Below are 62,218 nucleotides of genomic sequence, written 5' to 3' on the forward strand. Positions count from 1 at the left end.
GTAGTTCGTCTTTAGTAATCTTGTATTCTGTATATATGTCATATGGGTTAAAATCACCTTGGTTGTTTTCAAAAATATGTTTGAATGTAGTGAAGTCGATTTTGAAGTCTTCGTTGTCATTAAAGATTTCTTCTGCAGGGCTTAAATTAGTATCAATGTTTTCTAGGAATTGTTTGAGAGAATTAGAAGTTATTTTGGGTTTTTTTGTTTCCTGTACTTTCATGGTTTTGTTTTCTAATATGTTGCTTTGTGAGGGGTTGTCGATAACTGTAGGTGATTTTGGTAATGAGGGGGAGGGGAAATTGAAAGAGTCAGGAAGAGATCTTTTTGCGCCAGAGGTCGGGTCTATATCCATATTAGCCGTTAAGACTTCTTCATTTGTGGTGATTATTAAATTTGGTACATTTGATTTGTTTTTATATGTATTGTCAGGGCCATTTTCATTTGTTGCCGTCTGTGTTATGATTGTGTTTTCTTCAGGTTTATTCGGACAATTTGAGGCAATGTGGCCTTGCGTTTTACATAAGAAGCATGTTAGCGAGTCGTCCGATATAAATATTCTGTAGTTTGTGTCATCGTAGTTGATTAGGATTGAACTAGGGAGTTTTTCTACGTCTTCTTGACTTATGAATAATTGACGACGAAAGCTTAAAATGTGGGAGAAGTCGGCATCTTGTATACCTGCTCTTAAAAATGAGATGTTGCTAAGCAAAACTATATTAAGTTTGTTAAATTCATGTTCTATGGCTTCGTGCGGAATGTTGGGATAGACGTTAGATATAATTATTCGTTTGTTTGGGTTATGCAATTTACGGATTTTGAATTGTTGTTCATTAATTGTTATTATTGGGTGGTTGATAGTGAGATTGTCTACTAATGCTTTATTAGTTAGGAAAATGCACAATCGTTTATTCGATATACGGGAGGCGAAGATGATGTTGGCCGGTTTTACAATATTGCCGATAGCGATAATATAATCTTTGTGCGGGAATGTTTCGTTTATGTCTATTAATATTGCTTGTTCTTTTTTCGGGATTAGGCTGTTTGCTACAGTTGAGGCAAAAGATTTTTTGTGTGCATCTGCGGATATTTGTGCTTCGAGATTGTTTGTTGATGAGGAGGTCTTCTGTGGTGTGAGGATTTGCTGGGTTATTTTGGTTACTAGTGGCGTTGATTTGGTTGTTAATACCTGTGAGGTTTTAATTTGATTGATTTTACTGGGTGACTTTGTAACAGTTGACTTTGTGTTGGTTGGTGGGTTTTGACGGATTGATGGGCTCTTCATCGCGGGTTTTTTTGTGAACATGATTTAGTGTTTTGGGCTTGTGCCCTGGTTGTTTTTTTTTTTTTTGAGCGCGCGCCTACGGTATTAAATAATTACCATATTTACCTGCTTATATTGACTGCGTTGACTGTATGCTATCGAAGCTAATAAATACGGGACTCGCGATAATAAACGTGTTGTCTGTACGCAGTATAAACACGAACTGGCTCATTATTATTATAATATAAATTAATTAATATAATAATTATCATACTATTTTAACTATCACCAAATAGGTTGAAGGTAGCGATAAAATAATGATTATTTTCAAACGCTAATAACCGAAAATTTATAGTTTTCTAAAGTATATCGCCAGATAGTACATTAGGACACCACAAACTATATACAATTAGCGCGCTACTCCCGACCACCGCGTTTAATAGTAAAACAAATTACTTAAATAGCAATAATAATATTATATTATTACTATATAATTTATCTATTCTGTGGTAATATAGACTGACAGATCGTCTTCGTTGAGAATTGTTTTTTGTATACAATGATATTATTTAATTTTATTTAATGATATTAACGCCAATCGGCTTTTTACATATAAAATAGTAAATTAAACATATAAATAACCTATTAATACAAAAGTTGTAGTTAACAAAATACCAATAAATTACAAACAAAACATAATACATTATATTAATATATTATTATATCAACACATCCTTTATAGTGAACCACTCGACACCTACAACTGCACAGCAGAGCGGTACCTACCCTGCACTTAACCACCATTTGTATATTATTTTTTAGTTACCTATAACAATATTAATTATTTCTATTTTAATGTTTCAACGAATTTTACGGACGTCGAAGTCGTCGGACATAATATTAGTAATTAAATTATTATTACTAATTATTAATTGCTTAAATTGTTTTTAAACTTGTATAATCATTTGTATTAATGTGTTTAATAATCAGATTATCTATATTCTATATAGGTACTATTTGTACAAGTTATTAGCAAAATGCAAAAACAATACTCTATTGAATAAATAAATGATTTTAAATACAATTATTTGTTATATTATTTGTAATGTTTACACAAAAACAATGTACTTATAAGTTATAAGCACTTAGAAACCTACAACGAACGTGGCAATATCACCAATCTCAAGAGGCCACCAGACGCACACCTGTAGTTAGTTGTCTCTGTAACCTATACAGCACCCGCAAATTCAACAAATTTAATATGCATAACGGATGTACTATTATATTTTAATTTATAAGCCAGTTAGGTATATGCTTTTTTAAACTTTATATTTTATATACTCGATACTTATAACTTGAGCTTATAAATATCGAAAAATCGTGAAAATCCAATGTTCAAATTACAATAATACACATTTAATTTTCTTACATTTTAATTTAATTTATGGTCAATTCACTCTAATATTAAAGCTAACAAAGTAAGAACACATTGCACAAAATTGGTTATGCTGAACACAAGTATTGGTTGTTGTACGTTTACAGGAGACAATAATAAATTGCGTCCTCCCAACCTCTTAAATAACAATCATAATAATATGATCCAGAGGTGTGTAGTGTGTACCTATATGGGATTGAAATTTTTTTGTTTTTTTTTTGGGGGGGGAGGGGGTAGAAATTCCGTGTCAGGATTCCTGACCACATAATCATTATTAATAATTCCATACACACACACTTTTACCACCACCCCCTCCCCCTCCTTCCTCCCTATATACGCCATGCCACTGATATGATCTGATAAATACTATATTAATATAAAAATTGAAAAATAATTAAGTTGTATATATGAACATAGGTATCTATATATATATATTACATTTACTATAATAAATAATAAATATTAAATATTAATATAGGTAGGTAGCTAATTAAAATAATTCCAACGATAAGTATTGCATTGAATATTAATTATCTCAATCAACTTTTCCCTAATCAGAAATCAGATTAAAATAAACTGAATATTATATTATATAGCTATATAAGTAATCATATGCAAAAGTAAAAAGTTCAAAAAGTCAAATTTGAAATTGTTCAATAAAATAATTAATCTAACCTGCACTATCAACCAACTATACATGTATTATAATTTATAATGATTATAATATATTACCTAGCTATTACAAATTTATACTCATTAGTATTTAGTTATTACTCTTTGACCTATAAGTTAGATAGGTACTAAAAATAAAAATTGCATCTAATATACATGATGTAGATATACATAATTAAGTAATATTGGTAATAATTATATATTTTTTTATAGGTAATTTTATAGGTAATGTGTAATGCCTGATAAACATAATAATATATTCTATACATTTGTGGTAATTAGTTTGAACCGCTTGATTCGTCATCACATTATCCTTTCAAAACACATACTTATAGGTAGGGATGTTATAGTAATTAGTCATTATACATTTTTTTACAGGAAATAATTTAATATTATCATTATAAATTATAATTTTTAGTTATTCCATGCCTATAGTTTGTAATAGTTATATAGGTACTAATACCTTGGATTTGGTGTTTTTGAAATTTACCACCCATTTTATAAACTTTATTCTGATTACTTTAAAATGCTTAATACTGGGTATGTAAATAATTTTATAATTGCTATAAATAAAAGTTAATATACATAATACATATTAACTATTAACATGCATGCTATCGGGTTTAATTTTTGATTTAACTAATTTAAATGTATTTCCATTCTTATTGATAAACATAAATTATAATAAATTATAATTTTCTCTCATAATTCATTCATCATAATCATTGAAATACTTTTGTTTATTTGTTATAGTTATTTAAGTTACTTATCTATATATCTAAAGAATAATAAGATGTGTAAATAAGTAATTTGTATATTATTAAGCTACCTGTTAATATAGCAGTCGGTTATTACATTATTTAAAATTTTAGCTACTATAGGTAGGTATTTATATTAGGTAAGTACACATTACAAGTTATTTCATTATGTCCATAGCAATTACAGAATATCTATTTGATTGAAATATTAAGTAACACAGAACTGAGTACAGTAATAGGGTCACTATAATATTGTCTTTATGTTAGTCTGTAAATACTAAAGAAGATACATATTATAAATTAATCACTCATACATCCATTAACCATATTATGTTTTAATTAATTCATGATATATGATAATAGTAAATAGTAATGTGATAGAAATATCCAATAAAAAAGTGCAACAGTTTAGGTTTAACTTCGGATTTAATGGAAAAATGATTGCTAACTTAAAATATTCTTATTGCACAGTTTACAATCACCAAATGTTTCACCAATTACCTTTTTATGAAAATTGTATAATTTTTAAAATAGTTACACTTAATGAGCTATTTATAGACATTTGAAATTTTTGATTTCTTTTTCTTTTTAGTTTATAGACTCTTAATAAACTTGAAAATTTAATACATGCAAGATCCCTGCACATTTTTAACAACAAAAAATATTTAAATATAAAAAATACATGGGCACAATATTTTTATAAGCATTAAATGTTACATACGTCATAAAAATATAAAACATTTTGAACTTTCTAGGTAAAGCTTGAAAATATATAATAATATGTTCCTCTGTCCTAATAAGTAGTTTTTACTGAAATTCGAAAATCTTAAAAATATACAAGCACAATTTGTTTATTTAAATGAAGAACAACAATAGTTAGCGTATTTATTTTCTTGTTAAAAAATATTATTCGCAGGGACTTGAATTTCTTATTCAAAATATTTAAATTAATTTTAAGCTATTATTTATTTTTTCCATGATTCCACGTATAATCTAATCTCACCGTTCTACGGTAGTCGGTAAGTCGTTAATGACTAAAAAGTTAATAACAATAATATGATATAATATAGGTAAGTCTTAAAAACTTAATTTTAAAGTTCCATTGCTATACATTACAAATTATTGGAAGAAAGCCACAAATACTGGCTAAATTTATATTTCTCAAATAAACTCAGAAAATGTGTAAAAAAGAATGTAAACAAATTTAAATAACGCCTAATATCAAAACGAGAGAGGACGTAAATACCGTAATCATCACTCAAGTAAGAATAGGTCACTCTCGTCTAACCCACTCCTACCTTATCAACAAAGAACCAGTACCACACCAGTATGGAAGTATGTAATTTTTACAACGAAGTACACACAATATATAGAGCAAGCCCGGATTAAGGGGGGGGGGGGCATGGCCTCCGGGCCTCGATAGTTAGAATTTATTTATGGGCCTCAGATTTGTCCATTACTTTTTTCGCTATAGGCTATAACACTGCATACATCCCTTGAATAAAATCGATGATTACTTAGCGAGGAAAGAAGCTTGTAAATTATAATTTGTAAATAAAGTGATACATTATTTATTGCTATATACCTTATGTCCTAACATCTATCTATATATATATATATATATATTATAACAGGTACCTATTATTAATAATAATAAATTATTATTAAATAATATATATATTATTTTTTTTTTCGTACAGGGGCCTCATTTAAAACTTTGGCCCCTGGGCCCAAAATGTCTTAATCCAGGCTTGAATCATAGTGTCCCGTGAGCATATATACCCATTAGCCGTAGAAGGGGACTCGCCGCCTGGACTTTTGTCTTTTATGAATAATTTAACCGGTGTTTTACTTTTTTTGCCGTCCTTCTATTATAAACTAAAAAAAATATTAGAAATCATGAGATTAATAAAAATAAAATGTTGAAAAGTCAAAATGTTCGAAAAAACAAACCCTATAAATGGCCATCTTCAATTTATTGTTTTAAACTTTTTTACCATAAAATTTAATTAAATTATAAATAAAATATATGTGCCTAGTTCTTGTTTCAGTGAGTCAAATAAAAACAGAAAAAAGTATGATATTATATTTATTATCTCAGGAGATATCGCAATGGGTAGATCCTCGCGGGACACAGACTGTATGTAGTGATCGACTGAATAGACAATTTAAATTTAATTACTATTAATTTATTCGTATAGTAAACCTAGGCACCCATTTAAAGTCTTTATCTCCTATAGGAGATCTACTGACAACGTGAGAATGTTGCAGTATAATAATAATGTATATAAATATAAAATAGTGTATAAACAAGATTACCTTTAACCTAGGTATATACTTTACTAGGTACCTATTTTAGTAATCACTAATCAAGTGATCAATTACGAATTACCTACCTCAGCTAATATAGTTATATAAGTAGCCAAGTTAGTAGGTAACACATTATAATAATATTATCAAACATACGCGTATATATTGCCTAATACATTTAAAGTTTAAACGGATAATAGCATAAAAATATTTTTTTATTAAGAATAATATGTCTATAAATAGGTAAATGGTTTTTACAAGACATAAATATTTATTATAGTTATTTATTTAAATTTATTGTTTGTTTTAGGTCATTATAAATTTCAATATATTATTTATAAATTGTAGCGTATTGTCTAGGTTTAAAATTAAGATGTCAACAAATGTATTATCAAATATTTTTATAAAATAAACTTGTTGGTCATTTAGAAAATTGGAAGGGCGTACGTTATTCATTACTGGAGGGAGTCGTGGTATTGGCAAGGCAATTGCTTTGAAAGCAGCAAAGGATGGCGCCAACATAGTTATTGCAGCTAAAACTACTGAACCACATCCTAAACTCCCCGGAACTATATATACTGCTGCAAGAGAAAGTAATATTTTTAAAATACTTAAATACGTCTTAAATTATTTATTTAAGTATTACTGATTGCAATTTGCAAAGCAATTATTCATTAAGCTTTCCTCAAATTATACGAGTCACAAGTTATATATTTATAAACCTTATAATTTAAAAATCAAAATTATAAGATCACTAGAAAAAATGTGTATCGTATTTCTGATACATATGGACATATGGTATATCCCTGAATAATATTAGTTATGTATTTATTATTTATTTATCATTTATGTATTAATTAACTAGCTGATCTTGCATGGCTGCATGCCGTTGCCCGTGACAAATTTAACATGCCAGTGGATTACTCTGTTAAATGTACCTAAACTAGTAACTACACATAATATTATCATCACAGTTAAAAATTGATATGCACTATAGGTATCAATCATTTTTTGAAGAAAGATTAAATTAGTAAGAGATTATAATTCATGACTAACTTATGATAAACTAAACATAAATCTCTGTCACTTTGGATTATATTTATAATATGAACAGCACCGGGTTATGGAGCTATTTAATTTATACATGGTATTATGACTTATGAGTTTCAATTATTTTGTTGTGATTAAAATTAAAAAAATTATAATAATCTAAAATAATTAAATGAGACATGAAGTTGTTACACCAGAGACCTACAGAATAACATTACTTTGCTGGTTTGCACTAAACCAATTATTAATTAAAATGTGCTATACAACCTATACTGTTTTGCTATAGAGTACCTACCGATAAAGTCTGTTCAACGATAAAGGTAACACAAAATATTTCGAACGCATAACCTTGAATTTCACTTTTTACTGCAAAGATGGACATAATATACCTATTATATACACTTGTTTTAAGAAAAATTAAATTAAAAAAAAGGTGGATAAGTGGATGTCGCTCTGCTGTACAGTAGGTTACAAGTGGGTCACTGTAATGGATGGTGTTAAATTTGAATTCAATGATATAATATCATTGTATAAGAAAAACGATTCTGAGCGAAAACGGTCAGTCAGCCTATGATATTACCAAGTATATTTGATGATATTATTGTGAATAAAGTAATTTATAAATAACCTATTTACGTGGAGCCTTGTTTTCAATTTTCAATCCTTAGCTATAAAAGTTGAACATTTTATAAATTTTTAACTACAAAATAATTATTAAATTATAAATTTGATAAATTCTGTCCAAATTTGATCTTTAAATGCTTATAAAAAAAAACTGTGCCTATGTATTTTCAATATTTTTCAACTGCTATTGTAAAAATATATCAGGAGTCTTGTATTAAATTTTTACACTTTTTGGCCCAACAGATAAAACTTTATTGATATTTATAGAAAAAAAAACTAAAAAAATTGAAAACTGAAAATGCCCGTAAACAGCTCAAAAAGTGTCAAAATATTTTCAAAATTGTATGGTGTATAGGAAATGCTAATATAAACATTCAGTGAAATTTTCATGTATCTACAGTTATTCGTTTTTGAATTACAAGAAAATAAGGAAATCGGTACATGAGAAATCGAGTGAATATCTAATGTTGTAAAAATATGAATTTAAAACGCTCATAAAAATTTAATTTGACTTTCTTGTAGAAATTTTTTTTTTGATAAAGTTAGACAAACTTATGAGGAATCTTGTATTAGATTTTAAAATCTTAGATTTAAAAAGAAAATTTTTTATGAATTTCTAACTCAAAATAATTTGCAAATTTTCGTGATTTTTCCGTATTTTTTCAAGATTTGAACTTTAAACGTGTATAAAAAAAAACTGTGACTAAGGATTTTTAATTTTTTTCATCTGCCTTTGAAACAATAACCTAGGAGCCTTCTATTAAATTTTCAAGCTTTTTTACCCAACAAATAAAATTTTATTGATATTTATAGAAAAAAAATTTAAAAAAACTGAAAACTGACAATGTCCGTAAACAGTTCAAAAAAAGTCAAATTATTTTCAAAATTGTATTGTGTATAGAAAATGCAAATATAAACAACCAGTGAAAATTTCATGCATCTACGGTCATTTGTTTTAGAGTTACACCAATAACCAAAATCGATTTTGTTAAAAATCGATTTTGCGTAAAAATTCCCGTTTTTCCTTAATTTTTCTTTTGTTTTTCACATCGCTTTTGAAAACTACTGGGAAATTAAAATTTTGACCTCCCCAATGCACCAACGATATTCACTTTCCCATCGAACAAGATACTGAAGTCGAAAATCGAAGCATTATTTCGACTACTTATCGTGTACACAGACACAAAAATAAAAAAAAAAATAAAAAAAAAAAATAAAAAAAAAAATAAAAAAAAAAATAAAAAAAAAAACACACATCATTGTAAAATCAATACATTCATCGTTTCACTCAGAATCTAAAATTTCTGCACATAAGCAATAAAACGGGTTTTTTTAATTGTAACCTCTCTTTTTAAGTTTTAATTTAAATTACTTTAACTTTTTAAGCAACTTTGACTTATAAAGTTTTTCCAATCTGAAAAATTAACTTATGTATTTTTAATAGACTATTAATAATACGGTGAAATGTTCACCGTGAAAATAATGTAAATGTGCTTTACTTACGAATATGGGCCTTTTGTTATATTTTAATTTTAAAGCGAGTGATGAGTATTTTAAAATACTTATAACTCGCTTTAAAATTAAAATATAATAAAATGCCTGTGAGGTTGTCTAGATAATAATCTTACTTTTAGATTTTATATGAGGTCAATTCACTCTAATTTGTAAACTAACGAAACTACACGTGTTCTACTGAGCGTAAAATTTGCTATGTTACGCACTTGTAAGATGGAGACAACACATGCGTGTGAGCCTTATACTAAATTTCCAAAATTTTTTTACCCAACATATACAGTTTTATTGAGATTTATAGAAAAAAAAACTAAAAAAGGTGGGTAAGTGGATGTCGCTCTACTGTACAATAGGTTAATGGATGGTATTAAATTTGAATTAAATAATATAATATCATCATTGTATACGAAAAACGATTCTTGTCAGTGTGCAGGATATTTTATATTATTATTACTTTTTATTAATACGGTAGCCAGTAAGTTGAATTACCTATAATATTATAAAATTACAACAAAATAACCAAAATTTTTATTATTATAATTATTCTTGGTTATTTAGTATGTAATTTCGTCCAAATTTGAACATAAAATAAAAAAAAAACTGTGTGTTTATATTTTTGAGATTTTTTGGTTACAGAATAACCCAGCAAACACTGTAATGTATATTAGACGTCTGATATACCAATCTATCATAGACGTTAGACGTATACCTACATGTGATGTAAATGTAGATGCCCTTACTTATCTGGAACCTTGTTTTAAATGTTCAATCCTTAGCTATAAAATGTTAAAATGTTATCAATTTTTTTAAAGATTTTTTTTTGATAACATTTGACAAACTTATGAAGAATCCTATACCTACTAAATTTTCAAATCTTAGATTTAAAAAAAATAAAAAAAAAAATTTTAAAAACACACTTTTCCATAAAAACATTTAAAAAAAAATTTTAAAAATTGCACTAAAAAGACAAAAATAATTCTCTGTACTTAAAAATAATGAAAAATTTATTGATGAAAAATTTAAAAGTGTGTGGTGCTCATACACTTGACATATATTCCCAGTCACTATCTTATAAACATGATTGAACAAAGAAGTGTATGTGAGACTTTCCTTGGCTTTTAAATTTTTCATCAGTAAATTTTTCATTATTTTGCTCTTATACTTGACATATACTGCCAGTCACTATCTTATAAACAGGATTGAACAAAGAAGTGTATGTGAGACTTAGCTCGGCTTTTAATGTTTTGTATGATGCACCACACACTTGTAAATTTTTCATCAATAAATTTTTCATTATTTTTAAGTACAGAGAATTATTTTTGTCTTTTTAGTGCAATTTTTAAAATTTTTTTTTAAATGTTTTTATGGAAAAGTGTGTTTTTAAAATTTTTTTTTTTATTTTTTATTTTCTACTTTTTAGTTGAAAGTAAATATTTTTATATCAGAATACCGGTATAATGTTATTTGGTAATAATTACCGTTGTTACCATAGATATTATAATAATGGATAGGACACGCCTATACTTGCTTCGTAAGAGGTTGCGGTTTTTTTTGGGGAAGAGAGAAAGTTCAATATCTGCGAGAGATATTACGGCGACGTCGTGGGGACAATCCTTTTTTTTTTTTTGGTCCATGTCCCAAAATGACAACGGATTATTGTATTGTCATCCAAGACCAAGGTCTATACCAATTTTCAGAATTTTTCATCTTCAAAAAGTGCCTCAAATCGAGCGCGCAAGATTTGATCACAGACAGACGTGAAACCAAACTTAAGAAAAGTGTTAAAAAGAAACATTTTTGTAAATTTCACAAAATAATTTGCACAATTTCGTAATGTTAAGTAAACATTGAAATTTACAAAAATGTTTCTTGTTACAAATTTTGTCGAAATTTTAATTTTAAAATGTCGTTAACATTAAATGCTTATAAACAAATTGTGACTGGATTTCTAAGATTTTTCAAATTTCATTGTAACAATCTATTAGGAGTTTTATTTTAAAATTTCAAGTATTTTTACCCAGCAAATTAAATTTTATTGACAATTATAGAAAAAAAAAACTAAAAATATTGGAAACTGAATATGTCCGTAAACAGTTAAAAACAAATCTAAATATTTTGAAAATTATATCGTGTAAGTATAGGTAATGCTAATATAAACATTCAGTGAAAATTTCATATATCTAGTTATTTATTTTAGAGTGATACCAAAATCCAAAATCGCGATGTTGCTGAAAACCGATTTTGCATAAAAATTCCCGTTTTTCTTTATTTTTGTTTTTCCCGATGCTTTGGAAAACTATTAGGAATTTTTTGACTTCCCCAATCCATCAACAATATTCACTCCCCTTCAAACAAAATGCTGAAGTTGAAAATCAAAGCATTATTTCAACTACTTTTACTACACAGACACAAAAATAAAAATAATAAAAAAACACATCTTTGTAAAATCCATACATCGATCAGAATTTAAAATTGGAAACTGAAAATGTTCATAAACAGTTTAAAACAAATCAAAATATTTTATTGTGTATAGAAAATGCTAGTTTAAACAACCAGTGAAAATTGCATGTATCTATACGGTCATTTGTTTTAGAGTTACACCAAAAACAAAATCGATTTTGCGTAAAAATTCCCGGTTTTCCTTTTGACCTACCCAAAGCACCAACTAGATTAACTTTCCCATCGAACAAGATTCTGATGTTAAAAATCCATTTTAATACAAGCAGCATTTCTACTACTTATCGTGTACACAGACACAAAAAGAAAATTTAATTTAAAAAATTAAAAATCACACATCATTGTAAAATCAATACATTCATCGCTCCGCTCAGAATCTAAAATTGAAATAGAATAAGTACTAATTAAAGTTTACAATTTATTGAAATATATAGCCAAAGGTCACTTGAAAGTTAAAACTATAGAAGTAAGGTTATTAATTATTATAAATTATAACTAGGTAGGTATATATAATAAATATATAAAAAATAATATGTAATCACTAAATGTAATGTACTAATGTTTCATCATAGCTTTATTGTTATACTGCAATATTATATATTACTATATTGTAAATGGATTTACTCCGTAAATAAATAAATAAAATAATTATTATTAAGTGACAAAACAATACAAAAAATGACTTACCTAATTGTAAAACTAAATACCCATAGGTAGTTACAATGCGTACACAATATGTACTTACCTACCTATACTTAACTTCATCCTTGCTTTACTAAAAATCTAGCTACCTATATACACTTTATATGCTATATAACGTTTTCATTATATTTTAGTTGAAGAAGCAGGAGGAAAATGTTTACCTTGTGTTGTGGACGTAAGGAATGAAAGTCAAATAATTGATGCTGTTAAAAAAGCTGTTGATGTATTTGGAGGTATAGATATAGTCATAAACAATGCTAGTGCAATATCATTAACTGGAACTTTAGACACTGATATGAAGAGATATGACTTAATGCATAACATTAATACAAGAGGAACATTTCTTGTGTAATATACCTAATTCAAAATTGTTTTGTACTACGACGTTATTGACAGTTGGTGTTTACCTTATTATTTTTCTGTTTAGATCAAAAATATGTCTGCCTTATTTAAAGAAAAGCAAACACGCTCATATTTTAAATATTAGTCCTCCGTTGAATATGAATCCTAATTGGTTTAAAGACCACGTTGCATACACAATGGCCAAGTATGGAATGTCAATGTGTATATTAGGAATGGCTGAAGAATTTAAGAAAGATAACATTGCCGTGAATGCTTTATGGCCTAGAACTGGTAATATTATGTAGTAAATAAATTATACAAATTCTCCGAGCATGCTCATCCACCCTTTTTTTCTTGAATACCTAATGCAGTTATTGAAAATCTGATTTTCGGAAATTTGAAATATAGGTACTTAAAAACCATATTTTGAAATTCTTAAGATTTTGCTTACTACATAAGGAATGTCCTGTGAAGATGTTAACTTTTGTTTTTTCAAATGAGAATCACTCTTTTCTACTTTAAATTATTTTGTCGATTATTTTCCTGAACATTTTGACGTGCAGAATCAAAATTCATACGAGTAGTCTTCATAGTCGCAACTAAGGTTAAAATTCCTGGGGGGGGGGGGGGCTAACAAAACTATTCATTAAAAATAACCTATAGGAGGATTATATCTAAATCAATAAGTGATATTTTCGGGGGGGGGACTAAATCTTTGTCAGGGGGGGCTAAGCCCCCCCAGTTGCGCCAATGGTAGTCTTTGAGTTACCTACCTATTTATGATTTTATATACCTACTCAGAATAATACTATAATAGGTTAATGATGATGGGTACCTATGTAAGATATGGGGTTGGGCTATGGTGATTTGAAAATTTTAGTGATGAATATTTATCTATCGCAACATTAATAATTTGTAAAAATGTCTAGTTTAAGTAAAACAATACATAATATAGTCATAATGGTAGTGTTGGTCGTTGGATAGGTACTTAGATACTGAGATATATATTTTATATACCTAGGTACAAGGCGATCCATTAAAATTCAAAAAAGTTTTGCAGTGACATAAAACTATGTAAAAAAACCATAGCACGCTACTCGATAATTTTCCTCTCTACAAGGAAAATGTATGAATCATAAATATACGTAACCATCATGACAACAAAAACGTCTATTTTGCAATATATCGATCAGAAAAAAAAATCGGTTAGAAAAATAAAATATCTGTGCCCAACCATAAAACATATTTTTTAGGTAGGTATGTTAAAAAATATTTTCAAAAAAGACAATATTTCGAAATAATAATTGTAGACATTTCTTTTAAAATGGATCACTCGATCACCCATTGGGCATTGGCTATTATATATATATAATATGATACATAGACATATTATGTAAATAAAAACAGAATCCAGCTAATTGGTATAAAACTACAAAATAAATAGTAATTTGAAAGTATTTATTTGGTATATAGTAATACATACAGCAGCTGTTGAAATGTTGTCGGGCATAAATGAAGCAAAATCATATTCGCGGAAACCTGATATAATGGCTGATGCAGCTTATTCAATCATAACCAAACCATATGATCATTATAACGGACAATTTTTAATTGATGACGAAGTGCTAAAACAAGAAGGAATAATAGATTTTGATCAGTATTTAAGTGATCCAGGTATGAAATGTATATTGTTTATTTATCAATAAGTATTGACAAAATATTAAAAGACAACAGACATACAGAAGTATAGGTACCCATAAAGTTTATTTGTATTGTTTTTTTTTTAGCAAACAACGGTAATCTGATGTTGGATTTTTTTTTGGGAGAATATCCACATGATGGTTTCAACCAAGGTAAAGAAGTAGCCAAAAGACAATCCCGGGTAAATGAAAGAAATAATGTGAATAATTGAAAGCTCAACATTTTAATTTCTATAATTGTATAATTATTTTTATAATATACCTACCAATTATAATATCATTCAATGTTTTCCAAAATTATTGTTACATTATTTAGTATACCTAGTATAATAATATAGTCATAGCTCAATAAGCTGTATTTTTTTTATTGAACTTAAGCCCGGCGACTATGGCCATTAGCTGTTGTAGGGGTTATGAACTGTGGTAGGGGTAAGGTGGGTATGGTAGGTTGGTTTTACGATTGTTTTTTAACGGTTGTTACGGTAGGTAGCAAACACCTGTATGTCTGGCAAGGTTTTTAACTACTATGAACCCGGGTGGTCACCCATCCGGGAGCTAGTAGCTGTGGCCGTTACTTACTCCTCGTAACTGATTCTGCGACTGGTAGCAACCAACGCGCCACACCAAGCCACAAGCTGTATTTTTATTTGCATATTATAGTATTATAAATTTATACTGTATTGGAATCTAAAATATACTCAAACATCACCTATGAAATTCAACTCTGGAACTCAAACACTAATCGCATCCTTATTTTCCTGTTGAAATCTTATAGATGTCTGCTGACTGCCAACATACCAGGTGACCCTCTAAAACACAATTGGTGCTGTGACTTGTTAGTTGAATAATCATTCAGCTTCCCAGTGCTCAAAGTTCCATCAATAATGACCCCTTTAACAAGTCACTTATCATGTCTCAACATCTCACTTCAATTATACTCAGTTGCTGTAAACTTAATCAAATTCTGTAATAATCTATTAAAAAAATAAAAAATATATTTATTAATTATCTCTCATAGTTTCTTCCACAGCTTGTTCTTCTGTGTTCTGTATACATGAACTTTTTAATTCACAATTGATGGTTATTTTTTTGGTTTTAAATATAAATTAAATACAATATAATATTCTTATAAATGTAATAATTATAATAGAATTGAATCCCCAAGAAACAAATAATTTTAATTTGCAATCAACTGAAAACTGAAAAGTAATTATAGCAAAAAAGACGGATTAGATTTTTACATAAAACCACTTTTGGAAAAAAGTATCTAACATTGACAGATTAAGACATTTTTCCTTAAAATCAATTTGTATTAAATAAGTACAATTATACACAATAGTGAATACAATATGTATATAATATAATATATATAAATAATGTACACATATAGGACACATAGTAACTAGAAAGTTTGGAAACATTATGAAAATGTGCTAACATGAAAAATAATAAAAATGTTTCAAAACTTTCTAAATTTCTTATAAATAATTATAAAAATAACAATAATACATATTTATTAATCAACCCAAAAATAATATTAAATTAATAGTTTCAACAATATTTGAAAAAAAAAATAATAATAAGTAGTTATTACACAATAGTACAATACATATACAGCATATGAAGGTAATATTTTGTAATTAATATTATAATTATTGCAATATAAATGATGATTTTAATCAATTTTAACTGATATGACAGTTTTTTTTTTAATACAATAACTACAAAATCTTTAAATGTAATATGCAATAAAATGTTGTGAACTAGACAAAAATCTTTCCGCTTTTGAGTAGTCAAGTTGTTATTATTTAAAAATAGTTATAGCATTGATTTTATAATATACATTGCCTATTATAAATCAATTGTTATACTTTTTAATAATATTATAAAATATTTTTTGAAAAAGTGCTATACGAATTATCATTAAAAGGGATGACAAAATGTCACAATTAAACCTTTTATTTAAATATAATGAACTATTTAAATTTTTTAAAACTAAACAATGGTTGTATTGCTCTCAAAAAATTATCATGAAATTGTTGATTAGAAAACCGATTTACTGATCCTCTGGCAGCCTTTTGTAACGACAATTTTTGAGTATCTGACAATAACAGTGCTTTGTGTATAGCATGTGCATATTCCACTTCATTTGAAGCTAAAAATCCATTTTGTCCAACACCGTCTTCTATAATTATATCCATTAAAGGGCCACCAGAACGATGTGCAATCATTATTAATCCTGCTGCCATACATTCTACAACTCCAATACCGAAATGTTCATTCCACATTGCATGTAAGCCAATCAACCCTGGAAGCATAAATAAAATATTAGTTTCTAAAACTTTAAAACTTGCATATTATTATCATAACCAATTGATACTAACCTTCAGATAGTTCGTTTTTAAGTTCATCGTAACTGATATTTACTTTGAACCGTACATTATTCTCCAAAGACAAATGTTTACATAAATCCATCATATCAACAACTCTCATTTCATCTTCTTGATTTCTTGTTGAACCAACAAAAACAAGCTCGATATTTTCCCATACATGCTCATTTATAATTTGTCTAAGATGGTACATGGCTTTGAGTTGTAATGGATGATCTTTTTCCGGTCTGAATTGTGCTAAGCTTATAATTTTTACAGATTTAGTTTTTTGTCTCTCTAATGGCAAACATTGTAAGTCAGATGTATCACACGGAGGATAGACTTTGTAAGTGCTTAAGGGTCGCTTCCAAAGTGTATTGATATGATCCTCAGTCCATGAACTATTTACCATGATAGAATCAGCAAACCATCCAACTAAGCCGTATAGTTTTGCAAATAATTGATAATATACGAGTTTAATATAAGATATTGTTCTACGTTTTCCTCTTTGTTGAATCACTTTATTTATCATATCTGAACTTATAGTTGGATAATGAACGTAACAACTGACTTTACAACCACCAATAAGACAAAACAATGGTAATGTGAATGCATAACCCATAGTGTCAATGTATATATCAGGTTGAAATAAACGCAATGCCTCAATACCTAAGACGATAGATCCAAGACTTTGTCCTAAAAGAGTGAAATAAGGGTAATTTTCAGCTTCTACCCATTTTCTTCTGTGCAGATAAATAAACTCTAAATTATTCGGTAGTGTAATGTTAAATCTCTGTTTTGCTCGTTTAATTATTTCTACCGGCGATACTTCCAAGTCACCTGTGTAGATAACAATTTTTACTTTAGGGTATGCAGTACTAACAGCATTGACGGCACACCATAGTACACGTTCACCACCTCCACCAGCATTGCAGTAAGGATGGAAAAACGCTATGCTAAATTGAGTTGGACATTTCCTCTTTTTGCTTGCATAGTGCCATCGTAACACGGCAATAAACACGAACAATACAATGAACACTGCAACTAATGAAAATATGAAGTACAATAAAAGTTGGAAATACATATTATATAAAGTTAAATAGTTAATTTTCTTTAAAATATCCACATCATGGTGTTTAATATATTTTTATAATTTTTCATCGTATTTGAACTCTGAACAAAATAAAAATATACAATCTTATACGTCATGATCACGACGAATCAAGAATCGTGATAGTATGATACAACCACATTGTAGATAATACGATGTCACTTCCTATGTTTGATTAAAAAATGTTTGAGTCGGTATTTTTGACGGTATTTAATGCGGGAATAATCTACCAGGAGCACCAATAAGGCCGATTTTTTAAATAATTATAATATTTTGTAGCGCATTATATTCTACATCGTACGACTAAACAATTTCTAAAATGTAAATGTTCATTGTTTACTTAAAAATATTATCAAACAACTACTATAATAACTTCAAGCAACATGGTATCTCAATCTAAATGTATATTTATCATAGATAATTATCTACTTAAATATATAAATTATGTATTATCTATGAGCCTTCGGGCCTACTCCCGGACAGTGCTATACGAAAAAAATAAAAAAATATATATGTAGATAATAGATAAATAGAAGAAAATAAGAAATATAAAAATTCAAAAATAATATGTATATTTTCAGGTCTATGATTCATACATATTTTTGAATTTTTATATTTCTTATTTTCTTCTATTTATCTATTATATACATATATTTTTTTATTTTTTTCGTAATTATAAATATCAAGTCTATGTTATGAATGATAAATTAAATTAAATGTATCGTGAAAATATGTAAGATAGGTTATATGACTTATAGGTACTAAAGTTGAGAGAAAGATTGTAGTTCATACCAAATGGCAAATACTATATTATATAGTATTAATTCATACTTAATCTCGTCACTCGTGTGATCACAGGATACCATATTACCATGGACCTCTATAAACAGTATAGACTAGTTTATAGGTTTATGCAGGACACAGATTTGGTAATGGATGATGATCTATACTTTATATTGGTCTGAGCTATAGACCTATCACCTATAAACTAATAGACAGCGCTTCCCACACCACCCTGCCTTTGGTTAATCCAGACAACATAACTAAGAGAGAAAAAACATATTTTGGCACATGGCAAATTTAATTAATTTGTCATGGTTTTGGCACACTGTAACGGCCCAAAACCTCTCTTTCTCTCTCAACCAGTGGTGTGTATAATATAAAAAATTGGTGTTGCTCAAATAATTTTAGGAGACCTACCCCTCATAATATTGTCATACCGACCTATTTTTCATCCATCAATACCCCCGCCGACGCCACTGCTCTCAACAATCCCGTCTGATGATTTCTCTCTATTAGTTAATAGTTTACAGGGTCTATGGTCCGAGCTTTGATCTACCATATTATATGATTGCAGCAACGATTTAGAAAAGATATATTTTCTACAGCCGTGGTCACAACTCACATCAGGTTTAATATCTACTACTCAACATGGTTGAATCTTGAGTGCCAAAATATGATTCTCGCATATTCAAATTTTTACAAAATACTGTAAATCATTTACAGTATTTGCTGTTTGGTTCTAGGTTCAGTATCTTAGCTTCTAATGTTCTATATAGTTTGTTCTTCACTTCTTATTTTACTTACACTGAGTGTACCCTGGACAGTTTAGTAGTTGTGGTATTTCGTAACCACCAGTGATGGCGACTGATCCACAAACCCCCAATAATTAAAGAAAATGTGTTAAAGATGAGTTCCCTTGACTAATTTTCCACAGAAGAAATTACTCTACATTGGCTATGATTATAAATTTTAATAGTACCACATAACAAAGAATAAAGATGTACAACATAAATAAAGAGTTGATAATTTTTTTTTAATTATTTAAAGAGTGAGAACAATAATATTAAAAAAAATTTATTTTATAATCGTAAAAATAAATATAATTAGACATAAGACATTTTATCGAACTGAATAACAATCATAAACATTAAATATTATTTATTCTGATACAATACATAAACACAGGAATTTTCACAGCCTTTTATCAAACATGACCTGAAAACAAATATTAAACTATCAATCAAATATAAATGTAGTGCTGCAATTTGCATAAAAACAATTCTAATTGAAATTGTCAGGAAATTATTGCAAGCCCCTACTACTGGCTAAATGGTACGTAGGTGTGAGTGTAATGATTCTTTTTCTTCAATCCCAACTATATAGGTTCGGCTCATAGACCTATAAAGATTATCGTAGGTCTAAGGGTCGGGCACCCGAACTAACATAATCTTGCCTCAAACTTTCAAAGACTCTGTACTCTCTACCTCTTATTTACTCACAATAGCTATTTGCATGTTTTATGAGTGTTATGATTAGTTATCAACAATATATTAACTGAAGAAATGTATTTTATTTGAGCAATTTATTGCTTACTTGTTGTCAGACTTCAATACAATGGTCGGGTACGAATCATGTTTATCTAATTTCGATAACTGATTTGCAATAAATGTTATGTGTCCACTGATTCCTGGTGTAACTTCTCCTGAAGCTTAATTTTTAAATAACAAATATTTTAAGAAAAACCAAAATAATTAAAAATAATCCTTCATATTATATGGCAATTTTATAACTCACAAAAAATACATAAGCCTTTAGTGTCTGATACCAAAACACCAAGCACATTTTGTTCGGATTGTCTGGAAAAAAAAAATGAATAATTAAAATAAAAATGAAATATTTATATTTAATTGTAAATTTATAAAAAAAATTAACTTAGATACACATAATATAATTTAACTACTGCTATAATGCAGGTATATTCAAAATTATAATTTTTTTCATTAGCCTATGTTTTACTTTCCACACAGGAGTATTCTTTGTAGCTTGTATGTCATTGATTCAAATCTGCCTGCGGAACATATTGTTTTCCATCAAACTATACTTAAAATATTATATAAATAATTGATGAAATATCTTTTTAAAATATTTTATAATAGGGCCTAATGAAGCACTATTTTATAACATTTTTTGAAAAAATAAAATATTATATATTGTAAATTGTTCATCGTAAAAATTTTATAAACAAATATAATCCTTGAGACAGTACTAATGCTATTAAAATATAATATAATATTAGTGATAGTTTTTTAAAACTTATCGGTAGTACCTACGTCAGTATATTTTATGACTTAAATTTAAGTATCTTACAATTTTGAAACTTCTTCTAATACGTGTTTCTCCATTTCTTGTCTTTTACAACACCTTTGGAGTTATGCTTAGTAATTCTTGTTTCTTTTGACCAACAAGTGATAAAAAATACTCTAAACGAATTAAAAATGAAGGCAGAATAAATCTCGTAAGACTTAATACAATCTTAACTCTTAAGGTAAACTTCGATACTCAGCTACTTTGTGTTTATTTTTTATTGATTACAGGATTTACAATATACATATAACCACAGATTATAAGAATGACAGATTATTTGTGATACTACAATTATATTTCCATAATATCATGACTTATGAGTTATGACATATACACTTATGCACAGGTATAAATGCGTACAAGCTATAAAATCTAAAGAGGGTCATGGTTCAAAATAATTTATATATTTTCCAAAAAACGCAAAAAACATGAATAATCCCTATACTACACTGATTAAAGTAGCAACCCTAGCGTACGCAGCGCAGCCTGTAGCCGTTTAATCGTGCTACTCATTTCAGGTCGTTATCAGATAATATTATCTTCATCTGTGGAATTTCATGATAATATTTATTTGTGGACGTCACAAATCACAATCTAATGTTACTATTTCCTATTTCGTATTATATGTGTCTATATATGTAATTGTAATACTACAATTATTATAGGTATTGTTTATATAATCAATGGTATTAGGTAATAATGTTGTTATAAACTATAAATGCTACGAGCTACAAGGCTACAAGCCTACTATTTACTATTTAGTACAGTTGTTTTTATGCAACAAGTGGAGATTGGAGGTATATTTTTTTATTATATTCCTTAAAATTTTACCCACTTATTAAGCAATATTAAATTACAAATTTATCTCAATTAATTCACAATTTTTTCATTGCTCAGTATCTTTGTTTTAGTTTTTGCTACACAAATAACAATGTCTGTTCATATGAGGATATAATATTTGTATTTTGTAGGTCATTGTCATTGGACGCTGATCACCTGTAAGTCTTATGTTGCCCTTCCATTGATAACAATTTTAAATGCTATTTGCTTCGATTTCCTTGTTACAGAATTTCAGACAAATTCAAATACAGTATATTGTTGAATCATTGTGCTGACACGCAAGTACACAAGTCTTGAGCTCTAATACTATAGCTAAAAATATTTTAAAAACATAACCATCTTCTACATTATAATGTTGAACACAGGGTTTGTTTTATATTTATTGCAATTACATTTATTATGTTAAATTAATATTAAATATATTTTTATTTTATATTAATATAAATTTCAATTTTTTATTTAGAAAATTATCTGGACTGACTTTGTTCATTACTGGAGGTAGTCGGGGTATTGGCAAGGCAATAGCCTTAAAAGCAGCTAGGGATGGTGCTAACATTGTTATTGCTGCCAAAACTGCTGAGCCACATCCAAAATTACCAGGAACTATATACACAGCTGCTAAAGAAAGTAATTTAAAAACAAAACTATTGATATTATATTTTAATTTCCAAAATTATCTATAGAATGCTACCTAGTACTTACACATTTTGTATAAAGTAGTATATAAAACTATAAAATGTGTCATAGAAAGACGAGTTTTCGTATAGTTTTTTTAAGACTTTTAGAGTTCTCCTTATTCGCATTGATCGTCCCCATCTTACAAATGCTTAACATAGTAAATTAATTTTCCGTAGTTCGTGTTTAGTGTTGTTAGTTTAAATATTAGTGTGAATTTTGACTTGTTATCGAACTTAAAGGTAACAATATAATCTATATTTATAAGTTGTTTTTTATGATGGTTAATTTTTAATGCTAGTTATAATTTCATGAGTAGGTATGTATAATATTGCAATTTAAAAATGCTGATAATTTGAATACCTATTTTTATACTTTTTTATATAAAAAAAACTGACGTACAAACACAGTCAGGGGCGGGATTTGAGGACAGATCCCATGGCTCTTTAAATACATGTATAATTATTGTAGCTCCCCACAAATGTCAGCTAAAAATCTTTTCATCCACCTTCTTAAAAAGAATGCTTAATACGCCACTATACACAGTTATGTCACTCTCTTGTGAGACGGAGACTACAATTAATGCTTTAATATACATTAAATATTGTAAGTATGAATTTTTTTTGAATATTTGTTTTACAACAGAGAATAGAAAATTTAGCTTTCATTCCAACATATAAAATCAACATCATAAAGTTAAATCACAATTGGTCACGGAAATAACATAGTTTTATAGATAAAGAACTTAAATAACTAATTATTTTTCTGAGTTTAAATCGTTCATAGTCCAATTACGTAATCATCTATAGATATAGGATGTTGATGACTTGTATTTTTTTCCCTTTGATCCTATAAAATGCTATTTTAGCTAAAAATTTGATTCAGTGGAGCCAAACTAAAATTAAATTGGGGTGGGTAAAAATTATTTCTAATTAGCGCCACCTTCTGTACCATACATACCTAATCCTATATAAAAGGTATGTATGCTGGGTGCTAACCATACATATTTGTTTATTTTATAGGTCAAGGGGGTACCACATACAAGGCTCCTGATATATTGTTACAATAGCGGTTGAAAAATCTTTAAAATACAAAGGCACACATTTTTTATAAGCATTTAAAGTTTGAATTTTGACTACATTTATCAAATTTAAAATTTAATAATGATTTTGAAGTTAAAAATGTATAAAGTGTTCAACTTTAATAGCTAACTCACAATAGTATCATCAAATATACTTAGTAATATATCATAGGCATAGACTGTCTTCACTCAGAATCGTTTTTCGTTGCAATGATATTATATCATTGAATTCTAATTTAATACCATCCATTACAGTGATCCACTTGTAACCTACTGTACAGCAGAGTGGCATCCACTTGCCCACCTTTTTTTATTTATATTTTACTTTTTAATTTATTTTATTAATTTCATATATTTTTTACTCTCTTGAGTTTTAATCAAGTAAGTATGGTAATTGAAATGATAAAAGTCTGAATTTTGAAAATTTCAAGAATTTGTGTTAAATAGGAAAATAATAAATATGTAACTCAGTAATGATAAGTAGTTGGTTAATAATTAGAGTAGGATGTTGATGACCTAAAAAAGTATTGAAAATTACCTAAAATAAAATATGCTTTAATGTGCTAAAAAATATAGAATATAACCTAAACATTTTAAACACAATTTGGCGAACATTTAAATTTTAAGTTTAATTTACAGTAAAAATCGCTTGCGAAGTCAGGGATTGGGGCATGTAAACTTTCTTGATTTTTAATTTTTAGAAATTTTTTAACTGATATCATACTCAAGCGGTACCCACTTGAATTCATAAAAACGTTGGGGTGAACAGTCCAAAAATATCTATTTTTAACTTTTCTCCTAAACTATGACAGCTAGAAAGTTGGTTGATAACTCATTAGAAAGAGATTATCAAGTAAATACAAAATAAGGAATCAAAATTTTTTACAGATAAAAAAAGAGTTATTTTTTGCTAGATTTTCATTTAGCGAGGTAGATTTCCGAAACTAGATAACGGATTTTATTGTTTGGAGTCATGTTAGATTCACATTGGCTAAGAAAAGTGCAGTGAAAATGTTCAGAACTTTATCTCCAATCGTTAGTTCACTACAAAGCTGTAAAGCTGAAAAACATCAAATAACACCCAATAAAATTTGTTTTCATTTTTTTTTATGTTCTGTAGTGAATTAACTATTAAAGATAAAGTTTTGAAAATCTTCACTGCACTTCTCCTAACCAATGTAAATCTAACAAGAACCCAAACAACGAAATTCACTCTCTGGTTTCGGAGATTTATCTCACTAAATGAAAATGAAAATTATTTTTTGTGGGGCTGTTCACACCGACATTTTTCTGGATTCAAATTGTTATACCGCTTAGATGTGTTATCAGTTAATAAATTTCTAAAAATTAAAAATCAAGAAAGTTTACATGCCCCGATCCCTGACTTGGCAAGCGTTTTTTACTGTAAATTAAACTTAAAATTTAAATGTTTGCCAAATTGTGTTTAAAATGTTTAGGTTATATTCTATATTTTTTAGCACATTAAAGCATATTTAATTTTAGGTCATTTTCAATACTTTTTTAGGTCATCAACATCCTACTCTAATTATCAACCAAGTCTTGTTATTATTTTAAAATATATGAACTTTACTTTTTTCCAAATTATAGGTTAAAAAAATATAATACTTGTACACAATAACTGTATACCAAAATTACTTAACATGAAAGAGTAAAAAAAAAAAAAAACCAAGAACACATTTTAATAAGATTTATTTAAATAAAAATGAATTTATAGATTTATGATGTTATTGTGCTGCACAATGAATTTAAGATTAAGCTCTAATGTCCTCTCAAGTAAATTAAACTATAGAAAAACATTTATAGCTCTTTATAGTTTATATTTTTAATTTATGTCTTTCAATTTCATATTATTTCATTACGATTTATATCTATTTTTTTTATTATAATCAAAATTTTTTAGTTGAAGAAGCCGGAGGAAAATGTTTACCATGTGTAGTTGATGTAAGAGATGAAAGTCAAATATCAGATGCTGTTAATAAATCAATTAGTAAATTTGGAGGTATCGATATAGTTGTTAACAATGCAAGTGCGATTTCATTGACTCCTACATTAGATACAGAGATGAAGAGATATGATTTGATGCATAATATCAACACAAGAGGAACATTTTTAGTGTAAACATTTAAAATATTATTATTTAATTAATTCAATATAGTTTCTGATTTTAGGGTTAGCCCTGAGCCTATTATTTCTGAGATATTTCCGTGGGATATTAAACAGTTAAAATGACTACTTTACTATATAATTTTTACTGCGATCAATAAGTCTAACAAAAATAAAAAAAAAATAGTACATCATAGTATAAATCTAGTTTTGAAAAAAATATTAAACTAAAAATAAACCATTTGGTTTTAATATCAGCTATTTTTAGAGTTCATTCCAAATAGCTTTGAGAGTTTCAGTATTTTCGAATAAAACCGTAATCAAATTATAGTCCAAAGAAGTATACTTAAATAAGGAACTGGGTTCCCATAACTTGTGTACTTGCCAAGTACACCAATAATCAAATGGGCCAATAATTCACGCATACACTAATAAGTATTCCAATGACTAGTATATTTTTCAAATATATTCATTAGTATTTTAGCCATTCCTTTGACTTGTGATACATTAACCAAAAATCCTCATGAAACACACTAGTGGAAAAATAATTACACTAGTAGACTGTTTCTATAGCAAGGCAAGTTCCACAAGTGACAAATATTTGTCAAGTTTTCCAGTTGTTTTAACCCTTCTGGACGCTTTAACAGTCTGGTTTGTGAGTGTCAGCGCTATTAAATAAATTAAAGCTATTTTTTTTTAACAATGATATAATATTTATTCATGAAATAATTGTTCACTATAAAATTATGTACAAATAATAAGATACTTGATACAACTCCAATACGCACTTGTCTGGCATAGGTAATATATTTTAATAGTATTTCTTTGTTCTAGGTCAAAGATGTGTATACCTCATCTGAGAAAAAGCAAACATGCACATATCTTAAACATTAGTCCTCCATTAAACATGAATCCTAATTGGTTTAGAGACCATGTTGCTTATACAATGGCTAAATATGGAATGTCAATGTGTGTGTTAGGAATGGCTGCTGAGCTTAAATCAGATAATATTGCTGTGAATGCTCTATGGCCAAGAACTGGTAATAACAAAATAGAATTTTATATTCTGAATTTATAACCTAACTAACATGTATTTATTTTACAATGATGTGTTTTTTTTATTTTTGTGTCTGTCATTACCGTTTGGGACAGTAAAACTGCTTTGATTTTTTTCAACAGTATCTTATTCCAAGGTCAATAATCTAGTTGGTGCTTGGGGAGGTCAAAATGTAATATTCCTAATAGTTTTCAAAAGCGCAGGAAAAACAGGAATTTTTACGCCAAATCGGTTTTAGACAAAATATTTTGACATGTTTTGAGCTGTTAACAAACATATTTAAGTTTCCATTTTTAGTTTTTTTTCTTTAAATATTAATAAAATATTTGTTTGGTAAGAAAGCTTGAAAATTGAATACAAGACTTCTAATATATTGTTACAATGACGTTTGAAAAATATTAAAAATCCAGTCATAATTTATAACATTTTGCAAAACTAAACCCTATTTTAAAAATTATAGACCAATACAAAAATTACAAAATATAACATATATTGAATCATATTAAGTATATTGTGCACAACATTAAAAAAAAAGTAGTTACGTGTTAAACTTGCTCAGTTTAAATTTTTAAAGAGATATATAAAAAAAACAATTATTACTCAAATACTATTTACAACCTATCCTATTTGATTTTATATATTTGTACTATAGCAATATACACTGCGGCTGTTGAAATGTTATCTGGATCTACTGAAGCAAAAAAGTTATCTCGTAACCCAGAAATTATGGCAGATGCCGCTTATGCTGTACTTAGTAGGTCTGTTCAAAATTGTACTGGACAGTTTCTAGTCGACGATGAAGTATTACGACAAGAAGGAATCACTGATTTTGACCAATATGCCAGTGATCCAAGTAAGTTCTTTAGTTTTATTAATTTTCCTAGATAGCTATTTGTTGGTAAATTACACATAAAACAGGACCCTTCAAGTTATAATAATTTAGATATTTACCTATAAGTATTTATAAGTTACATAAAAATTGAAATATATTAACACAGATAAATAATTATCTTAGTTTTATGTTTAATAATTCAATTTACAGAGGACAATTCACTCTAATATAAAAATTAAAACCTAAACAACATAAGATTGGATCTACTAAGTTCCTTGAGAAAATAAATAGTATAAGACAACCTCTTAATCAATTTTATACATTTCTAATGAAAAACAGATAATTACAATATGTTAGTTTAAAGCAACTGTGGTTAGAAATAATAATTTAACTTTAAATGTATAAAAATACATGTTTTATGTAAATTTAATTATATTAATTCATTTTAAAAATGTGTTGCTATATAACTTAAAATCTTTACATCTGCATCTACAAATTGTAGAATTTTGCACTTAGATCCATAATCTATATTATACTGATAAATATTTCATTTTTTGTTTAGCCTATAAAGGAGATTTAATGATGGACTTCTTCTTGGATGAATCACCTCATGATGGTTTCAATCAAGGAAAAGAAAAATCTCAAAAAGCTAAAAAATTAGATGGAAAAGATAATATTGAGGGTATATTCACAAAAATCAATTCACATCTGACTCCAGAAATAGCCAAAGGAACAAATGCCTGTTTCTTATTTGTAGTAAAAGGTTATTAGAATTGAATACACTCATAGTAAATAAATATTAAATTCTACAGGTAATGTTAATATGTATAATATTAATTTTCTAGGAGACGAGGATAGAACTTACTATGTAGATCTAACTGGAAATGGTGCAGCTGGAAAAGGTAAACCAACTACAAAACCAGATGCCACTTTAACCATGGAAGCTGATAAAATAGAAGAATTATTTGATGGTCAGTTACATTTATTTAATTTATTATAATTGTATTTCTAACCATTCAATAAAATATTAACTTATATAAACTATTATCTTTTTAGGAAAGCTAAAAGCTGGCGACGCTTATATGTCTGGAAAACTTAAGATCAGCGGCAGTTTAATGAAAGCAATGAAATTGGAGAAACTTATGAAATTATTAAAAGCTAAATATTAAGTTTTTTAATCATGTAAAAAGTATGTATACCACTTTTGAGGAATTGATTTGTATTTCAACTTAATGTTATGTTGAGAAAAAAAACTTGTGGTATTATTAAACAGTTAAAAAATAACCATCGTTTCACCTAATTTCAATATTTTTATAATCGTGTGCTTTTTTATAAAATAAATATATGTCAAGTTATGTTTGTATGGTTTAAAAAAATAATTTAAAAATATTTAGCGCAAAATAAAAAAAAAAAATTTATTTTATACACAAGTTTTACACATCAAACTTAATTTTGAACTCTAGACTGAGCAATATTGAAAAATAAGTAATGATATTAAATGTTTAGATATAAAAACATTATTTTGCTTAAATAATAATGGTAACTTAATTGTTGTATACAATAAATGATATAATTATGAGTTTTCATGATATACATATATTTCAGATTTAATATTTTTAAGAGATTCAAAAACACCTTCTTGACCATGCATAAATGGCCTTTGAGTTTTAGCAGCTGTACAAAGAATTGCCAAGTCATTCATTTTTCTAGCAATACTGTTGTTCCAATATCCGGCACGCTCGTCTAATAGTTCTTCAATGGGACGTTCAATTTCACTTATATGAGTTAGCTAAAATAAGAAAAAAAAATAATTATACTAGAAAATATTTATCACCACAAAATTAATTTCTAACCAAGTCGCAACCAGACCGATATTCATCGTACGGTGCTAATCCTGTTAATAACTCCAATAATACAACTCCAAAGCTGAAAACATCGATTTTCATAGAAATATCACCTCTAAATGCCTCAGGTGACATATATGCAGATGTTCCTATTGCAACAGATGTCATTGTATGATCTCCAAGGCGGGTTAAGCCAAAGTCTCCAATCTAAGGAGAACACTAAGTAAATATATAATATACAACATTATTATATATAAATATTATTGTGATACATGCCTTGGCAATAAATTTATTGTTTAGAAGTATATTAGCGGTTTTAATGTCTCGATGTATGAAAGGTTTTTCAAATGCTGTGTGTAAGTAAACTAAGCCACTGGCTACATCTGTTCCAATTTTTATTCTTAGTTTCCAATCTAATATTGATGATCTATACTGTTCAATTATATTGTTAATTAATTTTAAAATTATATTTCATAGTATTTGTATCATTCTTCAAAAACATACTTTGCACGCAATGCAATCAAGCAATGAACCCTTTTCCATAAATTCATAAACAACACATGGCTGCTCATCGTATGAAATTGCCAGTATTGGTAATAAATTATCATGTTTAAATTTTAAAACAATATCAATTTCATTTAAATACTGTTTAAAATCTTTTTCTTCAAATATTTTTTCCATACGTTTTATTGCCACTATTTGGTTAGTTAATTTGGCTTTGAATACTTTACCAAATCCACCAGCTCCAATTAAACATGAATCCGAAAATCCATTTGTGGCATTAGATAAGTATTTGTAAGATAACTTAATTTCACCAAACCTACAAAAAATAATAATAATAATAAATTAAAAACAATTAACCAAACCCAAACAATTACCCTTTTCTTTTATACTAAATACAGTTTTAAAATGGTCAAAAAACGTTAATTAGTATAATTTATTATTAACTTAGTACGGAGCGCTACTACTTAGAAATTTCGGGGTCTGGAGCTAATTTTTTGTGTCCTATTGTGACTTACTAAAAATTCGGGCAAAAAAAAAATTATTCCAAAAAATATAAAAAAATCTATGGATTATGCCCAATCAGAGTGACAACCAAATTACAGTAATTTACATAACTGCATTAACAGTCATGTCTGTCAACGTGTTAATGGGACGGCACTAGGCATTATTTATTCTACAAATAGTATAGGTCAGGGATGCCAAACACTTAAGTACTCTGTATTTTTTTTTTTTTTTTTTTGATGAAACCTAAAAACAGTAAAAATCCTCATTCTGACTACATAGGTAAGAGACATAGATAAACGTTATAAAATAATTTAAATTTAACACAACAATAACTAGGATTTTGAAAACATCAGTTTCCTTTTTATTTACACATAATGTTTTTCATACAGAATACTACAACTTTAAAAAACCCGGATAACACTAAGCTAGACATTTTAGATTCTGAGTAGAACGAAAAATGTATTGATTTTACAATGATTGTATTTTTTTTAATTTTTAATTTTTGTGTCCGTCATCACCTTTTAGGATAGTAATAATGCTTAGATTTTCTACAACAGTATCTTTTCCGATAGGAAAGTGAATCTAGTTGGTACTTTGGAAGGTCAAAAATAAAAATTTCCCAGTAGTTTTCAAAAGCGCTGTGAAAAACAAAAAGGAAAAATTAAGGAAAAACAGGAATTTTTACGCAAAATCTGCTTTTGAGAAAATCAATTTTGGTTTTCGGTGTAACTCTATAACAAATGTTACGTATTTACATGAAATTTTCACTGGTTGTTTATATTTGCATTTTCTGTACAAGATAAAATTTTAAAAATATTTTGATTTGTTTTGAACTAACTAGGAACATTTTCAGTTTCCAATTTTATTAGTATTTTTTCTAAGGATATCTATAAAACTTTATTTGTTAGGTAAAAAAGCTTGAAAATGTAATACAAGGCTCCTACTATATTGTTACAATTTTATTTGAAAAATATTAAAAATCCTTAGTCACAGTTTTTATTTATAACCATTTAAAGTTCAAAGCTTGACAAAATACGGAAAAATCACGAAAATTAGCAAATTATTTTGAGTTGAGAATTTATAAAAATTTTTCTTTTTAAATCTAAGATTTCAAAATGTAATACAAGATTATCCATAAGTTTGTCTACCTTTATCAAAAAAAAAATGTCTACAAGAAAGTCAAATTAAATTTTTATGAGCCTTTGAAATTCATATTTTTACAACATTTGATATTCACTCGATTTCTCATGTAACAATTTTGCTATTTTGTTGTTATTCAAAAGGGTGTGAATGTAGATACTTGAAAATTTTACTGAATGTTTATAATAGCATTTTCATACACGATAAAATGTTGAAAATAATTTGATTCTTTTTGAGCTGTTTACGGACATAGTCAGTTTTCAATTTTTTTTTGTATAAATATCAATAAAATTTTATTTGTTAGGTAAAAAAAAGTGTAAATTTAATGCAAGGCTCCTGATATATTGTTACAATAGCAGTTAAAAAATATTAAAAATACATAGGCACAAGTGTCCCACTTGTAACCTATTATACAGCAGAGCAACATCCACTAACCCACCTTTTTTACATTACAATTTTATAATAAAATTACGAATAAAAATATTTTCCGATATTGTGAGTTTGGTATGCATATATAATAAATAATATATATTATATGTGTATCCTTCACCAAGCGTTACGTTGAAAGCCCATAGGTACGAAAATTAATTCAGAGAAGTTGACTGATTCTTATGTTAAACACTTGCACCGCTTTGTTATCGTATGTCGAAAAAACAAAATCTAAGAATTTCCAAAGTACGTTTATTACAATTTAGTATGATTGTTATTAATTGTTAATGTGTCAAAAAAGTCATTGGGTATTTAAATGTGTCTTGGACTGTGTGAAGTTTGGTAAGTTTCAAAACGGACCTCCGTAGAAATTAGTTGGTGATCCCTGTGTTATACTTGTTGCCACAATATTTATATTATCCTCATTATCAATATTTGATAATATATCTTTTTATAAGGCCATAACACGAATTAAGATATACTAAGTATATCTTAATTTGTGGGCCATAAGCATGAAACCAAGGTGTATTGATAAGGTGTCGTCACTTGTTTGAAAATTTTACTACAGATAGTCGTCACCACCGGGAGCGTTGTATGTCCTAAAGAGGCCGATAAATGAAGTTTTGTACACCAAAGCTATAGAAAATTGAAAATATATTATGATTTCAGGAATAAAAGTCAAAATTTTTCATTGCATAATGACTTCTATGTTCTAAATTATTTATATGCGTGTATTTAAATACTTTCTTTTAACCAAAAACAATTATTAATATTATTAAATATTGTCATTTTTAAATTTCCTATTTAAAAAAAATATATGAAAAATGTGAGAGTTAATTCACTAAATTATCATACATAATGCTTTTAGTGTTAAAATTAACAAATAATAATTATTAATTATTTATTTATTAATATATGGATTTTAAATACAATTCATAATATGTTGATATTGAGGTTAATACTAGTATTCATATTACCTATGTGTTACCAAAATGCATATATTTTGAATACCTTTTTGTAAGCATTTATTACTCAGTTGTACCTATCACCATTGATTTTATAATATATTCATAGTATTTATAGTATATTATAAAATCAATGCTATTACCTATATATTATTAACAAAGATCCTAGGGATAGAAACATATCTATATGCTAAATGGTTGATAGATTTATATGGTCATCCTAGATCAGTGCTTGTTTATTTAAAACATTAAATTTCAATACTATTATTAATATTTTATCAAAAGTATATTAAAACATTAATTGACTATAAATTTTAATAATTTATCTGTGTGAAATAGTAACAATACAATATGAAAACAATTAATAATTTTGATTAAGGTTGCCTTGACAGTTTTACATTAAATTTAAGGAGCCTCTTGACAAAAAAATTTAAGAAGCACTGTACTAGATTATGCTGTAAAATATCTAAATATATATAACTAGCGGTCTCGTTAGACGATCAAGTTTGTAATGTTATAATTCAATTTAAAAACTTCATATACATTTTTCACTGTTTATTTTTCTAACATAATTTGTAGTTATTGAAGAAAAATATAAACAACATTTTTGACAAAGGTTGGTTGCTCAATACACAGTCAAATATTAACCGAATATATCATAACGCATTGTGTCAAAACAAGAATGACATTCACTTGCAAAAGAAAAAAATTAGAAAGTTGCTAAAAACAAGAAAACACCAAAAAAACTAAACAATTTTTCAAAATTAGTTTGAAGTTTATAAGATAACTATTATTGAATAATATTATAATATAAATAATATACCTAATCATATAATAAAATATGCAAAATATTTTAAACATGTTTTTAGAGTTTTTTATGAGCACTAGAAAATAATGCTCCACTCTACCAGACTACTATTAAAATTAGAAGCAGAATCATAATAATTTTAATTTAATTTAAAGATTTCAATTAGGTTGCAAATATCCCAAGTAGTGACTAAATATTATACATCATAATATTTCATAAATGATGTCTACTTGATAAAAAATATTTAAAACAACAATGCAAATGTAAATTAAAATTACAGGCTCCAATTAATATAAATTATAATATATATTAGATGCTAACTCCAAAAAAAATAACATTTTAATTCATAGTTTTAAGGCATTTTGCATTTAACAATATGAAAAAAAGAACAACCCGAAAAAATAGGCCTTCATAGGACAGGAAGCACGTTCTGGTGTCTATAGAACTATGGTAATATTTTCAATCAAGAGTGTATACGTATAGGGGTCCAGAGTGAAGACACCTTATCAATACACTTTGCATGAAACATTCTAAATGATCTTGTGTGCATCCCAGTCGTGGGCCTAACCCATAGATAATATAAGAATTCTTATATTATCTATGGCCTAACCACCCCTAGCTCTGACTCAGTATAAAAACCATTTGATCCACCGTCTATAAAATGTGAAAACTACTGTTTTAATTACTATTTATACCTTGTATTATCTTTATCATCATTTAAAGTTGATCTGGGTTCTATCTGATGAGCATACATAGTGGACTTCCAGTTTTCACTATTATCATTATCCGTGTATTCATCGATCTTGGTCAAGTTCATAGATGTTGCCAACCTGTCAATAGGTATATCTAGAAATATGCTACAAATGAAATTCACATTTCAAATACTTAACTCTATAGATGTCTAAACTTCATATTATTTTTTTAATTACCAATCATGATTTTAGAAGCTACACATTCAGCAGCTCGTATTAGTTTTAATTCCAACAACAGATCCATAAGTATCTTGAGGTTAGGCCTAATATGACCACTAGTTCCCCATTCTTCTAAAAATATTTCACTGCAAAATCGCCGTTGTGTTTGGCCTGCCATTTCTATTAACCTGGAACAATTATGTCATTGTTTTCAAAAATGTAAATAATAGGTTGGATAAACACCAAAATAAATATTACTTAAAATGATCATTGGTATATTTCAGACTTTTGTTTGGGTCACAGTCAACAGTTACAGCAGCCATGAGTGATTTCCAGCCATCGTTAATGTTTAATAAATTGACCAGTTCATTTTTGAGTGAAGCATCCATTTTACGTACCTCTGTGGTTTTTAGCATCATATTTTCTAATAAATGACTCGTTATGAAAAATATTGCAATATTAAATCAAAGTATAATGTTCATATCAGTGTTGTTATAGCGTTCAGTGCGACTCAAATTCGTAGTAAATCTTCATAAAAAGATTTCGAGATGCTCAGAAACTACCACTGAGTGTCTGGGCTAAATAAAACTAATTAATAAAGTAATAATTAGGATGAATTCGAACTTTCAACCCGTATCACAAAGATCTAATTATATTTTATGGATTATGATAGTGTGCAACAGGTCTTAGATCACAGATGATAACAGTTATCATGAGTTCAAAGATCAAAGAATCTTTTATAGGTCTATGCATATAGGTAAGTAAATAATTTCATAGGCTCAATTTGGGGGGTCTAGGGGGGGGGGGCTTAGCCCCCTCTAGTTTTATTGAAGCCCACCTAAGTTTTTAAATATATTCATTCTTTAATCCAACTAATAAAAAAATTATCAAATTAAAAAAAAAATTAAATATGGGATTTTTCAGCCAACTTGATAATCAATGTACCTATATACGTATGTTGTCTAATAAGTGATAAGCAGGGCTCGGAAATTTATGCATTTGGCATTTGCACCTTTCTCAGGAAGCTGCATATTTCAAATCTGATTCGATACAAATTCTTTTCATGAACCATACTATTGAAATACAACAATTTATGTTGCACATTTTTGCATATTATTTTACTAAATTTATATGATTTTGCATATTTAAAGATTTTGAGTATATAAACGCATTTTATGTTACAACTACAACGTTTTAGAAATCAACACAAATAAACAAGTTTTTAATAATTGAATATATTTAAATAATTTAATTTACAAATAAACAGTACCGTATATGATAAAGTGTGGGAAATCTATTTGAACGCATTCTACTCTAAAATGGTACGTGTGCTGCTCATGGCCTCCATAGAGTTTCGGAAGAAGTACGAAATCAGTTTGGTACTGTTCATAAAATCGTAGCCAACGTAAAAAAAATATTTAAAAAAGCACCATCACGTATAAAAATTTCAAAAATGACGCACCGGAGATCCCTTTACTTCCAGAACCAATGACTCGTATTGGGGTACCTGCATCGACATAGTACTTTATTATTGTAAATACTAGGAAAAAATGTGTGATCTTGTAAATATGTTGGATGAATACTAAATAATACCCGACATTATTTAATAATCGCTGTATTCGATAAATTCAATTTTTTTAAAATTAGATTCTGAGAATAGATTTTGTACAACAGCGCCAAATCTTCAAAAAAAAAAAAATATATAAATAAAATATTAATGATTCAAATTTTTTTTTGTAATTATACCTTACAATATATATTTTTTATAAAATAATATATGCATATTATACTGCATATTTGCATTTTTTTAATGCATACGTATGCACATATTTCACTGTTTTTCAGCGCATAAAGTTCCGAGTCCTGGTGATACGTAACAAGTAATTATAGTTAATATAAATTTATAGAACATAATATAATCAACTGTTGTTATTAATGTTAGTTTTGATGCTATGAATATAATACGATACATCGTTTTGTATACACGATTATAAAAAACTTTACATAAGTTCTTCATAATCGTGTTGTATAACAGCTTGAGTATAGTATTGTTCTATGAGTATAGATAACCTGCTAGGTATCATAGAAGAAACACAGGTATAAATATTATTATTGCCTATTAGCTTTTTTTTTTAGAATATGTAATTTACGGAGATGTCATCTACTCATCTGTATATTATATAAAACAGTAAACTGACTGACTGATGTCTGATCTATCAACGCACAGCTCAAACCATTGGACGGATCGGGCTGAAATTCGACAATTATATTTTATCAATCGCTATTTACTTTTTATTTAATGTCTTGTAAAAGATACTTTTAAAACGTATTCAAGTGCAGTCGTACAGATAGAGATACTTATTTTCAAAAGTAAATTCTCTGAAGTCGAAGAATTAAATTATAAGTAATTACTAAGTGTCGGTTTACTAGAATTATACATACATTAAAATTGTAATAAATAATAATAAAAGAACACAATATTATTTTTTTTATAATTTAATTCAATTATTTTATTTTATTCCTTATTTTTATAATTTTTTGTTCAGTTTATAACTTATGATAAATCATTTGTGAAAGTGAAAGCTTTAAAGTATACTAAATAGGTAGTATATTAAATAAATGTTTTTTTTTTAAGTAAACCTAATTATGCAATAAATATCTATTGTAACATAACAATTACTTTAAAATATAAGTTTAAACTGACAATCAATTGTCAAGGTATTAACATCATGGACACATAATATTAATGATACAGATTAGTGATTACCTTGGCAGCAGTCTTGACTACTCATTAATATTTAACAGATGGTTACAGAAAATGACAATGATGATAATATTATAACAATTAATTTTGCTAATTCTTAAATAGTCACATCAACATAAGTTAATTGAATTTATTTGCTTCTAAAAATATCAAATCCTTCATGATTTCAATACCTATAAGTGCTTCCAATAATATTAATTTCATTATATTTTTAACTGAAGAAATGTCAATTGGATGAAACTGTATAAATTGTACTTAAAAATTCTTCAGTTATCAAATAACAAATAAGTCTTAAATTCAAATTTACACTGTATTTTATTGCATAAAATTTAAAACAAGTTTGTTTCACTATTTTGAACAATACTATAAGGGTATTGTTACAAAATAAATAAATATTACAAAATTGATAGTTCTCAATTGTTTTATCTATAATGTATTTATCTAAGAAATAAATATATGTAAATAGTAAATACAGTGATCACAAGATAAGTTTTTAGAAAAAGTCAAACTTAACAAATTAATTCTTAAAGGCGTGTGTTCGTATAACATTTTCTATTTTCAAAATTTAGCATTAAACAAAATAATTAATATTAAGAAAACAATTGAGGAATGTGAGCAAAATAATAAAAAAGACAGTTGTTCTTGTACATGATAACTGGCAATAACCCCTACAGGCTAAAACCAAAAAAAAAATTTAAAAAAAAAAAAACAAACAATAGCCTATTGAAATTCCCTTAAATTAATACTTGCTACAACAAAATTTATCTATAAAAGAATAAAGACAAAAAGTAAACAATAAATATTATTTAATATTTACTAATAATATCTTCACCTAAATTTTAAGACTAAACACACATTAATAGAATCATAATATTATACAATATATAATATAGAACAAAAATTACAAAACTTGAACTTAATTTTAATAGTTAGATGGGCAGACAATGTTGTCTTCTTACAATAGTGGCAGTACTGAGTGTATAATAAATACAGGCGATGAGAAAAATTATTTGTATTTTAATTTTTTTTTCTGAGAAAATTACTTTTCATTATTCTATTATTACTTCATACAAAATATCTTTATTTTCGTAAAGCATATCGCTCCAATAAATAACGAAAAACAAGATTGCTCACCTATTTAGTTTCAAAAACAACAATCAAATATTATAATTTTTCTCATAGTCTATAAACAATTATTTTTCACTTTTTGGAGTATATTTAAAATTGATCTATGAAATATTTATTTATCATAAATCTGTAATAATGACAGTCAGATTTTAAGTAACATTGAGAAGGCAGATTAATACATTTTAATAAATTTTCTAAATAATAGTGATGTAAGGTAAAAATTGTTTTAATGGTCAACCAAAAACACTATAAATAGTGTTATTATTTATCAATTAATTTAATACATTTTAATTAACATAATACACATACACACACAAACATAGACACACACACCAATTGAATTTATAATTATTATCAACTATTAAATATTTTTATTTTCTTGTTAGCTAACAAATTAAAAATTAGCTCAAATGAGAACATTTTTAAATTAAAGAAATACTATAGAGAACCTAAAATTAAATACAGTAATTAGCTAGGTATATTCCTAGAGTGGTTCTTCAGTCTTATTTGCATTCATTGACGTCTGGTCATAAGGAGATTTTTATTTTTGCAAATAAAAATAAATGCTCATACATACACGCAAGCATGCATTTATTTACATCTATATATTTATATTTGTATAAATACATACTTATTTAAGTTTAACTATAATTTAAATTAATATAAATATTTATACAAATTATTTTATAAAATTTAATTTTTACCGATAATGTAATTGTTTGTAGTTCAACACGATATACTTTCCATTATTTTGTATCACCTTCACCTAACACATAATTGGGGTTAGCTACTAACATTAGGTTTCTCTGACAAATGCCATTTCCTAGAAATTATACACAAACACTACTAAGGGAGACATTTATAACATGCATTTTCACATTCAGTTCATCTTTGGCCTTCCACTTCTACCGTTTCCCTACACGGAGGAAGTCTTCTTAACTTCTTTACTATTGAATTTTCTTCATTTAATGGACACAACACCTTAGCCTAGTTCTCTCTATGTTAAACTATTTTACCTTTTTTACTTTAACATATTGAAACATGATTAAATTAACTATTTTACATATCAAATAAAAAATTAATAACTTAGTATTTTTAAATAACAATAAACAATTGATATTCATCAATTTTTTTTTTATATTAAAAATTTAAAGCGTAAAAGGCAAAAATTATATTTATGTTTCAGTTCATACTGGTTTAAATTGGTAACATATTCACTAAAAAATAAAATACATTAAATACAATAAAAATTCTCCATTTAAGTTGAAATATCGTTAGAAAAATTACCCCTGGATACAATTCTCCTAAAATGTTTTACTTTAGATGCCAAATATATAAACATATACTTTTTCCTAATTATTAATATTTATTTAATTCAAATACAAAGAGCAACACAGTAAAATTATACATACAAAAAATTATATAAATTTGTGTTTGCCACTGAGATAAACCTCTTTACCAGTGTATACAAAATATGAGTTTAAATTAAAATATTATTTATATTACAACACAAACTACAAACAAATTATATAATTACCCATCCAGTGAAGTAACAGAGTTATCTGACTTAGAGTGGTTTTGAGAATTATATGTGACAATATGAGATGGGTCTGAGAACACTATATCCGCAAGTCCATCACAAATGGCATCTAACACGGCATCAGAAGACTGACCAATCTGTTGTTCTCGTACCGGTATTGTATGAACACCTGGCCTAATAGTCGTATAACCATCTACTTCATCAATGCCTTCATCAGCCATGGGAACAAGTTGTTCTAGAACTGGAGCTGTGTTACGTTTTTTGTTTTTTTTTCCAATTCAAACCTCCAATCATTTTCATGAGTGGAAACGTACTACTTGCTGCTTCCCATACATTTACATAATTTTTTTTATTTGATTCTTCTACCACCATACTTGTGCTACAAAACATAAAACACAAATGTAAATATTATATAACAACAATTACAATACACAATATACTATGTATATTATAAAATATAATTAGAAGGGATAACTCTAACAGAAATAATTTTGATTTAATATAACAATATGTACATTATAGAAACATAATTTACTAATTTACTATGCTATGAAATGAATAAACGTAGGTATATATTGTATTAACATACTTTTCACAGGGAAATAATCCTTGGCTCGGTTTCATTGGCGTGTAACTATCAACAAGTTCAATACCAGGCACCTCTGAAACTCTTTCTAATGTAGGTGACAAATACGTATGTGAAGATGTTGGAGGTGATCTAGAAATACCATGAACAGCTCCAGATAGTGTCCTTTTAATATCTACAGAAGACACTATAGATTTTGGAGGAGAACGACCAGTTGGTCTATGAGTACATGATGGATCAGGAGAAGGACAAAGTTTAGGTGATGACCTTGGTGATAAATCTGCTGGTGGCTGAATAGACAATGTGCGACATGTTGCCGAATAATGACGACGAGATTTTGAATTACAACTAAAATCTATTTCCATTCGATCGCCACTATCACTATGTTCAGACATACTGGTCGAACCAGATTGATATCCATTCCGGGGTAACCCAGTTGGGGGTAATCGACCGCGGCTGCCAACTGAAAATGCACGCGTTCTTGTTCGATCAGCATTAATTCTAAAAAAAAAAATAATAGTTATTATTTGAATATAAATGTTTTAATTATCAATGTATACTTGTCAATTTTCTCTCTCAAGCCATCTGGTCTGGAACCAACAGAATAGGCTCGAGTAGGCCTTTCAATAGGTCCTTCGTCCTCAGATGGTGTAAGGTATGCACATACTTTATCCAGATGAATGTCGGAAAAGCGAGTGTCTGTAGAAGGTGTACCAGATTCAATAGATCCTTGCTTACAATCCATAGATACATAATCAGACATTCTACCAACGGGTGCCATAGGAACATAGCCTTCAGGTGATTCAAATTCTGTTTGAGGCATTTCAGTAGGTTCTATTGGAATGTAAATAATAAATGAAAATTTAATTTAAAAAAAATAGAATAATTATATAAAATATATTCAAATTATCAATATATTTTACAGTAAGCCAATTAAAGAGTTATATTTAACTAGCAAGAGACAAGTATCATACTGAATTAACTAACAAATAATCAAAATAATTTTGTAATAACTATCATTACAGTAACAATGATCATGAACTTTGCATTCCCCCTCTATAAATTGTATAAACATCATATCCAAGCTACAAATTAATTAATTATCTAGAATGCTGTATTATTTATCTTATTTAGTTTTATTATATATATTTAATTGAAATATTCAGAATATTAAAATTTTTCAATTTATTACTATTATTGAAATGTTAGCTTTACAATATTTATCTTTACAAAATATTGATAAATAATTCTATTAAATAGGAATGGAATGTTTTAAATTTATTTTGTAGGAATTCACTATAATTAAATTTCTATTTAATATATAATATGCAACCTTATCAGATATTTGGAAGGGATATCAAAGAATTGTATGATGTTTCCAAACCTATTGTTTGAACACAAATTTCTGACAAGCTTGCTTATTATGGTGATTCAATTCACATACATAAAATGTGTTTTTTTTTAAACTATCAATATTTATTTTTTAAGTCGATTCTTGTGATTTTGGAAAAATTCTATGACAGAGTTTTAAGTATTTGTAACAATTCATTTTTACATCATTACCTTACTTATTTCACTATGAAAATTTTAATTGTTTTAAAATTAGTGATTATTGTTCATTATAATTAATTAAAAAAATTAATTACCTTGTTTAGAATTACTATGTCCTTCCAATGGCATAACATTTACACAGTTACTAGAAAAAGTATATCCTGGTTTCATTGGAAGGTATCCATCTGGTGGTGGAGACGTTTCAGATGTACCTAATGATTATAAATTATTGAAAGTAACATGAACAAACAAGTTGTACCAATAAGATATTTACTAACCAGAAGGGTTTAAAGGAATATATGTATCATCTACATTGATTGGTGAGCCATATGGACTATTTGAGTCACAACAAGAACCCGCCTATTTATATTAAAATTAAAATATTAATAAATAATACTATGTAATCTTATTAAAAATAAACTACTTTTTATTAACTATTATTGTTCTTACAATAAAATTGCAAACAATCATATAAATACAAAAATCAATGAATAAATATTTCAATATTATAATTAAAGACTGGATTTATTTTTTTACATATTGTTACTAAATCTATGCAGTCTTAAGCCCGGTCCAGACAAAGAAATATTTGTCAGAAATTAGTATTTCTGACATTTTCATCAACAAATATTTATGTTACTGCTTATGATGAGAAATCGGAAACATTGTCAACAATAAATTTTTCTTTGGTCTGAACGAGGCTTTATGAGAGTAAAAAGCAAGGATGATTTGTTCAATTCTAAGTTTGTAGGAAAATTTTTTTTTGCATATTTGAGAATATTTCATGGGTTAGGGAATTTTTAGCTTATTTAGCATATTTTGTAAATTGTGTGAAAAAAATATTTATTTTAATATTACGGTATACCAGGAAAACTTTTTTATGAACATTTACTATTTTCTTTTTGAATAACTTTGATAAAATGAAAACCCGCAAAGTTATAGCATTATAATAATAATACACCTATCATAAGTTGCCATGTCATTCAATTAATATAGTAGCTAACCTGCAATGCTTGCAGTGGTTTTCATACTGATAAGATCAACATTTTTGTTTATTGTTCATCAAATATTTTGTTTTGAAATTTTACAATTACATACATAATTGCGATTTCATGATTTTTAAGTTTTTAAAATGATCAAAAGAAAAAACCAGTTAGTTTTAAAAAAGCAAATGTATATATCACACTAATAAATGAAAAGAATGTTGTAAAAAAAAGCATATATATTGAAGTTCATTGATTGTTTTTGCATATTTTTCAAATTTCTGAGAATATACTGAGAATTTTAGAGAATATTAGCATCATATTTTAAGTATTTTAAGAGCATATAAATCCTGTCTTTAATTATAATTCATCAATTGTTTTAAAGGATTAAATATTTTTATTGTTAAAAGTTATTATTAATATTATTATTTAATAAAACTAACTAACCTGAGAAGAGGAACTGGATTTATTACCAACAATATTGTTGTTAATCAAGTTAATATTATTATTAACATTACTGTCACTTGTTTGTCTCAAAGAATCTTCTTCTACAAGCAAAAAAATACAGAAGTTTTATAAAATGAAATGTTTATAACACTTATTAATATTAATTATAAATAATAAATAATTATTACAAAAATACCTTTGTCTAATGGAGTATAAGAAACAAAATCTTCTTGTTTTTCCTCAAGTATTGCAGAACGGTGGTCATTAAGACTCGTATAAAATGAAGAGATTCCATCTGTGGTATCTGTAGATTTTGATAGAGACGAATCCCAGGTACTCAAGTTAGAATCGTTAAACCTAAATAAATTATTGTTTATACTTTTTTTAATAAGAGTTAATAATATGCAACATACGCTGATAATGATGAAGATGCAGAAACACAATTACAACCTTTGTGGAAAGTTTGTTTTGGAGATAGAATTCCATTGAAAGAACGCGTTGATGAAGTTGTGTTTTCACTAATAGTGCGTGGTCGCAATGGCATGCTATCACAACGCTCCCTAACTGATCCTGAAAATAAGTAATCAAGACCAATTTATTTACTAGACGTAACCAAATTTAATACTTATTTGTTTTAACATTTATAAAAATTATAAAAATAAAAATACTACAAATCAAAACTTGAAAATTAAAAATGTTTAATTTTAAATAAATTGTTTTCAATTGTTGATAAGTAACTGAGGTAACATTTTTTTTTATGAGAACTGAAGGGTAGGATATTATATTTAAAAACCAACCATTAGAGCATTCTACAAAAGTTTACTTTAATAATCTTGTAAGAACAATTTTTGCCAATTTTGAAGATATACAAAAATATAAATAATATTTAACTAGTAAATTTATTTATTTATTTAAAAAAAAAATACACAAATATAAATACTTTATATGAATGTAACACATTATTTAGGTAGTACAATATGATACTATGTATCAAAAATATGGTGTATAATGTATAGTGATAATTAGAAGTACCACACACAACTAATCTCTAGTTAAATACATAGAACATTTTTGAATATTTTAATCTCAGTAGAATGTGATCTCAGCTACAAATATCTGATGAAATAATGAACATTGATTTGAAGAGTTTTAGTCTAATTAATTTGTTTTTATAACCGTAAATATTCCAGCTTTAACATACTTATTAAACAATGTATTTTCACCTATCAATCATTAAAGGGCACATTTGGAAATGTTAGTACAATTTATTGCCTTAAAGTGTTTTTTAACAATACAAATTGTGTAACTACAATTAACTTCCAACCAAAAACTAAAATAATCAATTTATTCACAATTACCTTTTAAACTTTAAAACTAATATAGGTATTATAAACTTTTTTTATTAAATACAATATGTATAGGAAATAAAAATATTAATGCTTATGGGATAGGAGAAAAATTACAATATTTTCAATTTTTAATCAGTAATTAATATCTTACTGATTATCAAAAATATATACAACAATCAGAGTAAAAACAATAGTTACCATTTAAAATTTGTAATCATATAAAAACAAAAAAATATAAAATCTTAAAATGGTTTACATAAAAAGTTCATACATTTAAATAGTGTCAAAATACATTCTAGTTATTAATACCTTAAATTAAATTACCTGCACGAGTTAAATCAATATTTCCATTATTTAAAGTTGAGGAACTTTGACTATTATTTTTAAACCGAAGCCCAGGGTGATTCTCATCTAAAACGTTATTTCCGAGCAGTTAATAACAGAAAATTTGATGAACTCTGTAAAAAAACGTACCATAAAAACAACTAGAACGCTGTCTTATTGGACAGTTTATTAGTCGTGATCCTTCATTAAATGATGATGATCTCATTCTAAATCTAGGATCATGATTTCGACTTGATGCGCCCATTATAGTTTCGTGAACACTAGTTGCAACATCATTGTTCCATGTATCCATCCATATATGACCAGAACCAAATGGAGAACTTTGTCCTACTTCCATGTAAAAAAATGTACCCAAAGCTCCACATCGACGAATACTTGACAACTATAATAAAACAAACAAATATATATATTAAATAATATATTAATGACTTAATAATAGAAAAAATATAAATTAATGTATATAAATACCATTATATCCATAGATTTTTGTTCTTTTGATTTAGTTGGATATTTCATTATGCTCACTTTTTTGTCACATAAACAGAGTCCAGTCATACCTATTAAATTCGCATTCATTCCCAACTCTTTTTTTAGTATAGAGATGTGCCAAATATGCTCTGCAAAATAATATGTAATTAAAACATGTCAATACACTACAAAATGATAAAAGCCATAAACTAAATACCGAAAGGTTCTTTGAGTGAAACACCAGGTCCAAAATCTTTAGTAACTCGTTGTAAAACCAACATAAGGTCCAACCACTCGTCGCGTTCTTTGTCACTATCGAATTGTATATAAAAGGAACTTTCCTTGGTATACAAACATATCAGTGTCTTTTTAGTACGCGCATCTACACGTTTGTCTATATTGAAGCACGACTTTAACACAATTACTCTGTAATAAAATATACAACAAAAGGATTTACAATATTAAAGTTAATAAAATATTAATTAATTTAATTCAAATAAGTAGTAAATTATAATATACTTTTTAGGCATTGCATTGTTTCTCCATTTTTTTTCAGTTTCATAATACTCTAGGCGTGCAGGTCCACCACCTGCAGTCTCTTCTCGAAGTACAAAAAACTTTTTTCTCATATTCTTATTTTTTTTCAAATATCCAATCTTAACAACACCAGCCATAGCGTTTCTAGGCTTAGGTGAGTCAGTAAATTGGGCCAATAACAAGCTCATTTTAAATAATTTCTGAAAACAATAAAAACTATTAGGTTTAACATAAGTTATTGTAAAATATAATATTAGTAACAATGTTTTTAAAAAATATATATACCATAAGACACATCATTGAGTTATTTAAGTAATACTTGGGTATAGGTAAAAAAAAAAATGAAAACTAAGTAGGTGCTTAAGTTAAATAAAAATACTAACACATTGTATTAAGATAAATGATATAGGTATTCAAAATGAATGAAATTATTAAATTTGAACAACTGATTGAATTCTACAGGTCAACAAATAAAAATATAAGATAGATACCTATTTAGTAATTAGTGTATTGGGATTATATGAAATTCTTATCATTAAGAAAACAAACAACAACAATAAATGTTAGAAATGGGAAATTCACAAATAAATAAGATATGAAAAACAGCAATTATTTTTCAAGTTACTAACTATAAGCCAATAGATGCATATAAATATAATTATGTATACATTGTGTACACATTATACACATATATCACAATATTCAAATATAAATAAATAGGTACCAACTAGTTATTACATTTATCATTATTCATTTTTATTTGAATATCAATTTCATAAAATAATTAATGATACACTTAGATTACAACTAATGCCAAAACAATAATATGACACATTAAAATAATTTCTTGACAGTTTAACCCACCCACCAAGAGTCCTATCAATGATTGAAACACGCTTAGTCACACACTAGGTTCTTTTGAACATTAACATACATTTACACATTAAATTAATAATTCAAATCCAAACACATAAGTTACTTGTAAACTAAAATTTAATTTAATTTATTTAGTTGAGGTATTAAAATAATATTACCCGATTTGAACATTTTTTAATTAATAATTAAGAAAAAATATTATAGGTTTTATAATATAATAATGGCAAAAATATGTTATCGGTTTTATAGTGTGGACTGATAATATAAATTATACTATTATAAAATAATCTTACAACTTCAATACTAATAACGATAAGAATAAATGGTTTATTATCGAACATTAGAATAAAACGAAAATAAATTCCTAGCATGGTCTCACTGTCTTCTGACCAAGTACAGATTTTAAAAATATCAATAAAAACCATAATTAGTAGTTCAATGATCTAGCCTTCTAGATAGCATTTAGTTATAATGTGACATGTTACTCTAAATGTATGAAAATATTTAAATTAGGCATGTTTCTTTAATGAATAATTTTTTTTTTTTAATTTGGATTAAACAATGTACCTAAAACATTTTTTATTAATTAACTTTTGTGAGGACAGAACTAAGTTTACCTAGGAGTTTTGAGGGGAGAAGGTGCATACTGATCAGTGTCAAGTTATACATGATCTGCAGATTAGACAGGCCCTTCATTACACCCTATTTCCTTTAAAGATTTTTGGTAAGATTTCCAGGCATTGACTAGGTTAATTTTTTTTAACAATTTTGAACACATTTTTTGTTTAAAAGCAATAGTGATGAGACTGAATTTGCTTTCATTAATTTTTACATTTTACTCATACCGGGTTTCAATATAAGAAAGATAATATTCAAGATGATAAGATGTGGTGATTAGATATTCACGAACTTAGAGATTATTTTATCGTATATTCTGCAACAAAAGTAGGTATAAGGAGAAGTGGGTTGTTCCGTAATAACAAATATTGAATAGGTATATTAGGAGCTGTTATGAAAACTTAAGTCTAGTTGTGCATTTGAAATAAATTTTGAATTTTTTATGGTTGGGTTTATGCGGGAACGTGTCATGAGTAAAACAGGTATGTAAAAATTTACCAAAATTAATTAATTTCGAATATTCTAAAATAGCAAAGCCTGTGGTCACTGTGCAATAAATAATATTTTAAACAATAATATTTACCACGAGACCAAAATTAATACTGAATTCTTGATTAATATTCTACATTAAGCATTTAAAGTTTAAACATAGGTAGTATCTCTATTATTTACTAAGGAGGTAAAGTATTTTCAAGATTTATTATTAAGCAATAATAGACACTATTTATGAACTTACCGAATCAAATTTTTCATATACAACTGGTACTGTACCAAGAATGAACAATAATGGTTTAGTTAGCAGGTACATATTTGTTATTTAAGAATAGTTATGAACATTTTTGTTTTTTATTTTATCAGTTTAATCTACACAATTTCAGTATGATAATAAATATCAAGTAGTATTGCACTACCTACTAAACAATAAATATATAGATAAACTGAAATTAATTATTATCTATAATAAATACGGTCTGAGATAGGTACCTAAATTTACCTATCAGTTAGGTAGGTATTAAATATACATAAAAACAAAAATATTGAATAATTGAATTAGGTATAAGCCAGAAGCTGATTTTCAATAATTATATGACAATAATGACAATACCAACCATTAGGTTTAAGTCTTGAGTGTAACAACAATGCAAAGCTACAAACAATGAAAACAAATTGTGTGAAGTCTTGTATATATTGTCAACACCAAGTTGATAATTCATAATAATAAAAAAAAAATCAATACATACGCTTACCTATATTAACAATAAAAAGTATGATTTCTTTAATTATTATTAGAATTATAAAGATTAGTTTATCATAAAAAATAATATATATATTAAATATACGGGACTAGCACATAAATAAAAATGATTGCCTTAAAAAAACATTTATACCTAAAATACTATAGTAGCATCAAGTGCTCATGTAGAGCAATAAGTAAACTAAATAAAAGCCGTTAGTCAAACAAAATGTAATACTTAGTAACATTTAATCAATAGTTCTTAAAATGTATTAATTGTTTATTTATTTTACATTTCTCTAATGTGCCTAGGTGTGTACCCACTCATTGGACGAAATGTATGGAAGTAATAAAATATCAACAGATAGCATTAGCACATTTTATTTAATTGACTGGTTAGAAAAACTGTGTCTTAATACACAATTTGTATTGAATAAAATAAAAAAAAATTTGTTCATAGGTAGTAGGCAATTACTCATATTGAAAACTTGGATTCTTTAAAATACCTCCTGGTGGATATACGAAACAAATAAACAAACAAATTATTTAACTGATATTACATTGAGAAACACCTGGACAGTTATCAGAATTCTCAATAAAACAATATTGATATCAGTTTTTTCTCGTACCTGTGCATTTTATTTTTTTAAAACAAAACAAACTATAATTAGGTAGGTAAATTTAAGTTTTACAATAGATTTTAGATGATCATTTCTAATCAGGAACCAACATTTTAATCAGCTTCACAATAAAACAGATATTCGTAAAAAAAATAATTACAAATAAAAAGCATGGGCAGGCAGTTTGTGAGAAATTCTGTGATCAAGGTTATTCCATGGAGTACCTACACATATCTATACGAATATGGCAGAAAAAAATATAAATTTATTTAAAATTAAGGCCTATGTACACCTAGATATATGCAAGAGATTTTTACGGATTTTTATGTAGCACAATACAACTGTTAATGTTTTCTTATTAGCCGTAATTAAAATGATATAGCAAAAAATATTTTAATTTACTTCATAAACGCTGTAGAGGTCAACATTGTCAAATGCATACAACTTATGATAATGCTACATTAATTGGATTATAGACACCTAGATTTCACATTAAAAGCTAATATAAAATCATATTCCTACATTGCAATAGGTTTGGCAAATGTGTTATCTTCGGTTAAGCACTGTTGAATGTATTTAAATTATAAATAATTGACGAGGAGCATAACATTATCACTGCAGTCGATAGCAGCACAAATAAACGAACGGCAACAGCCCAATAGGTACTAAACAATGATTTTAAACCGTCGCCCGGTACGTTATCCGATTCCAATACACAGGTGGGCATACCATCGTAAAAAGACTCAAATGATTTCTCTACAAATGGAGTAGGTATCATTAGAGAACGGAAAAACTTTAAAAAAAAAAAAAAAGATCTGATTTTTAGCCGGTATACGAGATGGTGTCGGACATCATCGACAGGACAACAATAACAAAAACAACATTAAAATCAAATCTGTAACACGACATTGTTATTGTTGTAGGCATGTGCAATAGTATAGTATGGGAATAATAGGCATAGGCACACCACACTACACCTATAATACGTTAGGCACCTATCCATTCAAGAACGGGCAGTTATGTCAAGGGCATGCACTGTTTACGTTATTATCGTTCCGTTTTTTTTTTTTTTTTCATTCTTTTACACAATTGCTCGCAATAAAAATAACACGCAATAAGTAACATACCTACTTCTCGTCTGGTATTCCCTTTCGCGTGTGCGGCGGATCCCAACACACTCGATTTTTGCGTCCTGAACTATAATAATATTGTCCCGTACACGAACTGACTAGAACCGACGTGGCCGCACATAGCACTACGATAATAATGGTAATAGTAATAATAATGTTACGAGTTTCGCGCACACGCCGCCTCTTACACGGCCACGAAAACGTGCGTCGCAATAGCTATATCACACGGCACACGACGATTTAGGTACGTACACGGTTCGCGTATCGCATACGAACAAATGTATAAATATTATAATATCACACTCTATTGATGTGTGAATTATTAATCTGCACCGGTCGTGCTGTTTACCGTGTATCGTGAGAAAAATGTACTAATAATAATTTTGTATCCATACACGGTGCGCGGCGCACGAGGGCGTCGAAAACGACGATAAATAAGAGGAAAACGATACGACAGCACGCGCGTACGAGACGATATCGTTTCAACAACAACAACGGACACTGCGGGTGAAACACGGTACGACGGCGGCAGTGGCGTTTAGCACGATAATTCGGAACATGCTGCTGCTGCGGCGACGACGGCGGCGGACGGGGCGCATTGGAAATCGGCGAAAACCCTTTCTGTCACTGACCACTGCGGAGGCACGTCGACGATAACAACAACAACAATAACAACAACAAAAACGACGACGACGCACGAGAAGCACACCGACGGTGGAGACGATTTTGAGAACGCGGTTATTGCCACTATAACTACTGCTGTATTCACCGTGTCGTTGTTGTTAATGGAAAACATTTTCCGCGGAAAAGTCATGTGGATACGTAAGCGCCACCACTGTGTGTTGTTATTCGGTGTGTGCGTATATTATGTGTGTGTCTGTGTGACGATTAATCAGCGCGTATTCCTATAGATGTAAACAAGCGGTGCGCATGCGCCCGCATCCCCGCCTTCTCAACGCGCGGGTCATGTTGACCGTTGAACCGTGCAAACAACAACAACATTACAACGAAAACAACATTTTTCCCATAGCGGCGTGGCCGCGTCGTGTGTTTTTCGCTCTGTCAGTCTACTGCGCAGTGCGTAGTCGGCTGCACCGTTCTCTCTTTCAAGAAAAAAATACAAAAATAAATAAAAAATAAATAAATATCGATCGTTATAATAATAATAATATTGTTATTATTACTATCATTATCATTATCATCATCGTGTACTCGTGTTGTTCTTCCGCGACACAACCCGCGGTACAACACACACGTATATCAGTATATTATTATGGATTAATTACATATTTATACATAATCAATAGCGATATTATATCCGCGTTACTACCATATATGTGTATTATAGACAGAGGTACACGCGAACGAGTAAATAGTACACCATGTCACCATCATAATATTATTATTATTATTATGTACAATGTACGCTATTGCGGCTGTTTTACTTCGCCGTCTTTCATTTTTAATACGTCTCGAATTCTCGACACTCTTATAACCCCTCCTGAAAACAGCAAAAACCCAATAACCTTTACCTCGAATTTTCCCGCGCGGCCACGTCGTGTAGGTACGTTTTATTATACTATCAAGTTCGTAACGCTCCGGTGTAATAATATTACAATTATTATATTATATATAGAACCTAACACGACGCTAATAATTTCGAGTTATAACAACAACAACAACAATGAAACAATAAACACGGTTCGTTACAGTAGCGTCTGCAATGTTACCGATTGGTCGACTCTCGTTCCTGCAGCCCCGCCGTCATTTCTAAACAATAAACATAATATTATATTATATTATTTATATTATAATATCATAGATAATCACGTACATTGCAATAAATTATTATATAATTTATGTATAATATTGTAAATCGTCGTGTCGTGTGTACTCGTATGACTTATAAGTTGTGGCGCACACCTATCGTGCAAGAATAATACTATACTATATGTTAGTATATTAGTCTGTGCTCTGTATTGTTATATAGAAACTACGAGCTCGTCGCATGTGCGTCGTGCGTAGGTATGTGACACATTACAATATAATATACCATATACGTATATTACAATAATTATCTTTTTTATGTACATAATACACTATATTATGACATATTATACGCAGTACGCACAATGTCGTGTAAATATATGTAATAGGTATCATGTGCGTCAGTCGGCTGGGCGGGTGTGGGCGGTCGGCGGACGTAGGTATATAAGGACGTACCTACGCGTATTTACACTCGCGTATGTGCGCACGTAAATGCGCGGGGTGGAATTCCACGTTGGAATCACGTTGCGTTGTTTTGACGCCCTCGTAAAATCGATAACGCAGACTATATACGTGTAAAACTAGGTTGGCATAACGGTGGGCCAGACAGCTCCATTCAGCGCGTGCACGAGGTTGGGCGGTCGGGCGGCTCCGTGTTAATCCGTGTGTGAGTGAGTGTGTGTGTGTGTGCGCGCGCGCGCGCGCTAGCCCCCGACACCCCTCGCCACCCCTAAACGCCACCAACTCTTAAGGATTGCGGGGATACTATCGACTTTTTTCCACCCTCAACGCCCGTCACATCCACTACCGTCGACCAACACTGGTACACTACTACACCACGTGATGACCGTAAGGCCGCGGAATATTGTAAATACTGAAATATATGATACGAACACACACACACACGTACGTTTACGCACCTTACGCGCCTTACGCCCATGTTTATGGTTTTAAAAGGGTCTTCTACCCTTCTATATAGCGCGCGATCGACCTATATCACCGTACACTCGTATTATTATAATATAGTCTGCACTGCTGCAGAATACGCGCGCGTACTGCGTACACCCATCTCGTCGTCCTGCACCCCGTCACCTGCAAGCCCACCCAATAGAACGCCTATACAGCCTACGTACTAAGCATTATTATATTATTATTACTATAGTATACTACGCATTATACTATATTACTATTATAGTAGTATAATAAACTATTAATAAATAATAATAATATATTATAATATACTCTATTTACAAAAATATACTTTGATAATTGGTAAGCACGTAATAATTTGCAAATATCGATATTTTACGATATTATAAACTATAATTCCATACAATCTATACTCACTTCGTCCCGTCGTCTGTCACTCATCCGCCGCAACAATTTACGCAGTATTGCGTTCGAAACGTATATCACATCACCGCAATCGATGTCGTCGTTGCTATTGTTGCTGTATGTTGTTGTTGTTTACTTGTTTGTAGATGAATTTTTCGAAAGCTACTTATTTATTGCTTTATATAGATCATCTCCGACTCTGTCAGCGTGTACGCGACGTAGGAAATTCGGTCTGAAAGTGTGAAATAATATCGCTCAGATTTTAGATACATACTTATTACGACAACAATTGTACAACCGATCGGATTTCTGATTTTGTGTACCGAACTTGACGTTAAAAAAATGTATGGGCTTACATTAAGTTCATGTATGAAATATTATACACTTATACCCACCTTTTTTGTAACATATAGGTACAATTTAAATGACCCTGTATAAAATATAAATATCTAAATTTACCATATTTTTTATCAAAACGTCATACCTACCTGGCTACCTATTACCTACAGAATGTATTGTACCTACTACTTACTACGTCTTAAAAATTGTAAACGAAAGACACGTTTATAAAACTCACTGTTTTATTGCGCTGTGATAAGCGCTATTAAGATTTGGGAGTAAACGAAATCGATTTGAACTATAAGCCAGTATTTTTAAATTACTATTTATAAATTATAATTTAGCCAAATATTCAGAATATTTACATTTTGATTAACTACTAATTACTATAACTAGGAAGAATAATTAAGTATTATAACTATTTATAAGGAACAATAACGCTTATTCGATTAAGACTATATTTTTATGTATCATATTCCCTTCTTTTGTATAATAATTGTTTGTACGAATTGGTCGTCAGAGTAACGTTACAAAAATGATCAATCATCGGGATAATTTTTTCACATTCCTTCCATGCTTCCTTGTTAAAATTGAATTGTTGCATAAGACAAGTAAAAAATACAGAATAGAGAAGTTGACTGATGCAAGATTCTAATGTGTTGCGATATTATAAAATTGAAAGTAGTGAATAATAGTAATAGTTGATCAGTGATCACATTCAATTATGAACGGAGACCGGTTGAAACCGTATAAACCTAGTATACACCGTTTGAATTTTTCTCAAAAATATTTCACGGTCATTGGTAGTTTTTCTTTATGATGTAGTAAATAGTAATACAATTAGATAAACTAAACTAAATCATTGAGGAAACTGAAGACGCTATACTCATTACTCATTAGTCATTAAAGTATAACACATCACCACGATTGATCCAGAGTCTTGATTTATAATCATGTGCTACCACTGTTATATTATACATGAAAAACTGTTTTACCTTTCTTACTATTAAATGCGTTACTGTATCTATATATTTACAAATTATATACAAAATATATAGCACTTGTTTATACTTACGGTTATTTTTAATACATTATTAGACTTAAAAACGTATTATGAATTATGTCTTATGACTGATTAATTATTTAATTATACTTAATACGTATTTTTTTGATTATGCACATGAGTATTAAATTATAAAACCACTGAGGTGTCTAAGTGTGTAAAATGTGTTGTACAATTTTTTAAACAATCTCGTTTAAGTCTTTGGCAGTTAAGGAGTTAAGAAATATATTATAATTTTTTTTTTCAGAAATATGGTTTTTATATTTTTTATTTACAATCTATTCAAATGTACAATAAGCGTGATGACATAAATTTAATTATAAACAAGTGCCAAGTAACATGTACATTGTATGCTTGCTTTTTAACGGGAAGCTTGCTTCGGTAGAACCACCCGCCTAGAGGATTGCTATTTATCATTTGAGTAGATATCTGAGCCTTTGAGTCTTCGGTGGACTATTCCAGAAACTGAGAAAGATGTCGCAGTAGTTATTGTTTTATTAAAGGATTGGTATGAGAGTTTAATTTCCTATAGAATGAAGAGTATCGTGTTTTAGCAATTTGGACTTTGGTTGATGGTATATTCAAGTATTTATAAAGATTTTTTTATTAGTTATATATAATTATGACAAAGTTAATTGAAGGAAGCATATAGACTGAATACTGAAAACTGAAAAGCCTGGTGAGTTATAGTATTGGTGAGATTTGCCACACTTAAAGCTGTATTTCGTCAGTCCCGATAGGTCAGATTGTTTGATTTATATATTGTGAGTTTATTTGATAGGAAAATTTTTGATTTTAATATAGTGGTCTTTTGGTGTTCTCAAGTTGGCTGTTATTCCCTTAAGTGTGAGATGTGGGCTAAAAGTAAAAAGCAAGTCTAGGATAGATCAAATATAATAGATATTTTACTTAATTTTTTGTTACAACTAAAAAACTGTCTGTTTTTTGTGATCTAATGGAATATTTTAGGGCTCAGCAAGAGCCGGTCCCGATTTCCACCTATATATGGGTGTGATATTAGTAGAATACAATTATTAGTATTTTGTTAGCATAGATATCTATAGATATGTGAGATGTTTTTAGAATATACCATAAGTGAACATGAAATAAGTCATTTTGAAAAATGTTCGATACTTCGATGAATATAACATATCTATTTTCCAGAATGATTGACGAAATTATCAAAATCATTATTCATAGTTAACGAAGTGGTAAATTATATAGCTACATATACTTATAAGAGTATAACTTATATGGGTACTAAGGTACCTACACTAGATTTCATATTAACTCAAACAAATCACTGGTCACACTAATTTTTTTGCTGTAATTAATTATGACTAATAAGTAATTTGGTAATTAATAATTAGTGATTATATACTAATTATCAATACAGTAATGTCTACTAACGTTGCACACGTAGTAATGTTTAAAAATATTGAATCAAATTCAATAAATTAAAATACAAAATCATACAAAAATTTCGATTCAAAATACCATAATTTTATAATTAAAAAAAATTGTTGAGTTATACATGCAAGTTATACAGTATACTTATATACATATGTGTATTTATTTAAAAACACAAATTACAAAAAGAGTCGTTTTAGTCATTTATCTATGGCCTGCTTTAAATTACTTAATATAACTATTACAAACTAATCATTTATATCTAACTATAATCAGAATTCAGATCACTGATAGGCAATAATGAATAATGCAATTTAAAATCGAGCCAGTAAAACACCACTCAGCTGCGCAGCGGGAGTCAATAGTGTATACTGCGTCATCGAGTACCGAATTCAATAAAATTAACTGTCATTACTATTTCATATTATAGCCTATAGGCATAGGCTAAAATAGGGGGATTTGGAGACCAAGCCCCCAAACAGACACGGACTGGCTGGGATGTTTCAGCATCCCTTGCCCTAAAATATATTTGCCTAATATTATTTATTATATATTTAAAGACTAGACACCTAATGAACAGCAGATCGTTACCAACTTACGATTATTAGTTATCTATAATATTGTACAATTTTGATTGAAAGTTTCTTGTAACTTGGTACTTATTTACGTTTTTAACGTATATTCAATATTTTATAAATAATCTACATGTTTTAAATTTGCCAAAACTATTTTTGTTATTTGCTCTTTAAATTGTGTAGCAACCCGTGCCTTATTTTACCAGTCCATGTCTGTCCCCAAAGCTCAAACTCTATTTGTGCCTATGATCATAGGTAATAAAGATTAAACTAGAATATAGATAATATATATATAGACATAATATAGGTTAGTCTAAAGATTAGTCTGGATAGTATTGATCGTTTATAATATTATATTACCTAGGTTGGACACTATTATAGATACAGTAAATAATGTAATGCTATACATTTTATCTCCATGTATGAATAATTTACGTACAGTGGATTATTTTTCCTGCGAAGTTTCGTAGGAGAACTTACTTACTTACGAAACCCCAGGTGTCAAAACCCGCATACCCCAATCCCATTCTTCCCTCCAGCCCTGATGACATAGATATAGTAAATATCTTCTGATAATCTGATGGTGCACAACGGTAATTTTGCACCATCAAATATCTAATGTGGTGGACGGTGGTGATGTGCACGGCCGCACGGGCTGTTTATGCCGGCCAATGTCACTGATGGCAGTGGCGTTTCCACAATTTGTTTTCAGGGGGGTTAAAATAAATGTTTGACAAATTTTATCTGAAAATGATTTATTAAAGTATTGTTACTATTTAACAATTTTTGGGAGGGGAGGTACAATCCCCTACGGCCTACACCCCCCCCCCCCCCCCCCCCCCACAACAGGATACGACACTGACTGATGGAATAAATTATTATTATACTATTATTATTATTATTATATTAGCATGAACCACGTAATAACATAGTTTATATGTAGGTATGTAATATACTAATATATGTTACAATTTGTATATGACATTTCATAAATGTTAAATATAATTATCAAAATAAAATGTTTTGAATATTGAAGTCCTTACAAAATAATCTATTGTTTAAGAAATGAATTAAATGTTATATTAAATATTTATTATGAAACTCTGTGCAGTAGTTAATAGGTATCTACAGATTTATAAGCTTATAAATCTACTTAAAGTAACATTATAGTAACATTTCTCATTAGTCAATATTCATTACTTTAGGGAACTGCGAAGAGGCGCTAATTGTTGCATCTTAATTGTTATATTAACCCATTAGCAGTTGTTACTTAAACCTACCTACCTATTTATAATTATTAACGGTAAAAACTTCCAACTAGTACGGATATTAATTTGAATTTTTCCATGAAAAATACTAAACAGTTAATTATTTAGTATATTATTATATTATATAAGCTTTCAAATGCAGCTATGTAGTTCTAAATTAAATTATAACCACAATTAATTTACACAAATTAAAAGTATTATGATGGAAATTGTAAAAGCACAAACCTCTACAACAGTCAACGGATCATGCCAATTTCTTAACTTCTATTTATGTAGGTACAGTAATTTGAGTCTAGTATTTCTATTATGATATCTATATGTTATAACTATGACCAATATAATTTATATTAGATTGCCAGATCAAAAAGCAATATTATGTTCATATTAAACATTAGAGAAATGGTAAACACATAAATAACTTAATAACTGTACGTGATAAATAGTAAATACCAACTGCTTGACAAAATATAAGTATTACTATATCTTCTGTGGAAGAAATAATCATAGAAGATTTAATTAATCTAATGTCCACAAAGCAATATATTACAGACAATGATACATCGATATACTCTAGGCCAAAAATATCGTAAATATAATAGATTATTAAATTAACAATGATATATTATTGTTATCAATTACCACAATGACGTGATATTTTTTACAACGAAAGTCCTGACGGACGGACACAATGTAATTTATAAGATTATATTCCCCTATTATAATATAGGCAGGGCCCTGGGCCCTTACGAGGGAGAGGGGGCGATTGGACCTGGAGTATGGGGACCCATTGAAATTTATTTGAAATGTTGATAGGTTGGTATACTTATATTTTATAATCTTTACATATAAAAAATGGAGGCGTGAAAAATGTCGTTATCTCATCTTAGTCGAGAACGGCTGGTCCGATTTGGCTCAATGTTTTTATAAGATATTCGTAATTGCCAGGAGAAGGTTTTTACGGAAGAAAATTTTAGGAAAATCCACCGGAAAAGTAGATAATTTGGATGTAAAAAATACAACAGTGGCGCAACAGTGTATTATATATTGGTATTGGCGTATTGCTATTGGTTAATCGGGCAGATTTGTTGATTTGTATTATTATTTTTTGTCAATATATATAAATAAATGTTTCGTGTGTAGATAAGACCTCTGGAAGAAGACGGGCTTATTTAAAAATGGTTAAATTTGGTTTTTTTTATTCATCTGATATTAGTACGGTTAGGTTAGGATTTTGTATTAAATGATTATATTAATCCACCATAGGTCGAATACGACAAACTTGGTATAACTTTGATACTTTAGAGTTAAATCATACACTTACGTACAAACAGCACGGGGGTCCGTGATTTACCGAAGGTAGATTGCCTACCTCGTAATATACTGCTGTGAATCAGAATTTTTATTCCGGGCAATGGACAAGTTAAGATACATTTTGAACACCATACACCGAATATTAAATAACGAATAGAACAAAGTTTGAGTCATATAGAGTAGGTATATTTAACGAGCAACGAAGTACACGGGATCAGCTAGTTTATTATAAAATACTTATATAACTTATTATTTATACTTATTAAACAGTATTTTATGTACTTATATTATATATTTAGTAATTTCGGTATTTTAAGCTGCGGGTTAACTACTGGTTACCTAGAAATTATCGTGTATAGGACTCCCATTCCAAAATTATAATTTAATAAAAAATACGATTTCTCAATAGGTACAGTCAAATTAAAAATATACTTTTTTTTTTCTTTTTTTCGTTAAAATAATATTCTACTAAAAAAAAAAAAATAAAAAAGGACTTTATTATTAACAAAATATTTCTTATTCTTGACTTTTAATAATTTATGGTAAATTTATTATTGGAAGTTTTGTGTAGGACCCGTAAAACATTTAGCACAGGAGCTGAATATAGTCTTAAAATATTAAAAAACCAGATCCATATTATTATCTAATAATGCAGATTTTAGATTCTGAGCGATGATGATGTAATGATTTTACAAATAATGATGTTTTTTGGGGGGACAGTAATAAAATAATTTGATTTTTTTTCAATAGAATCTTTTTTTTAGTAGGAAAGTGAATCTAGTTGGTATAATTTAGGGGGTATAAACTCAAAAGTAAAAAATTCTCAATAGTTTTCAAAAAACAAAACATTAAGGAAAACCGAAAAACTGAGATATTTAAGCAAAACCAATTTTCAAATAAAAATTGATTTTGTTTTTTAGTGTAACTATATAAAAACCCATAACAGAATATAGATAACATTTTCACTGAATGTTTGATATTAGCAATTTCTATGCACCGTAGATTTTTTGAAATATTGCTACTTTTTTGAGCTATTTATAGGCATAAGCAAATTTCGAGTTTTATTATTATCGATACAAAATTTTTCACTCGGTCAAAAAACTTTAAAATGTATAATACAATTGTCCTCTTAAGTTGTTGTTAGTAGGAATTAAATTAAGTTATTTCCTACATCAGTGGTCGATCCAGGGTTTATTTTTGAAATATAGAAATATTTCTCTGTACCACCAGAAACAGAGGCCAATTTACTGCTATCATTGCTAAACAAGGATACACAGTCTCATAGAATATATTTATTATCAATTACCAAACTTACTTAATCTTTTAATAGAACACGAAAAGTTACAAAATTTAATATAAATAAATCGGTTCGTGTAAAAAGATATCAAAATAATAAATGGTAAGAAGATTGATGAGAAAATACAGCATTTTAAGATCTACTTTATATAATAATTTAAATAATTTAAAATTGGTTATTGTTAAATCAATTGGTCAATATAATATACAAATATATAATATAGATGGCGTCCGTAGACTTTATACCATTGTATAGATAATGGGCCACAGCAGTCGTCTACAGATGGAATATAAAAGATTTCTGAAAATTAAGAATATTATATAATTAATTCAATTATTTTATATTTCATATTTCACTGATGAAATCAGCTACTCAGTTATAATTGGAAAATTGATAATGTTGGCCTTTTTGTTTTCCATAAAAACTATTCATTTATATATTTTAATTATAGGCTCAGTGCGTATTAAAGTGTTGAAAGCATTTTTGCCAAACTATTGACTGATAATAACA

General features: G+C 28.1%; 5 protein-coding genes across 8 annotated transcripts; 2 read left to right on the forward strand and 3 right to left on the reverse strand.

Annotated features, from left to right (window-relative positions):
* The first annotated feature begins 3,808 nt into the window (after window positions 1-3,808).
* Window positions 3,809-15,219, forward strand: LOC132941519 (hydroxysteroid dehydrogenase-like protein 2). 2 transcript variants are annotated; one of them, XM_061009609.1, is made up of 6 exons: window positions 3,809-3,911; window positions 6,869-7,032; window positions 12,919-13,132; window positions 13,212-13,417; window positions 14,600-14,800; window positions 14,914-15,219. In XM_061009609.1, the coding sequence occupies exons 1-6, from the start codon at window positions 3,898-3,900 to the stop codon at window positions 15,036-15,038; spliced, it is 924 nt and encodes a 307-aa protein (XP_060865592.1). In that variant the 5' UTR covers window positions 3,809-3,897; the 3' UTR covers window positions 15,039-15,219. The 2 variants fall into 2 exon arrangements, with proteins under 2 accessions (XP_060865592.1, XP_060865593.1); XM_061009610.1 differs by lacking the exon at window positions 3,809-3,911 and adding an exon at window positions 6,602-6,682.
* A 991-nt stretch (window positions 15,220-16,210) lies between these two features.
* On the reverse strand, window positions 16,211-18,633 carry LOC132940799 (GDP-Man:Man(3)GlcNAc(2)-PP-Dol alpha-1,2-mannosyltransferase). Its single transcript, XM_061008551.1, has 2 exons — window positions 17,211-18,633; window positions 16,211-17,134 (listed from the first exon to the last, which is right to left on the reverse strand). The coding sequence occupies exons 1-2, from the start codon at window positions 18,277-18,279 to the stop codon at window positions 16,803-16,805; spliced, it is 1,401 nt and encodes a 466-aa protein (XP_060864534.1). The 5' UTR covers window positions 18,280-18,633; the 3' UTR covers window positions 16,211-16,802.
* Window positions 18,634-22,037: 3,404 nt separating this feature from the next.
* Window positions 22,038-29,417, forward strand: LOC132940518 (hydroxysteroid dehydrogenase-like protein 2). Of its 3 annotated transcripts, none has more exons than XM_061008173.1 (10): window positions 22,038-22,250; window positions 22,351-22,451; window positions 22,521-22,659; window positions 22,757-22,920; window positions 25,971-26,184; window positions 27,008-27,213; window positions 27,883-28,083; window positions 28,625-28,825; window positions 28,908-29,033; window positions 29,119-29,417. In XM_061008173.1, exons 3-10 carry the CDS (start codon window positions 22,646-22,648, stop codon window positions 29,229-29,231), a joined length of 1,239 nt encoding a protein of 412 aa, XP_060864156.1. In that variant the 5' UTR covers window positions 22,038-22,250; window positions 22,351-22,451; window positions 22,521-22,645; the 3' UTR covers window positions 29,232-29,417. The 3 variants fall into 3 exon arrangements, with proteins under 3 accessions (XP_060864156.1, XP_060864155.1, XP_060864157.1); XM_061008172.1 differs by having other exon boundaries at window positions 22,365-22,451; XM_061008174.1 differs by having other exon boundaries at window positions 22,425-22,451.
* On the reverse strand, window positions 29,119-35,818 carry LOC132940517 (interleukin-1 receptor-associated kinase 4-like). Its single transcript, XM_061008171.1, has 7 exons — window positions 35,426-35,818; window positions 35,186-35,355; window positions 34,952-35,102; window positions 30,411-30,726; window positions 30,183-30,338; window positions 29,916-30,113; window positions 29,119-29,851 (listed from the first exon to the last, which is right to left on the reverse strand). The coding sequence occupies exons 1-7, from the start codon at window positions 35,584-35,586 to the stop codon at window positions 29,636-29,638; spliced, it is 1,368 nt and encodes a 455-aa protein (XP_060864154.1). The 5' UTR covers window positions 35,587-35,818; the 3' UTR covers window positions 29,119-29,635.
* Window positions 35,819-38,222: 2,404 nt separating this feature from the next.
* LOC132940328 (insulin receptor substrate 1) lies at window positions 38,223-53,086 on the reverse strand. Its single transcript, XM_061007856.1, is given in 15 exon segments — window positions 38,223-40,871; window positions 40,873-40,978; window positions 41,189-41,686; window positions 41,746-42,019; window positions 42,832-42,948; window positions 43,015-43,096; window positions 44,167-44,267; window positions 44,363-44,523; window positions 44,580-44,736; window positions 45,840-45,926; window positions 45,990-46,242; window positions 46,329-46,477; window positions 46,546-46,754; window positions 46,848-47,065; window positions 51,341-53,086. Coding segments are annotated over 14 exon segments (2,679 nt in total). The 5' UTR covers window positions 47,054-47,065; window positions 51,341-53,086; the 3' UTR covers window positions 38,223-40,592.
* Between the last annotated feature and the right edge of the window lie 9,132 nt (window positions 53,087-62,218).

This window comes from Metopolophium dirhodum, chromosome 3, assembly GCF_019925205.1.
Source record: "Metopolophium dirhodum isolate CAU chromosome 3, ASM1992520v1, whole genome shotgun sequence".
Lineage (NCBI taxonomy): Eukaryota > Metazoa > Arthropoda > Insecta > Hemiptera > Aphididae > Metopolophium > Metopolophium dirhodum.

Excerpts from the sequence above, each read along its gene's own strand:
- LOC132940799 (XM_061008551.1), bottom strand. The coding sequence starts at position 18,279 with ATGTATTTCCAACTTTTATTGTACTTCATATTTTCATTAGTTGCAGTG. Across the intron at positions 17,135-17,210 it reads TAAAAACGAACTATCTGAAG|GGTTGATTGGCTTACATGCA; the intron begins GTTAGTATCAAT and ends TTATGCTTCCAG.
- LOC132941519 (XM_061009609.1), top strand. Across the intron at positions 13,133-13,211 it reads ACAAGAGGAACATTTCTTGT|ATCAAAAATATGTCTGCCTT; the intron begins GTAATATACCTA and ends TTTTCTGTTTAG. Across the intron at positions 13,418-14,599 it reads TGCTTTATGGCCTAGAACTG|TAATACATACAGCAGCTGTT; the intron begins GTAATATTATGT and ends TTTGGTATATAG.
- LOC132940517 (XM_061008171.1), bottom strand. The coding sequence starts at position 35,586 with ATGATGCTAAAAACCACAGAGGTACGTAAAATGGATGCTTCACTCAAA. Across the intron at positions 35,103-35,185 it reads AGCTTCTAAAATCATGATTG|ATATACCTATTGACAGGTTG; the intron begins GTAATTAAAAAA and ends GCATATTTCTAG. Across the intron at positions 30,727-34,951 it reads GATGATAAAGATAATACAAG|GTTTGGTGAAATTAAGTTAT; the intron begins GTATAAATAGTA and ends TATTTTTTGTAG.
- LOC132940518 (XM_061008173.1), top strand. Across the intron at positions 22,921-25,970 it reads ATACACAGCTGCTAAAGAAA|TTGAAGAAGCCGGAGGAAAA; the intron begins GTAATTTAAAAA and ends AAAATTTTTTAG. Across the intron at positions 26,185-27,007 it reads ACAAGAGGAACATTTTTAGT|GTCAAAGATGTGTATACCTC; the intron begins GTAAACATTTAA and ends TCTTTGTTCTAG.